The sequence below is a fragment of the Aedes aegypti genome, chromosome 2, assembly GCF_002204515.2.
Source record: "Aedes aegypti strain LVP_AGWG chromosome 2, AaegL5.0 Primary Assembly, whole genome shotgun sequence".
NCBI classification, from domain to species: domain Eukaryota; kingdom Metazoa; phylum Arthropoda; class Insecta; order Diptera; family Culicidae; genus Aedes; species Aedes aegypti.
In genome coordinates, this window is record NC_035108.1 from 122,042,364 (window position 1) to 122,114,452 (window position 72,089).

A 72,089-nucleotide genomic window follows, 5' to 3' on the forward strand; every position below is an offset into this window, starting at 1 on the left:
TCAAATACGAGCCTGGGGAAAGTAACCTTGCGGATTCTTTGTCGAGGCTTTCACAGATCAACAACAGTACAGAGGAAGGTGCTGATGTCCTATCTTGGTTATCCGAGGAAATCAAACCATCAGCGATGTCCATCGAGGAAATTGAAAGAGCGACCCTACAAGATGACGAGCTACAGAATGTTAAGGAAGCTCTAGGTACAGATGATTGGGATGGAGTACTAGCCGAGTTCAGAACTGCGACCGTTCGTGATGAGTTAAGTTTGTACGGTGACCTAGTACTTCGAGGTGATAGGATCGTTGTGCCTAAACCATTGAGAGCCAAAGTGATCGAAATTGCACACCTGGGACATCAAGGAGCCACGGCAATGAAAGCTCAGCTACGGGCCAAAGTTTGGTTTCCACAGATGGACAAAGCAGTAGAGTCAGCTGTTCGGAAGTGTAAGCCATGCTTAATGACGTCCATTCCTGATAAGCCAAATCCTTTGGCTCGTCGGATTCCAACAGAACCTTGGCAAGATCTCGCCATCGATTTCAAAGAAGGGCTGCCGGATGGTATATCGTTGTTAGTAGTGGTATGTTACACTTGTCGATTCGTCCAAGTAGAACCAATGAAGCCGGCGACAACACAACGAGTGATCGGAGCATTGTTAAGAATGATTAGTTGTTTTGGGATTCCGCGGTCGATCACAGCGGATAATGGACCGCAATTCAGGGCGACAGAGTTTTCGAAATTTTGCAACAGCTATGGGATTCATTTGAATCTTTCAACACCGTACTGGCCAGAGCAAAACGGCGCAGTGGAACGCCAGATGAGGAACATTGGCAAACGTTTGAAGATCAGTGCTATACAGGATACCGACTGGAAGACCGATTTATACGAATACATCACTCTGTACCATTCAACGCCACAGGAGACCACCGGTTTATCACCTGGACAGATGATGTTTGGTAGAGAAATTCGTAATCGCATTCCTTCAATTCACCAACCTCCAAAACTGAGATTAGAAGCCGCGAAAGACAAGGATATGATGATCAAAGAGTATCATCAAAGACACGCTAACCAAGATCGTCATGCGAAAGAGCATAAATTGAAGAGGGGAGACGTAGTATTGATGCGCGATCTAAATCCGGGAGCTATGCAGCCTAACTTTAGGCAAGACGAGTTTGAGGTAACACAGGTGGATAAAGGAGCAATCACAGTGAAATCAATGGATACTGGAAAAGTTTACCTACGGAACAGTTCACACCTTAAGAAGCTGAAAGACTCAGAAACGGTGTTGAATGATACGACAGAACAATATTGCTTTGAAGGACCAGTTGAGACTGAATCACGGGATGGAGACACATATGCAGGCGCCTCAGGTGAGTCTACTGAACAGGTAGATGCAGCCACAAATGTTGTGACTGACAAGAGAGAGCTACGAGCCAAACGCGCAAGCAAACTGCCGAATAAGTTTCAGGATTATGTAATGGTTGTTAACGAGTAGGTAATCTAAGGTTTGATGTGGATGATTGGAAGTCAGCAATAAAAGATAATTGATGGAATAAGAGAGGTACTATTGGGATTTGTTTTACTGTCTAAAAATAGGAGGGATGTAACGATATACAAGAGTTGAAATAATACTTTAGTTTCAGTGTAGGAAATGTTCTACAATTGGGAACACTGGATTGTGGTACGATGAAATGCACGAACGAAGGTTGAGGCAATTGAGTACGACAGCTAGAGGAGATCAGACGTAACGCGCGTAAGCTCCTGTGTGGTCGGAGTATCGAACAAATTACACATATCACTAATTTACCTTATTATCTTTTCAGCAATTTTCCTCTTCTAGCGCATCCAGGACTTCAAATAATACGATAAATTTCGCCAACTATAATTTAGCTTTCACATCCAACTATCTTCTTCACAATGAATCATCACATTTGAACATGACAACAAATCACCCAAACAATGCGATCTACCTTATCAAGATCAGGAGCCGTGTTGTAAAACTGATCGATCCGGCAACACACGGAACGAACATTCCCCGACCCGTAACGCTCCTTAAGCTTTACCCTTCGTTACCTCCAAAACCGCTATCTTTGCAACCGGCCGACGTAGTATTCCATTACTTGTTTGCACATCAGCTTGTCGGACTCTTCCGTCTTTGCCTGGTAGCGTTCGCACTATCCGACCTCGTATCCATCCATTCCTCGTACCTTCTTCAACCACTATCACCATATCACCATCTTTCACTGGCTTGACCTCGTTAAACCACTTTGGTTCTCCTCGTTATCGTCGGCAAGTACTCTTTTATCCAGCGTGTCCAAAACTGGCTTAGCAAATGCTGTATCCACCGCCAATTGCTCCTCATCTGCGTTCTGTCATCTACTAACTCCTTCGGCGGCTGACACACTCCACTTGAACTCAGCATCATGAAATGATTAGGCGTTAACGCCTCCTGATCCACAGTGTCTAAAGGAACATACGTTAAGGGCCGAGAGTTCACCATAGCTTCGGCTTCAACCATTAATGTCCATAGTGTCTCATCATCTGGGTTTCTCACCATCTCTAATCCCGCTAATGCCGTCTTGACGGAACGCACGAGTCGTTCCCAGCAGCCTCCCATGTGCGGAGCTAATGGCGGATTAAATCTCCACTTTGTGGTGGTGTTGGTGAAGGTGGCCGCCAAGTTCTGGTTGATCATCTTTATCTCCTCTTTCAGCTCGTTACTTGCACCACGAAAATTAGTGCCATTGTCGCTAAAGATTTCCAAAGGAGCACCTCGCCGAGCAATGAAACGCCTAATTACCATTTTAAACGAGTCAGCAGACAAGCTGTAAGCGATTTCTAGATGAATTGCTCTTACGGTCATGCAAGTAAAAAGGGCGATCCAACGTTTTACAAAACTTCGACCTACTTTCACAAGGAATGGACCGCAATAGTCCACGCCAGTGTACGTGAACGGACGCACGTATGGAGTCAATCTTACTTCTGGGAGTGGTCCCATTCTTGGTATTTGAGGTTTGGTTTTGCGAATAATACAGCGCTGACACCGTTCTGATACCTGCCTGACCAATGTACGCAGTCGCGACACGTGAAAAACCTGTCGCATCTCGTTCACCACAGTTTCCTTATAAGCATGTCCGTATTCTCTGTGGTACCAGTCCGCTATCAAGTAGGTTACACGATGATGACGTGGAAGAATAACCACACTACACGGTGCATATGCGGCGTTCAACGATCTTGTTTCCATCCGAATTACTCCATAATCATCTACGAATGGCGACAGTTTTGCTAATGGACTGCAACGATCGATGACCTTCTTACATCCTTTCTCCGAACGCTTATTCGATTGTAGAATACGCAACTCCTCAGAATACATTTCTGATTGCGCCAACCGCCACAATGATCTTTCGGCTTGTTGTAGTTCTTCCTTTGTCAGCATAACATCTTCTACATTGGATGATTTCCTGCGATTCATGAACCGGTAGACGTATGACGTGGAGCGATGAAGCCGTTCCCAACGCGAAAAACGATCGACTTGAATCCATGGAGAAGAAGCTTCAATGTGATGCAGTACAGGCTGCCTTAGTTCTTCATTTGTTGGAACTAGCGTTCGATCTTTTTTCGGCCAACAAATTTGTGCTTTGTGAAGAAATTCAGGACCAGCGTACCAACGATTGTTCGGGTTGAACGAGATCCCTATCTTCCATTTCGTGCCGTCATCTGCCACATTCAATCCTGACTGCACATAGTTCCATTCACTGACCTGGGATTTTGCCAGTATTTCTCCCACTCTGTACGCCACAAATTGTCGGTAACGACGAGAATCTGATCTAAGCCAAGCTAGTACTGTACACGAATCTGTCCAAAAATATCGACGTGTTACGCGCAGAGTATGATTTTCCTCAATTGACTTAGCCAGGCGAACTCCGATGAGGGCCGCCTGTAGTTCCATCCGTGGAATCGACAAGAACTTCAACGGCGCTACCTTGGTTTTTGAAGCAACCAGCGCACAGCGAGGTTGTCCACGATCGATGATACGGAAGTATGCTACACAGCAGTAGGCGTTCTCACTTCCGTCAACAAATACGTGTAGCTCCAAAGTATCTAAACTTTCCGGCGAATACCCAGTGAAATAGCAGTGTGGTATCATAATTTCTTGGAGCCCTGCAATCAGACCGATCCACTTGTTCCATTCTTCAAGAAGGGACTCAGGTATGCACTCATCCCAATCTATACCGGCTCTCCAAAGACTCTGAATGAAGATTTTACCATGAATCAGGAATGTAGATATCATCCCCAGCGGGTCGTATAGGCTCATCACCACTTGCAGTACCTGGCGTTTTGTAGGAATTACTCCATCAAAAATTAGCGGTTTTAAGTCGTCTCGAAATTCCATGTTAAACGTGAAAACATCCGTCCATGGTAACCATACCAATCCCAAAACACGTTCTGCTATACCAGATTTGTCCATCGCAAATGACTTTACGTCCTCTGAGCTCCGCTCCCCGACCCGTTCAAGAACAGTTTTAGAATTTGACATCCAATTTCGAATTTCAAAGCCGGCTTTGGCATGTATCTTCTTTACGTCCAATGCTATCTTAGCTGCCTCATCTTCAGTGTCCCTACTGTCCAGATAATCATCAACATAATGATTTTCGATTATGGCAGCTGCTGCTTCCGGAAACTCCTTCTCAAATTCCTTCGCATTTAAATTTTTCACGTACTGAGCAGCACACGGTGAGCACGTCGAACCAAAGGTAGCAACGTCCATCATGTACACACCTATGTGCTCTCCTGTTCCTCTGAAGAGAAACAGTTGTGCTGATCTATCTGCCCGTCGTATTTGAATTTGGTGGAACATTTCCTTTATATCTCCGGTTACTGCTATCTGCCGCTGCCGGAATCGACATAGAACCGCTGGTAGAGATGTTAACAAGTCGGGCCCTTTGAGCAGGACTGAGTTGAACGATACACCTTTCACTTCTGCAGCTGCATCCCAAATTAGTCTCACCTTGCCAGGTTTTTTCGGATTCAGCACAACTCCTAACGGTAAGAACCATGAACGTTTCGGATCCAATGCTCTCAACTCTTCTTCGGATACCTTATGTGCGTAACCTTGCTCCAAATAGTGCTGAATTTGATGTTCCACGTTTGAACGCAGCTCAGGTATAGTGCGTAGCCTCCTTTCCAAAGATTTCAATCGCCGCACTGCCATACCATAACTATCAGGAAACTCCACCACATCTGTCTTCCACAGTAGGCCCGTTTCATAATTCCCAGCCTGTGTTCGCACCGTGGTTTCTCGTAGAATCTGGACTGCTCGCTGATTGTCTTCAGATACTAGAGTGTTTTTGACGTCGACTCCTAATGACTCTACTTCGAAAAAGGCTTGGACGAAGTCGTGCAGGTCTTGTTTGCTTTTTTCCTCACGTATATGTAAGCAAGTTTGCACATCGATTCCACCCCCATATCGACCAAATACAGCCCAGCCCAAACGAGTTTTGGCCGCTACTGGTTCACCAACTCGTCCTTCTCGTTTCCGTAGTGTAACTTTCAAATGAGTATGTTCCAGTCCAATGAGGATTCTCGGGACAGCATTTACATAGCTTTGGACTGGCAAACCTTCAAGGTACGGGAATTTCGCAACCATTTGCGCATAATCTAATGTTTGTGCTGGAAGTTCCAACCTGGCAACTGTGCAAACATTGGAAATTTTATACCGATTCATTCCATCGATACCGGAAACCTCCATCGTAACTCGCTGCGATTTCGATTCTTCTCTGGATACATTTGACGTCCATTTCAAATACAAGCGTTTTGTCTCTCCACTCACTCCAATTTGTTCAGCTAATTCCTCATCAACCATCGTGAGCGAGGAGCCACTATCGAGGAACGCAAAGGTTTGAATGGATGTTCGTTCCCCATGTAATACGACAGGAACTATCTTGAACAATACTCCACCTTGTTCATGACCGTGTGTTCCTACCATTCCAGAAGGAATGAAAGACGACGGCCCTGGAGCATCAGGTTTCCCGGGATGTAGTAGACTATGGTGACGATCTCTACACTCACCAACCCCACAATCTTGTTTGACTTTACATGGCCATCTTCCATGGGGAATCAAACAGCGCTTGCACAGATTATGTCGTTCTGCGATGTCCCAACGTTCTGCCAACGATCTCCTTTTCCACTCTCCACAATCTTTGACCTTGTGTCCTGGTTTTTCACACATTAAACATCGCATTCCATCCATCTCAATCTTCGGATTCGTGCTACTGACATTTTGAGCATACTTGATGCTAGAGTTTTCAGGATGCTCATCCTCTACATGTGCATTGACAAAACTTTTATATTTTGGTCGATCTACCTTAGATGGTTCATGAGCCACAGGGACTATGACGTCACTTGCAGCTGCCACCATGGAAGCCATATAATCCCCAAAACGTCCTAAATCAACTTCAGGTAAATAGCGCTTATACAACGCCCAGTCGAGCTTGATTGAAGCAGGAAGCTTTTCTACTAGTTCCTGAAGAACACTTGGATTGTTCAGATGATGATCCAATCCTGAGGCTCGTAGATGTGCACATAAATTTTGGACTGATAAACCGTAGCTGACGAGTGTTTCCAACTTGTCGGCCTTCGGTGGTGGAAGTGCTCGCACTTTGGAAAGGAGATTATTCACTATTAACTCAGGCCGTCCATATAAGGTCGTCAAGGTTGATATTACAAATGGAACGGCTGCCGGCAGCAATAAATAACTCCTCACAGCATCCAACGCATCTCCTTTCAAGCAACGCTGTAGACGCATCAAGTTTTCACCATCGCTAAATCCACACAAATCCGTGGAATTATTGTATGCACTGATAAAGAGTGGCCAATCGGCAGGATCTCCCGAAAATATAGGTAAATCTTTCGGTACCACATGCCTAGCCGCTAGCTGTTGAGCTGATGGCCCCGTTGTCAACGTTCGGGATAATGGTGTGCTGTACAACGGATTATTTCCCAGTGGAGTAATTGCAGCTCTTGGATCCACGATGGGGCGATTCATGGAGTGACCTTCTCGACAATCAAATTGTCCCTCTACATTCGGTCGAGCTGTAGCATCGGCTTCCCCAACGTCAGAAGAGTTATCGTAGTAGTCTGTCAATCCCCTCGCGAAATCCAAATGCGATCTTATGGGATACGGAATCATCGCCAAGTTACCACTCATTTGCTGTTTCACACTTCTATTTCGCACTTCACCAGACGTTTCTTGACGCGAGACATTGACATTGAGTGATCGAGTATTCGGAAGCGTGTTCATACGTTCAATCTTAGCGGTTTGATTATTAGAATACGTCGCGTTACCCGGCGGAACCTCTGATTGGCCAACAGTTTTACCTAACCCAGAGCCTTTCCCCTGCATATGCCGATCCATCCAATTTTCAACTTTACTTTTACTTGAACGGACGCTACTCCGACTACCTTCACTTCTATCCTCACTCCTATCATCGTCAAGTGCTACCATGGTTTGCAGTAATGCGAATCGCTTCTGTAACAACTCTTCTTCCCTAGCTTTTTTCTCCGCAAAACGTTTCTCTCTACGGGCGGCTTCCTCGGCCCTAGCTTTTTCTTCTTCTTCTTCCCTTTCTTGGTGCAATCTGTCGACAAGCTGTTTTTCCTTCTCTATGCGCTCTAATTCTAGCTGCAGCTGCGCTCTCCGTACACTCGATGAGGAAGTCGCGGAAGCTCTCGACTTGGATGACTTACCAGATCGCAATACAGATCTCCTAGGAGGGCACTTTACACAACTCCAGCTTCTGTCTTTCACCGTTTCATCGACATTGGCACACGTATAGTGCCACCACGACTCGCAAGTGTCGCATTGCACCATATCTTCTACCGAATCCGACTGGTTGCACCCGGCCGCGCACCCTACACATACCGTGACGTTCGTTGCAGGTTTCGACGCTTCTTTGCTCATGTTGCTGGAACTTCCACAACAGATCCGCAAGAATTTTTTGAGTTTGTTCGGATTAGACGAAATCGGTTTTTGCAGCAATCTCGTTGCAGACAGCTCAAACCAAGGGGCAAGACAGTGTTCAAAGCAGAGTGAATCTGGAGCAGTTCAGAGTAACTCTGAGCAACTCTGAGGAATTTGCGATTCGAAATTCCCACCCTGGAATCATCTTGGTTTTGGCAAAGCGGTTAAAAAAAAAAGAATAACAAACCAAACTCAGTCTGATGAATCGAAACAGCAATAAATAATGAAGACGAAAAGTTTTGAAGTAATTACTGATTGTAAAGTAAGTAAATCCATATTTATATGATTTTAAATTTCAATAATTTATTTTGATTATTGTTTTTTCTTCCGCATATAGCAATGGATTTAGTGTGAAAAACATGCTTTTTGCAAATATCAAACGGTTATCCTGCCGCATCTACGCCTACGTGGTGACAAGCCTGAAGATTAAATCCAGCAAGGACAATATTCGCCCGAGAAAGACACAAGACCGATCGTCATGAAGGACAAAACTGCAAATGAGATGAATCTCCAGTGCCGGGAAGAAAACTGTCTGTTCGAAGACGAATGGGCCGTTCAAAATCCGGGCTAGAAGCAGGAATTACTTCCTATCGGAGACTTAATTCAGTTTCGATGACGAGTCTGTATTTGAATATTCCGTATTCATACCGAGAATAAAACGTAAATTGAAACAGTTTTCATGTACTTTTATTATCATTATGGAACTCATAACGGAGAAGACACGCGTTGAAAGATAGTTCATTATCACGTGATACCATAGGTTTTATTACAAAGTACTTCAGGCTACACTACAGACAAAACTCCATTCAGGATGGTTTATGATACTCTTCTCAGACTGTGATTTTCTTCGACGCAGCATACGCAAATGTCCTGCCGAAAAAATGTTGGCGGTTCGGCTACATCTACTGTTTGTGATTAATTCATATATAATTACAACGTAAACTTTTAGCACAGACAAACAGACGTCACACTCTCATCATTGTCCATCGACCACCTTTTTAACGGTCGATTCAAAAATATGGTAGGTGGCCAATCCACCACCCGCAGCGCTCGCATCGTTTTTGTTCGTGTTTGACGTTTACACACTACCGCCATCTGTTGGCCTGTCGGCCAAACGTACCGATTTTAGCATTGGGCGTACATGTCCTCGTGACTATGATTTTGATCGAGATTTGTTCTAAGTGTTACGTCTGCTTACACGTAATGGCCAATTGAATAGTACAAAATAGATCAACTTAACGTTGATCGAAATTAAACATAAACAACCATGGTCAAATTGAAGAGTGACAGAATTTGATTTGGTCTGATTACTGACAACTGAAGCATTCTGAGCAATCCTGAGTAACTCACGTGTCTTCTGAGGAATACCCGTTTAGAACTTCCCACCATCTTTTACCTTGGGATTACCTAGACAAATCTGTAACCTGAGCGAATTTGATGAATTCTGAGTAACTCTAGTGAAAAGATTCACTCATGTTGAATCTGTCTTGCCCCTTGGTCGTACCCCTAGCATTTCCGTCGTCGTTACGGCAACCCGTTTTTCAACGAGTTTTTATTTTAGTTTCAACTTACACTATTTTTGATTGTTTAATTTTGGCTGCTTCTTCCTGTTCTTCAACAGGTATGCTTGCAATCCAATTATTTCCATTTTTCAATTCTCTACTGCAACACGCAGGAACGCTCGTCGCAACAACATAATATTATTCCATTTCATTTGCCGTAGCAATTCAGATTTTTTACAGGTGAGTTGATTTCACCTGCTTATAAGAGAAAAAAACACGTTATCAATTTACTTACCCTAACTAAAACTAAACATATAACGCATTAATTATGGCAATAGAAGATTGGAACGATTTTTGCCTGAAATTGTTAATTATTTTATTTGACATTTGTTCCCATGTTTCAACATTGGATATTCTATGTAACTCATTGGTACTATTACCAGGGAGGAAGCCTTAAAATCATTTTCAAAATTTTATTTTGAATTCTCTACAGAGCTTTCTTCCTTCAACAGCTACCGGGTATCCCCGTTGGTTTGACCACATTTAATCTGAACACTTTTTAATTTGCACCCCGCTAATTTGCACATCGTTCAGATTAAAAATGGTTCAAACGTCATTTAGCTCCTGGAACGGAGTAAAGTGGAATTGAACGCTGTGGAACGGAACGCAGAATCAAAACAAAACAACAAAAGAGGTAACCAGATACACGTTTCCAGGGTGACTAGATGTTCAAATTAAAAATGAACCCCGATGGTTTGCATGGGGTACCGTTCAAATTAACGGGGGTGTACGGTAGTCCATATGGTACAGCATACAACATGCCTGGCCTGAAAATATGCTTGAATAAGGCTATAAGCCTATTCAAATGACGTCTCAAATCAGCTGATCGGGCAAGCACTTTGACATTTCTTCTATGAAAATGACAGGCCCGTGTTAGCACCGGTCCTCCACCGATGTAAACAAATGCATAGACGGATCTGTCACATGAAAAGGCCTATCCATGAGGACTTTTCGTGATAGGACTGACAACTAAAAGTGTGAATGTAACCGAAATGAAAGAGTAAACAAATCATGCGAGTGTTATCGGAGCTTTACATTTTCCTTTGTAATCGAAAGTCACTCCGATCGCGAAACGTCAAAAGCCCATGGTAAACAAAAAAAAACCAGCTGATCGCAGCTGTCTCATGGATTGCCTTATATCAAAAGCTTGTTCTTAAGACAAAGTTTTGATTTTCTATTAATAAGGGGATAGAGATATTTTACATATTTATTACATTTGGCTTGAATGCCCTAAATATGATTTTTGAAAGTTAAATTCTTATCTAGCATGAGCCCTAGATACTTAACTCCATCTTACCAATTTATTGGTGTTGGAAGGTGCAATGCGTACCTCTGCCATTCGAACCTTGCGCTGTTACATACGTAGATCTTCCTATGCGTATCTGCCGTACGCACACAAACACTTTTTATATTAACACTCACTGACAGTTCGCAACATATTTTATTCTATAAACGTACGCGTCCGAAGTACCACGTATATTTTTAACCACTTTTAATAAAGTTTCTGTTAATCGTATTCCGCGAGTTCAAACAATTTCCCCCGGGAATAGATCGCTTCCGAAATTCCGCACACGTTGTGTTTTTCCACTGGCCTCCGGACTCTGCCTACCGTCAGGTTATTGGCTCAGGTTGGAACGGATTCGATCTCGGGAAGATTCGATCGGGAAAAATCGAATGGCGTGTTTCGCTGACCCGTGGCGTCAGTGAGGTGAACTGCGAAGGACAATAGTGGACAATAGTGCCGGTCGTTGACCGATTGAAAAGAACAGTGATTTGTGAGTTCTGTGAATATGGGCGACGCTAAATTCGCCATTCCCAAGTTGAACGGTGCCAACTGGCACTCTTGGAAGGTGCGGGTTGAGATGCTGCTAGCCCGCGAAGATTTGTGGCATGTTGTCGAGGACGACATCCCTGCGGAAGAAGAAATGAGTGAGCAGTGGAAAAGTGAAGATCGCAAAGCAAGATCGACTATCATTCTCCTTCTGGAGGATGGGCAACTCTCGAAAGTGCGAAATTGTGTGCACGCGAAAGACGCATACAATGCGCTCAGAAACCACCATCAGAAGACGACCCGTTCGGTACGTGTATCGCTCCTCAAGAAGATATGTTCCACCAATTTGTCGGATAACGGTGATGTCGAAAAACATCTTCAAGAGTTTGACGGCATTTTCGAACGCCTCGACGGTGCCGGGATGAGACTGGATAAAGATACGAAGATCTGTATGCTTCTTCGTAGTCTTCCTGCATGCTTCGACGGTTTGATTACGGCGCTCGATAGCCGTACAGACGACGATATTTCGCTAGAGGTAGTGAAATCGAAGCTGGTGGACGAATATAATCGACAATTGGAACGGAAAGGTGGCTCTACCAGAGTAGAGCGAGCGATGCAGTCGGATGTGCGGTATAGTGATGGCAGACCTGAAAAGGATACCCGTACTTGCCATTACTGCAAGAAGACAGGACACATTAAACGAAACTGTCGGAAGTTTTTGTCGACGCAGAAAAAGGACGGGAATTCTTCCCGCCAAGATTCGGACAGTTATCCGAAGGCAAAGACAGCGCACGGTGACGTCAGAGGAGTGGCGTTTACGGTTGGTGGTGAAAAATCTTCGAATTGGGTGATTGACAGTGGCGCCAGCTCACACATGTCCAACGACAAGGCTTTCTTCGGGTCGTTGCGTGAATTTTCTGGAGGATCCATCACGCTGGCCGACGGCCAGAAGACCAAAATTGCGGGTGAAGGTTCTGGTGTGATCCACGGTGTCGACGGTTCCGGAAAAGTGGCAAGAATTGAAGTGAACAATGCGAAGTATGTGCCTGGACTATCCACGAACTTGATCAGTGTTACAAAATTGGCCGAGAAGAACTTCCGTGTGAACTTTGATGTGAATGGCTGTACTATTATCGATGCGGAAGACGTTGTGGTGGCCACCGGAAGTCGACACGGTGGATTATACTACCTGCGAATGGCGGAGGGCGCTATGGCTGCTTCGGAATCAGTGCACAAAGTGGATTGCCAACACCAGTGGCACCGGCGGCTCGGTCATCGAGATTGGGCGGCTGCTGAGCGAATTATAAAGGAAGAACTGGCTACTGGAATCAGAGTGAGTGATTGTGGACAGCGTGTGGTTTGCGAATGCTGCATGGAGGGCAAGTCAGCGAGGCTCCCATTTCCTCCGGTCGTAGATCGCAAATCGTCTCGTGTGTTGGACATTGTCCACACTGATTTATGTGGTCCGATGGACATCGTTACACCAAGCGAAAATCGGTATGTGATGACGATCACCGATGACTACGGGGGACCACATCCTCGGCCGTTCCGAAGGCCCAGCTCGGAAGGGGATTGTAGTCTTTCACGGGTCCGTAGAAATTTTGCGTTTGCTGCCAAGTAATGTCCGCATTTTGAGCATACGGTCCCACGATTCCCGATGTGGAATCAGTGCACAAAGTGGATTGCCAACACCAGTGGCACCGGCGGCTCGGTCATCGAGATTGGGCGGCTGCTGAGCGAATTATAAAGGAAGAACTGGCTACTGGAATCAGAGTGAGTGATTGTGGACAGCGTGTGGTTTGCGAATGCTGCATGGAGGGCAAGTCAGCGAGGCTCCCATTTCCTCCGGTCGTAGATCGCAAATCGTCTCGTGTGTTGGACATTGTCCACACTGATTTATGTGGTCCGATGGACATCGTTACACCAAGCGAAAATCGGTATGTGATGACGATCACCGATGACTACAGCCGGTTCGCGGTTACGTACCTGCTAAAGCAAAAGAACGAGGCAGCAGGCAACATCAAGGACTATGTGCGCTGGGTGAGCAATATTTTTGGGCGCAAACCCCGCGTTGTGCGCTCCGATGGAGGGGGAGAATTTGACAACCGTGAACTCCGAGCGTTCTACAAATCGGAGGGAATTCAACCCCAGTTTACGACCCCTTACTCCCCTCAACAAAACGGCGTCGCCGAACGTAAAAATCGTTCCCTGGTAGAAATGGCGACGTGCATGCTGATAGACGCGGGTTTGGAGAAGCGCTACTGGGGCGAAGCGATGCTCACCGCCACTTATCTCCAAAATAGGCTGCCTTCCAGATCGATCCAGACAACACCATACCAGATGTGGTGGAACCGGAAGCCGGACTTAAGTCATCTTCGGGTTTTCGGGAGCCAGGCGTACGTACACGTGCCGGACACGAGGCGTAAGAAGCTAGACAGTAAAGCGACCAAGTTAACGTTCGTCGGATACGCCATGGAGCAGAAAGGCTACCGATTCGTCGATCTCGAGACGGATCAGGTGACCATCAGCCGTGATGCCCGTTTCATCGAGCTGGAGAACGGAACGTCGTCCGTGGAAGTTACGATCCCAAGAAGCAAGAAGCCAGAAGAAGAAATTAAGTTGTTGCCGCTGAAGGAGAAGAAGGAAGAAAAGGACGATCCGTTTGAGGAGAGCATTTCCGCTCCGGAAGATTTGATCGAGACTGACGATGGTGATGAAGTTGGCGAGCCTGTTGCAAGTTCGACTGTTCGTAGATCGGAACGGTCAAATCGGGGTGCATTGCCGAAGCATTTCGACGTTTACGAACTGGACTACGTTGCAGACATTGCAGCGTGTGCAGTAGAAGAACCGGTTGGTGTGAAGGAAGCTCTAGCGGATCCGGTGTGGCGCAAAGCCATGGAAGAAGAATTGGAAGCTCATCGTATCAACGGAACATGGCAGTTGGTGAAGTTGCCCGAAGGAAGGAAGGTCATCGGATCGAGGTGGGTCTACAAAACGAAGAAAAACGAAGAAAACCGTGTAGTGAAATTCAAGGCCAGATTAGTAGCCCAAGGCTACGCGCAACGATACGGAGTCGATGTAGGTGAAGTGTTTGCCCCTGTTACTACTCAAGCAACATTCCGTACGTTCCTGACGGTGGCGGCCAAACACAGCATGATCGTTCAACATCTTGACATCAAGACGGCCTACCTGCATGGGACGCTCGAAGAGGAAGTCTACATGCGTCAACCCCCAGGATACGTGAAGGCCGGAAACGAGGAGTTGGTGTGCAGGCTCCAGCGCAGCATCTACGGCTTGCGTCAGTCCGCTCGCTGCTGGAACAAGCGCCTGCATGAAGTGCTCGTGAAAAACGGATTCAAGGCCGCAGTCGCAGATCCCTGCCTCTACATTCGCGGCGCCGGCAAGACAAAAGTCCTGTTGCTGGTATACGTAGACGATCTGCTCCTGGCTTCAACGAATGCGACCGAACTCAAGATAATCCAGGAGCAACTGAATGCGGAGTTCGAGCTAACCAACCTAGGGGAAGTGCGACATTTCCTTGGTGTTGAAGTACGACGTGAAGGCACAGTGTTCAAGATTGGTTTACGCAACTACATCGACGGATTGCTGCAGGCGCACGGAATGAACGAGGCGAAGCCCGCCAAATCACCAATGGATCCCGGGTATATGAAACTGACCGATTCTGGAAAATCATTCGACGATCCGACGAGCTACCGCAGTCTTGTGGGTGGCTTGCTCTACCTGGCCGTTGTTGCAAGACCGGATATCGCAGCGTCCGCTGCAATTTTGGGAAGAAGGTTCAGTGCACCGAGAGAAATCGATTGGACGGCAGCGAAGCGCGTACTGCGTTTCCTTAAGAAGACCCGAAGTTACCAGTTGCAGTTGGGAGGAGCTGTTGATCAACCGCTAGTCGGATTCTCCGACGCCGATTGGGCTGGTGATGCCGAAAGCCGCCGCTCTACTTCCGGAATGGTGTTCCAGTTTGGAGGCGGCACAATTTCGTGGGCAAGTCGTCGCCAGTCGTCCGTAACCCTTTCATCCATGGAGGCTGAATACGTCGCACTCAGCGCTTCGTGCCAAGAAGCGCTGTGGCTGCGACAGCTACTCCACGACTTCGGCGAAGATCAAGATGAACCAACAGTAATAATGGAGGACAACCAGGGGTGCTTGGCGTTTGTACGATCGGAACGGACCAGCCGTCGCTCCAAGCACATTGACACCCGGAAGCGATTCGTACAGGACTTGTGTGCGAAGAAGATGATCCAGCTCCAGTATTGCTCGACCGATCGTATGACCGCTGATATCATGACCAAGCCCCTTGGTCCGCTAAAGCATCAGGAGTTCTGCGAGCTTCTAGGACTGAAGTTTGCTGCAGAGATTCCGCATTGAGGGGGAGTGTTGGAAGGTGCAATGCGTACCTCTGCCATTCGAACCTTGCGCTGTTACATACGTAGATCTTCCTATGCGTATCTGCCGTACGCACACAAACACTTTTTATATTAACACTCACTGACAGTTCGCAACATATTTTATTCTATAAACGTACGCGTCCGAAGTACCACGTATATTTTTAACCACTTTTAATAAAGTTTCTGTTAATCGTATTCCGCGAGTTCAAACAATTTCCCCCGGGAATAGATCGCTTCCGAAATTCCGCACACGTTGTGTTTTTCCACTGGCCTCCGGACTCTGCCTACCGTCAATTGGGTCCTAAAATTTTAAATGAATTCTCGTTTTTATTCAATAATACGAAAGAACATGTTCTTTCAACCACTTTAGCAATTTTTCCAGCTCAAATAACGGCTATAACATATTTAAACCTTAATTTTAAAAATTATTCCAAATATGAACCTTGACACTTTTGACCATGTTTGACGTTCACTTTGTCGACAAAAATGCCACAGGGGTTTTAGTTTCACCACTGGGATTGTTCCTATCTGACATTTCGGAAGGGACACGGAAAACAAAATATACCCAATATTTGAGTTTAAACCAAGGGGTATGACAAAATCTCAAAAAATATTTTTTTGGGCTTAAACAAACAAAAATCATTTAAAAATTGTGTAAACATGTGTTTCCTGCCTAAACTTAACCGTTTGGTACTAAAATTGAGACAGGGCTTTAGGACCCTATTGGAACCCCTCTCATCGTGACAAGACGTCTACTTGAAGGTTTCAAATAAAGAGCTTTGGGTTTATGTGGGAATATTATTAGTTGAGTTTTGGAAGCATAAGGAGAAATCTTCCATTTTTGCAAGTATGAAGAAAAAAATATCCAAACTTTTTTGCAATCGACTACAGATAACACACAGACTTCTTCCATTGGCGGAGAGGCCTGTGTCATCCGCAAACAAGGATTTTTGACATCCCTGAGGTAACTCAGGTAAGTCAGATGTGAAAATATTGTATAATATTGGCCACAAAATGCTGTCTTGGGGAACACCAGCTCTTACAGGAAGTCTTTCAGATCTGGAGTTCTGATAATTAACCGGAAGTGTACGATTTGACAGATAACTTTGAATTATTCTAACAATGTATGTTGGAAAATTAAAGTTTTTTAATTTTACAATCAAACCTTCATGCCAAACACTGTCGAATGCTTTTTCTATGTCTAGAAGAGCAAGACCAGTAGAACAGCCTTCAGATTTGTTGGAACGGATAAAATTTGTTACACGTAAAAGTTGATGAGTGGTCGAATGTCCATGGCGAAATCCGAACTGTTCATTGGCAAAAATGAACCATTTCAAAAAGTTTACTGATGGAGGAAAGCAAACTGAACTGACGAGCGCTAGAAGCTTCTGCAGGTTTGGTTTTAAAATTGGAACAACCTGAGCATGTAGCATCCATTACAAGGCATAGTATACCAATCCGTGACCTAGGGGTACGACACTTGCGGGTTATCTTCATTTTATGCCAAAAGTGAGCCGAAATGCAAAAAATGTTCATATGAGCAAAATTTCCATCGAAATATTGTTCATTTTGTTGAGGAATAGATTCTCGTGCACATTTTGAACGTGGAAAAATAAATACTCACACGTCAGTTTCTATGGCACTTTAATAGAAGCACGCAACTTGCATTCAATGTACAATCCAACATGTTGCGTTACATGTGCGTTACTTGTTGGTTTTGTTAGCTACGACGCCATCCAATATATGGCAAACATAGTGGGAGAATATTTTGGTGGGACAATATTTTTTAGGTGTGAGTCTATTGGAGGGCAAAATCCTCAATAAATAAAATGGATAATAAATCACTAAAAATCGATGAAATCCGAAAAAATCCGATAAAATCTGTAATAATTCATCGAATCGACAAAAATCGATGGACATCCCTGAAACTCGAATGTCAAATTTTTCCATTTTGGCGTTTGTTTTGTTCCACATTTGTGATCGGCATTTCTGTTGGAGAAAATTCGATTGCCGGACTCCGCAAAGTGACTACAAATTGATAAGGTCAACTGATTGTGTGAAGTGAGTTTTTGTGAGAATCGAAATAGAACAATCATTAACAAGAACCATGTCTGCTAAATTACAGGAAAACGGAGAATCCTGCTCGACCGGCGACGATCATTCGGGCCTGTTGCCACATCGGGAATCGTGGGACCGTATGCTCAAAATGCGGACATTACTTGGCAGCAAACGCAAAATTTCTACGGACCCGTGAAAGACTACAATCCCCTTCCGAGCTGGGCCTTCGGAACGGCCGAGGATGTGGTCCCCCGTGCCAGCATCTCCGCCCCGCTGGTGCACTAGTTCGACCGCCTGCTCCAGCTGGTCGAACAAACCCTGGCCAAGGGCATCGACCACCTTGACGTGGGTACACCGATCATCAAGGAACAACCACAGGAGATCTACAACCATTCAAAGTCCAAGGTCCTCGGCACGATCGAAAGCTACACCGAGAAGGTATGCGAACTACAACAGGCCTCCCAGCTGAAGGCCACCTCCCTGAAAGAGCCCTCCTGGAAGAAAGCCAACGAAGTACGGGCCTCCCACCGCTCAGCTGGCCGAGCGTCTACTGGACTACTACTACGCAAAGTGCGAAGGCGACGATGAAGATGATAATTCACACCGTAGGACGCCTCTCCAACAAAGTTGCCCGCCGCGACTACCGCACCGTGTCCAAGCAGGTGAAATCCCTCCACAAGGAAGATGTCAAGGAGTACGTCGTTACGTTGATTGCCGTCCTCCGCCTGACCCAGTACCTCAGCTTCCTGAACGACAAACGCAACAGCAGGCCGTGGAAGATCAGTTCCCGCCCCCGCTTAGCTATAGTTATAACTGAATGGATGTGCCATCGAAAAAATATAGCTTTCAAACAAGAGTCTCAAGCATACTCCGAATGTGTTTCCTTATCAATGATGATTTTTTGAGAGTTGTTCTAGACGCTTGCCGCTGAGGCTAGCGGAACAAGTTGCTAGTAGAAAAAATCCTTGGTTCTGAATTCTCTTCCACATGATATAAATTCCTATAAGGGCCTGTTCACAAATTTCATAACACTGAAGGGGGTGGGGGAGAGTACTAGAAATGTTACAGGTCACACAAAATTCGTGGAATATTCATCGGAATATTCATACAAAATAACGTTACGAAGGGGTGGTTGGGTGTCTAAAATGGTATATTTTGGTGTTGTGAAATTTGTGTATGTACCCTAACCAAGGGGCAAGACAGATTCAACATGAGTGAATCTTTTCACTAGAGTTACTCAGAATTCATCAAATTCGCTCAGGTTACAGATTTGTCTAGGTAATCCCAAGGTAAAAGATGGTGGGAAGTTCTAAACGGGTATTCCTCAGAAGACACGTGAGTTACTCAGGATTGCTCAGAATGCTTCAGTTGTCAGTAATCAGACCAAATCAAATTCTGTCACTCTTCAATTTGACCATGGTTGTTTATGTTTAATTTCGATCAACGTTAAGTTGATCTATTTTGTACTATTCAATTGGCCATTACGTGTAAGCAGACGTAACACTTAGAACAAATCTCGATCAAAATCATAGTCACGAGGACATGTACGCCCAATGCTAAAATCGGTACGTTTGGCCGACAGGCCAACAGATGGCGGTAGTGTGTAAACGTCAAACACGAACAAAAACGATGCGAGCGCTGCGGGTGGTGGATTGGCCACCTACCATATTTTTGAATCGACCGTTAAAAAGGTGGTCGATGGACAATGATGAGAGTGTGACGTCTGTTTGTCTGTGCTAAAAGTTTACGTTGTAATTATATATGAATTAATCACAAACAGTAGATGTAGCCGAACCGCCAACATTTTTTCGGCAGGACATTTGCGTATGCTGCGTCGAAGAAAATCACAGTCTGAGAAGAGTATCATAAACCATCCTGAATGGAGTTTTGTCTGTAGTGTAGCCTGAAGTACTTTGTAATAAAACCTATGGTATCACGTGATAATGAACTATCTTTCAACGCGTGTCTTCTCCGTTATGAGTTCCATAATGATAATAAAAGTACATGAAAACTGTTTCAATTTACGTTTTATTCTCGGTATGAATACGGAATATTCAAATACAGACTCGTCATCGAAACTGAATTAAGTCTCCGATAGGAAGTAATTCCTGCTTCTAGCCCGGATTTTGAACGGCCCATTCGTCTTCGAACAGACAGTTTTCTTCCCGGCACTGGAGATTCATCTCATTTGCAGTTTTGTCCTTCATGACGATCGGTCTTGTGTCTTTCTCGGGCGAATATTGTCCTTGCTGGATTTAATCTTCAGGCTTGTCACCACGTAGGCGTAGATGCGGCAGGATAACCGTTTGATATTTGCAAAAAGCATGTTTTTCACACTAAATCCATTGCTATATGCGGAAGAAAAAACAATAATCAAAATAAATTATTGAAATTTAAAATCATATAAATATGGATTTACTTACTTTACAATCAGTAATTACTTCAAAACTTTTCGTCTTCATTATTTATTGCTGTTTCGATTCATCAGACTGAGTTTGGTTTGTTATTCTTTTTTTTTTAACCGCTTTGCCAAAACCAAGATGATTCCAGGGTGGGAATTTCGAATCGCAAATTCCTCAGAGTTGCTCAGAGTTACTCTGAACTGCTCCAGATTCACTCTGCTTTGAACACTGTCTTGCCCCTTGACCCTAACAATAACAGAAATGTGCTTTCAAATTTTGATTTGCTGTGAAACTTTTCTCTACGGGAGAAGCTTCTTAAAAGGGTCTTGTACCCTTTTCATACAACAACTTGAAGTCCGGATCTACCAGAAGGTTGTGGTCACCAGGACTAGGATAAAATTTTTGATCTAAATCGGCGAAGTTTTGCTTATTGCAAGGCTAGCATACCAACAATGGGTTTTCGTGCTAAGCAGTGACTGCAGCGGCCACTGGCACTTGTTTACCATCGTGGAGGAAGAAATGTCAATTTTCATGACTGATGCGAAGATACCAACACAGACAAAGCAAAGATTTCGATTTTCAATCGGATAAAGCTCATTAAATGAGATTTTTGGGATAATTTCGGATTTTGTCGATTATTATCAATTTACTGTGAAAATTACTCAGCAGAAAACTCAAAATTATTGGAAACCTTGAAAATCGATAAAATGTGCAAAATCTGATAAAATGGATTTAATCTGGGGATAACTCGGAAAATCAAATGAAATAGGGTCGTATTGCACGAAAATTAAAACGAAATTGATTAGTGTCGTTCCCCTAGTCCGTGACACGTATACGGTATACCGTACAACACAGTGTAGTCAAATGTATACCGGGTACCCCCGTTGGTTTGACCACATTTGATCTGAACCCTTTTTAATTTGTACCCCGCTAATTTGCATATCTTTCAGATTAAAAATGGTTCAAACGTCATTCAGCTCATGGAACGGAGTAAAGTGAGATGGAACGCTGTGGAATGGAACACAGAATCAAAACAAAACAGCCAAAGAGGTAACCAGAAGAACCCCGATGGTTTGCATGAGGTACCGTTCAAATTAGCGGGGGTGTACGGTACCTAACTTCGGAAGTGGTGCATTCGATTCGCATCTGGATGTAGGGTATCTTGCATGAATTCCGAGAAAAATCCAAGTTCGGCGAAATGCATTTTCTAACGATTGGCCGAACTTACAATATTGTCTATTGAATCCAGCGAAAAACAAAATGGTGTGTAGTGAACATATAATTTTATTTATTGCCTTGCTAAATTTCTGATTGCCCCTTTTCAAATGCAGCACGAGATTTGATCGATTGAAATTGAAAAAAGATGAACGGAGCATCCCTAAAATTGCCGTCGCGTCGTGTTGTTGACAAAGCAGCACGGTCGATCAAACAAAAGTTGATACTCGTTGTTCTGTTTACATTAGTCATTACTGTTCCCGGCGCTGGGCGTTATCCTTAATGCACATTTTTAGGTACATTCTTATCAGTGGTGTTTCCATTTGTCGCTAGGAGCCAGAATCCGACTGCAAATCAGAGGCCTGAAAAGCTAAAACTCATAGGAAAATAACTTCCCAACACCGATCTGAGAACGAACGGTGCAGGTAAACACAAGTAGATTCTATTTACTACGCGCATGCGCACGTCTCGATCCTTGCTCGCTTCAAACAATCAGCAGTTTCTTATCGCAGTTTCTAGTTCAACACTGAGCGATCGCTTTCTTCAGCAACAGTGAGGGTGATTCAATTCGGATTTCTTTGTTGATACCACTGGCCGAACCATGGCGATGTCGGAGGAACAACTCATCCGGATGCAGAGAAAACTCCCTAAGGTACGTCCAGTGCACAGTGTTTTATTTTGTCGATTTCGTGCGCTTTTTGGGGAGCGCCCAAACCGTTGATTTTAGCGATACATATACCAGCATATACCTAGGGAAAGTGTACCAGTTATGGCTATTGCTATATGTGCTATTTTGATAATTTTCACATTTTAAGTTCTTTTTTAATGCTTTAACATCAAGATATTTCTAAAGTATAACTACTAATAAAACAAAAACATTTTCCAAATTTGAAGACATTAAAGTAGGGTAAAGATCTAGTCTTCGCCACCCAAGAAATGTGCACTAATCTTCGTCCCTTCATACAAAAAAGTCTAAATTTGTATGAAGGGGGCGAAAACTAAAGCATGGCGAAGATTAATACATCTACCCTTATCACGTATGGCGAAATAGGGAATCACTATGTCCATAACTGGTACACTTACCCTAGTTTGATAGCCAAGTTAATCGAATGATAACGTTATTCAGAATCACGTTAATCTGATCTAATATCCTTTGATAATGGGGAATGAAAATCCCATCGAGATATGAAGAAGGAAATGGTATGCAGAATTAAGGGATTGAAGAAAAAAATAATCGGAATCATCGGCATAGGCAGAGATATCGAGATGTTGAACATCGAGATGTGGAGAGTCGACTGTAGTTTTATCATTCCTGTGAATATAAGCCGTTATATTCTAGTGAAACGATAACATAAATTGCTTTTTGTTTCCACTATTGTCATAATTGGTACTTCTACCCTATGCCAAGAAATTTCTCCGACCAAACCATATCGCCAAAATAAACGGGTTCGGCGCTACTCAAAAAACGCACGAAGTCGACAAAATAAAACACAGCAGCATATTCAGTGCTTAATTTTGGACTAATTTCCAGCACCGAAACCGCGTTGCGGCCTACCACTTCCAACTTCCGGCCTACATGCGAATGATCCATAGGTTCAATGCAGCGAAACCATCCCCGATCATGAATTCGTACATGGTAGTACACTTGGAAGCTCTGATGGACTTGCTGAGCAAGGTAGCCGATTTCGATGGCTACCAACCGCCGGCACACGACGAGTTCGATCTCCGCCAGTTGGACGTGGCTTTCTGTTTCGGCTGCAACCATTGCAACAAAACGGGCTTCAATGCCCGTCAAGTGCTTGAGCACGTTATGAACGATGACCACCCGGAATTGCCCGGGTATGCTAAAGGAAAGCTTAAACACTTCAGGCAAAAAACAATGGACCGCTACGATGCGTTCCTATTCCGGAAGAAAGAGATCATGGCCAGCAATGATGTGTCGCTGCATGTGTTAGATCGAATGATCGATTTCAGTCTGACTACTAAAAGTTTCCTCAAAATGACCAGTCGCTTCTTGTCGTCGTTGGATATCCTGGAACGGGCACCGTCAACGATTATCGCACGCGGAGTCCTGGACCTGTTGGATTCGATCGATGCATTGCTCACGACATCCAAATGTGTCCAGTCGATTCCGGAATTCCACTCGATAACGCATCAGATAGTGACGGGAGAGATGAAGTTTGTCAGCAAGGGAAAAGCGTTTGTAAGTTTGGTTTATGAACAATATTTTTTTTTGTGATTGAAGTATCTAAATCGTTTAATTTATTGCAGAGTGATGTACATGGTGCACTTGAACACGCAGTGTTCGAGGCAGGACTGCGGCAAGCACCAGGTAATTACAATTAAGCTATTGATTCCTCTGTTTTAGCTCTGTACTTTTATCTTTTTGGTTGATTTCTACTGCGGTTGGTTGTTTTCAATACCATTCATGTATTTAGTGAACGTTTAAACAGGATTCTGCAATATTCTCCAGAGTTCCACTCCCCAGAATGCATCATTTCCAATAAAACTTTTTTTTTTATTATTTTACAAGGGGGAAATCGGCAAACAGACAATCCGACAATGATACAGGGGACCAGCCTCGGCAGGGCTAATCCTCTGCAGACGACTCTTGGTCGGCGGTCGGCGCACCATATAAGCGCTTTGTTTTTGTTTTTTTACAAGGGGGAAATCTGCAAACAGTTTTTTCCATACGTTTTGACAGTCTCCGACTACCATTCTTCCATGCGCTTGTGTTGAAAGTTTGAGAAATTTGAGAATCCAGCGTAGCGCGATTCGTCATCAAACGTCAACATCCCACCGCAAAATCGCTAGTGTTTGGAGGGGATTTTAACCTCCAAATTTCCAAATAACCTCCAAATCATCACCTCCAAGTTAGTTCTAATACCCTCCGTTATATGAAATATGGTTGCGCGTCGATCGTCGCAAGTTTATCGTTAAACAGTCAATCAGTGGGAGGAGAGGGGACGGATCTGGGATCGAATCCCATCCCCGAGATAGTCACTAAACATTTCAGTGACGACTTCCTTCGGAAGGGAAGTAAAGTCGTTGGTCCCGAGATGAGCTAGCCCAGGGCTAAAAATCTCGTTAATAAAGATAGAAAAAAAATAAGTGGGAGGAATACAAACAACAGTGTCGTTCCTCGGCGGCCAGTGAAAGAAACTGAATGTTCGAAAGGTTGTTGCCTGTACTTTTTGCCGCTGGCGCTAACTGTTAGCGGTTATGAACGAAATAAACAGTCGTTACCCTATTAAAACGCCACGGATACATCCAAGCAAGTGAAAAGATTCATAAAACCCAGTCTAGCTAAAGCCCGGGCTATACTGAATCTTAATAAAGGAAATCTTAGGGTAATAACTGGCCTGATGACCGGTCACTGCCCAAGTAGGTATCATCTTAAAAAGATAGAAAAAATCCAATCCTCTGAATGTCGTTTTTGTCAAGCTGAAACGAAACTGCTGAGCATTTACTCTGCAACTGCGGAGCATTGCTTAATCAAAGAATGTTAACATTTAGAAAAGGGTTATTAGAGCCCTTGGAAATTTAGCCTTTATAATTTAGACTTGGAAATTTAGACTTTATAAAACGAGTTGTACCCAGTTGATATAGTGTGACACATCAACCAATGTCCACCACATCTCAATTGTAAAAGGATATTTGATGAGCACCATATAAAATATGGGTCATACCACAATATTCCTAAATAATGGAAGCAGTGGTTAAAAGGCTCTGCAGATGAGGAAAGAAGAAAAAAAAACGTAGCTACTACCCAAACTAGGCAAGATTAAGCTTTTTGCAATTTCAGCGCAAAACGACCAGCAGCGAAAAAATCAGATCTATTAAAAGTCGCCAAAAGCGAAAAGCACAGAATACTCTGTAAAACGCATACCATCTAGACCTGTGCGCCGAAATATGTTTAATCAGCGGCGGCGTGAGAGCATTTTTGTACCGGCGGCGGCAGCATGATCGGCGTCACGCCGTTGACAACTTTCGGCGGCGGCGACGGCGGCGTACATCGGCGTGAAGAAAATTGGACTTCAAAATGTTTGAAAATTATCTTTTTTCCGGCGTTAAGTTTAATTAAGAGCCTACTTCTTAACTTATTTCTCTACAAGCACTTCCACAGTTGTTAACTGAGAACTTTTTTTTGGCAAAATTGCCATTTTTGCATTCGTGTTTCGTAGGGATTGTACGATGATTCGTTATAACCAAGGAAGGCATAGGCAGTTTTTTTATTCGAAAATAATACACCTTCAAGATATTCTTTGTCCCATACACCTTCAAGATATTCTTTGTTCTTAAACGTCAAGAAAATTACGAAAAAATACCCTCAAGCGGTGGCATGGATCATGCTGAATATTTTCTCGTTTAGCGCTAGGGAAATTTAGGTGCATAAAGATAAACTACAGGGTGTCCGCAAATTATCCGAACAGCAAAATATTGGAAAGATGATTTCGCATTGAAAACAATGAAAAATCAATATCCATGTACCTTTTATAATATATCTAACGGTTAACACAAAATACAACTTTACAAAAAATCAAAATGATTACTTGTTACTGAGATAGGCAAATTTAATTTTTTCGGAGACGTTATTCCTGAGGGCCGCTAGTCATACTGGAGATGTGTTATCCCTGAAACCTAAAAGAGATGAATCCAAAATTATTATTTGAAGCAATCTACAGGTTAGTGGCTTCAAGATAGACTGGAAATAAAAAAATGTACGATTCAAGTCCAGTGAGTTCTATGGACATTTCTCTTCCGTCATAAAGCTCGGAAAACAGCTCCCTTTAAGGCCGCACGGGACGTCATCATAATCACCCTATCCATTTCAAAAAGCAAATCTCAAGAACCATTCCATATATCGATGCGAAAATGTATCACTATGATTATATATATGTAGTGCACAACCCGATAAATTTTCAGCTTCATCGGTTCACTAAAACTCGAGATTTGCTTCCACAAAGTTTTGATGATTATTGTTAGAGTGAGACGAAAGATAGGGAAAATAACACGGTCTCCCGTGTCCCCTTAAGACACCTCAATACATATGGGTTGGTTTTGCAATTATTTAAAATCGGAAATGTGTCAAACTTACTTCTTAAGAATATTATAAGTCAATGTTTAAAACCATGCAAGAATATTTAATTTTTTATGCTTGATTGCATAGAGCCATGTCTTCAAAATTTGTACGGATAATTTGCGGACACCCTGTACAATGAAAACGATGAAACAGTTAATGCACCATCACAATAATTGAAATAGTACAGCGATTGAAATCGTTGTCCCGTTTTCGCTTTTTTGGAATAATCTTTGAAGGGTTTTGAATACCTTGAAAAATCTCCTGAAATATATATGTAACGAACCCTGGATAAAAAAATGAAAAAAATGGAGGAATTCATGGTGAAATCCTTGCAAGAAAATTTATAGAAATACTCTTGGCAGCAAATATCTGAAGCATATTAACATTGGATAGTACCAGAATATATTTGAAAAAAATATTCTTTATTTTGATTCTCCGGACAAAATCTAAGAATAGTTTCTAGGCGAATCCTTGGGTAAAATAATGAAGAACCAGGAAGAATACTCAAAGAATAAAAAAAAAAAAAAAAAAGTTGCAGGAATACCACCCAAAAAAATGTGTGTGATTGATCGGAAAAAATTGTGTAAAACGAAAAATCTTTGGATTAATTTTTTGTTTGACTTCTGGAAGAACTCTACGGAAAATTCTTGCACGAACGATTGAAGAAATTCTCTAAGTAATCCTGAAAAAAAAAAAACAAAATTTAGGAAGCAATGTATGTGTTATAAAAAAGATTTATTGAAGGATGCTCTGTAGAAAACTTTGGAGGAATCACTTCAGAAATACAAGAAAAAAAAACTTGTGGGTTTCATTGTAAGTGTGGAGTTTCTTATTCATCTGACTTGACAACTTAAATGATAATGATCTTGGAGTAGTCATGGCATACTAAATCACCACATCTCTCTTTCTTCCAAGAGTTTTGTTGGCATCATTGTCATCATATGACAGTTCTAATTGGGTCTTATTTGAACTCTATTGTTTTAAGAACAGTAGCTCAAAAGATGATCATGAAATTTCAATAAAAGCTGTCGCTCAAAGCTGGTTATAACTTTTCAATAAAAGCTGCGGGTCACTCAATTCCATACTGTCCTGACTAATTTACATTCATATTGGTTTCCTATCTTCTCTTTTTCCTGGACGTTTCTCAGAAAAATATCTATGCAAATTTGTACACTCAGACGTCGTATTCGTCATCAAACGTCAACATCCCACCGCAAAATCGCTAGTGTTCGGAGGGGATTTTAACCTTCAAATTGCCAAATAACCTCCAAATCATCACCTCCAAGTTAGTTCTAATACACTCCGTTATATGGAATATGGTGGCGCGTCGATCGTCGCAAATTTCTCGTTAAACATCCAATAGAGATCTTTGAAATCTTCGTACCTCCTATGCCAGCAGACCATACATTTTCTTCTTTTGCGGCACTCGAAAATCTGTCACATTTCTTCTAAGGTGAGCATTCTCCACCAAACACAACATATCAAATCTGTCAATTTTTCTGGTCCCTTCTGAGGGGAACATTTTTATACATCCGCTGAACCCAACGGATCGAATCCGCATCTGCTCCCTTCTAAGGCGAGCAATTCCAAACTTCCACCGGACCCGATAGATCGAATCTATCGCTTCGGTACTCGTTTTGAAACGAGTTTTTGTACTTCCGCTTGACCCAACGGATCGTATCCGTTGATGCGGCAGCTACCTTCTAAGGCGAGCATTTACTTTTCGACCGGACCCGACAGTTCCCTTCTAAGGCGAGCATTTGTTATCCCTCTATAGGCGAACTTTTTTTATTATAACAGCCTGACCCGACAGATCGAATCCGCCGCTAAGGCAACTTCCCTTCTAAGGTGAAGTTTTTTTATACTTTACGTACTACTATTTTCGCAAAAACAGTGGCTTCAAAAATTTCGGTTACGGCTGCTTCTTGGGTTACAGTTTTCCGGAAAAACAAATCTTCAGACAGCTGTTAAACGCTTCACATATTTGATTTTTGATTGCCATCGTAGACGTACGTGGGTCCTTTCGTCGCCAATGTGGAGTTTCTTATTCACCTGACTTGACAACTTAAATGATAATGATCTTAGAGTAGTCATGGCATACTAAATCACCACAGTAAGTATTACTGAAGAAGTTCTGGAATGAATCCTACGAGCATATCTTGTAAGAAATCGTTGCAGAACCCCGTTGCATTGAGCATTTTCTGGGAAACTCCTGGAGAGGTTATACTAAGTATATTGAAGTATCCCTAACAAATTGTTTGAGGAGTTCTTAAATGGCTCTGGTTTAGTTCTGAAAAAAAAACAAGATTCGTAAGAATTTTCCTGTTGAAAAAAAAAAACAAAAATATAGAATATTTGGATAAACTTTTGAAGAAAGACATAGAAGAAGTTTTATTTTTTTTTATGTTATTAATGTTTAGTAATTTTTGAACTAGTGCACCATGATTATTTTTAAACAAATCTGCGGTATGATAAGCGATACTTTCTTATGCTTATGAAAGGAGAAGATATTTGTGAATTTGCTGAAGGAATGCTGGAATCAGTTCTGAAGGAGCTGTAAGAGGAATATCTACAGTGAGCGGAACTCCTATTGACGATTAAAAAAGATTTAAATGAATATTTACGGTTTCCTGTGCCTTAAATTGTAAAAATCTTGTCAGTGAATTGATTGTGGTGATTTTTCTTCCAAAGATATCACTAGAAATTTTGGTTTGGATGCACTAATCCCTATTCTGGAAGAGCGCCATCTACGCATTTTAGCTTTGCGTTAGATCACCAATTAGCTCACATTTTTTTTTCCAGCAAACTCAATACATTTTCGCCGATAAAAATTTAAGATAATAATACCACAGACAAACAGACGTAACACTTAGAAAAATTTCTTCAAAATCCATCGCCCAGTTTACACCATCATCATCTGGTGAGCATGTTGCACGAAATACTGTTTCATGCAACAGGTCCTGCAGATGGCGGTAGTGTGAAATGTCAAATGCGAAGAAACACGATACGCACGCCTCTGGTTGTGAGATTTGTAACACACACACTAAGCTCATTTTACCGGAAATCGGTGAATTTCACCGTAATCTCAACAGCTGAACAGTTCGGTGAAATGAAACACCGTAATTTCGTCGGAATATGACGGATTCCGGTGATTTTTCACCGAATACTGTAAAAATTTAACGTACACGTTAATTTATTTTACCGGACTGTTCAGTTGTTGAAATTTCACAGGAATCCGTAAAATAATTTAAGTGTGTAACTTATTTGAAATGATTGTCAAATGAGTGGTCGATGGAAAGTTCTACAGTGTTACGTCTGTTTGTCTGTGATAATAATGAAAGGAACTACAATATTAATACTATAATAATGCATATAAATATTAATTACAATATACTTGCTATGGAAAATAACCAGAAATCGAGCGGGAATGAATAGTTGAACCAGTTATTGACTAGGTTATCGTTATTTTATAAGAAAATTGTTGTTATTAATTTCTGTTAGTACAATTCCTAATTCAATAAAAATAGTCAAGTCAGTTTAGACATCTATCTTCCATCCGCTTGGAAAGAGCGATCAAAATGTGCATAGAGTAACTTTTGGGTATAAAATGTGATAAATTGTACTTTTAAACCACTAAAAATTGTTACATTTTTTTTATGAAAAAAACAAGCGGTGTGTTCAGTGAATGACTTTCTTTAGTAATGGTCACTTATTTAGTTTATCAATTCAGTTTAAATTAGCATTGGAAATACAGGTGTGCTGAGAAATTTCCATAGCCACCAGAAAATAATTAATAGTGTTTTTTCACAAATCTTTAAGAAATTTCTTTAAAGAATTCTTTTTGAAATCACCAAAGGAATATTGGAAGTACAGCATGGGAAATCGTGAAGAATTTATTAGAGAATCCTTAGCAAAGTTGAGTACAAACGACGGAAGTCGAAGAAGTATCTTTGGTGGTATTCTGAGAGAAGTCAATGTTGGAAATCCATGTGATAATTTCTGGAGAATCTCCAGGAGATTTGGTTGAAAATGCTCTGAATAAATTTCTTTTTTTTATATGTTGCTAGCCGTACAGTGAATACTGTCCAAAGCTCTAAAATAGACTTTAGATAGTAAAGAGGACGTAATCCTTCTGAAGCAGTTCACCAGACGTGCACGGAAAAGATGGCTTCCAAGAAGACACTGTTGCGATCTGTCTCAGAAGGTTACGGTAGAAGGTGGGAAACGTTCTTTTCACACTATCACTTCACTTGATAACTATTAGATTACTTCATAGCACTATTCACTGGTATTGATATCACCATCTTCATTATCAACAGAACTTCTACTAACAACGTCACCATTATCTATATCAATTTAGTTATTAACATCACATCTATAACCCAGCCACAACACAATACTGCTGTTTCATCAAGTTTAAAGTATAAAACTTCTTATTAAAATAATCGCTGTAATAAATAAATCACATCAACACTCAATACTAGACTGGCCCAGCTCAGTATGGGAGAAAAATAAAGTTGTATGATTCCACGGGGCACCCCCCAGGATTATTTCTTGGGGTTAGAGGAAGCCTTTCTGAAAAATTCAGCTCATTTGGCCGTTCCATGAGCTGGCGCATTTGAATTGAAGTTAAAATGGTATTTTCAGCTCAAACATATGAGGAACAGTACATAATCTACTGTTTGGTTCAGGAAAATTGATGATTGCGTTCAATTGGACCCAGAATGTCAAAAACACTATTTGATGTAATAGCGAAGAATATTGTAGAAGATTATACCATGATCAAAATTAATAAAGTTGGTGTTGGTAAAGTATATCATGCAATACTGCTTGTATTTCTTCAACATAGTTTGGAGGTTGCCACTAAGCGCATCATAGCCACCTATGACGCTGGGCGAGCTGAGGCACATGTCGCATGCATATAAGTGACTGTACGGGAGTGCTGATCTAAGCATAACTTTCAACAACTGAAAGAGTAATGAAAATGAGAATAAATCCATATCCAACCTTCTGCAATTATGTTCATTAGGGTATCAACTAGTGTATTTGTCATTGTGGGCTTATTTGAACGCGAACAATTAGTATACGGAACGAATCTGTGACATAGGATCAATTTTCATTATATTTGAGTCGAATATCCCATACAAACTTCAAATCGAATGCGCCATCTGGTGGATCAACCAATTGAAATGAAATTTTGAGAGAGCGTTTTTCTTACCCTAAGGCTCATATCTAGGGGGTGCCCCGTTGAGATTTACAACTTTTTTGTTTAAGGGCCAATCTACTCAATACCTATCATTATCTTCATTAAAAGAAAAGCAGGATTCTCGTTTCTTATATCACTAATATTCAAAATATCACAAACTATCATCACTCTAATAATTACAATCTTAGTAGCTTACTACCATTAACCACACAAAATTATTCGACACAATAACGTCATCTCACTATAATATCACCAGAGCCGTAGCGTGGCCTCACAGCGCCCTTGGCAAACCTCCCGTTGGGCGCCCCTACACACTTAAATTATTTCACCGACCTCAGCAAAATTTTTCGCCGAGAACCCAACAGCTGATAATTCGGTAATTTTCAATGCCGAATCTCGGTACTTATTTTACCGAGATTTCGGCAATCCAAATTTTTTGCCGAGATCTCGGCGAACGTTACCGAAAATCGTCAAATTATTACCGAGATATCAGCTGTTGGGTTCTCGGCAAAACCGTTTAAGTGTGTAAGTCAATTGTATTTAATGATATAATTTTGTATGTGATTAAAGTTTTCGTTGAACATCCCAAGTAACCATGCGGCTCAAGCTATTATTCATGCATATATGGTGTACATAAAGCTAGCATCTACTGTATAACTACTTCAAGGTGTCAAAAGGCTTCACAAAGGTCAAGTAAATCTTATAAAATATAACATAAAAATGCCTGTAGAGGGTCCCGTTTCCACTTTAAACAAACTTTTATTGTAGTTATGCAGTATTGCTAGCTTAACGTACACCGTTTATATGCATTGATTGCAGTTTCTGCTTGGGATACTAGACAATTTCCATAAAGATCCTTTTTAAAATACTAGGACAACTCTTAAATGAATGCATATATTAAATTGCGACTCAAGCATTCACTAATTTAGAGTACATTACTATAATTATCAAATATCAATGAAACGTGTACAATACAGTTCTTCTTGAAAACTGTGTAAGATTTTGTAAAATATGTTTTGAAGAAATTTGTAAGAAATCTATTGTTCATGAGACACTTCTGCGGAAACAATTGAGCATAGCATTGAAGTAACTCTTCTTAAAATCGATCGATTTTATTTTTTATTTCTTGAAAACAATTTTATTTCTTGAATACAATGTGCTAATTATATTTTCATTTGTTAAAAAATGCAAAGGCTTCTAGATACAGTACTGACCCGATTTTGTCAGCCCCCGATTTTGTCTGCCCCCGATTTTGTCTACCCCCGAATTTGTCAGCTTTTTGACCCGATTTTGTCAGCCTATTTTGAATTTGTCAAAAAATTGTACTCGTCATGTTTTACCATGTTTATATTAAAGTTTATGATGGTGTTTGATGTCATGCACGCATGGGCGCAGCCAGAGGAGGCAATGGCAATACCTTTTATTAAAAGTTAAAAAAATCGATATGACCAATATAAGGGAGGGAGGAGCCCCTGGCAAAAAAAACTAGCTACGCCCATGTCCATTGCCCTCTTAAAAGTCCATGTAACCATGTAACACGTCAAAATTTGAAAAACAGGAACAAAATAAAATGACCCGATTTTGTCAGGTTCCCCATTTTGTCAGCCTAAAATTCATCGAGAGGCTGACAAAATCGGGTCCTTACTGTATTTTGTAATGATTTTGCCTACCAACTCCTTCAGAAACATTGTTTTAGTTGTTTTCCCAAGAGTCTTCCAATAAGTGGAAGCAAATTCGTCAAATTCTTAGAATATAATGCAATAAATTTTTTTTTATCATTTTTTTAAGTGAAATCAGAGAAAATTTTAAGATAATATGTGTATCGTTATACCATTTAGAAGTTTAATTCCTAAATAGGAACTTGGAAAAATATGAATTTGTTTTATTAATTAATGAAAAGTGCATGGAATTTACAACGAATTTATAAGCAAACCTTACTCAATAGCCTTGTTTCTGTGATACTCGTGTTAGTAATTCACTTAAAGAAAATTACAACTGTTCTAGAACCTCCAACACTTCCCCTTCTTGGTTGAATTTCAGAAATGGTATTTAATGTGATCTAAAATTTATTAATGCTAAATCATCTCCAGCGAATAAAAAAATAAAAAAAAAGCAATAGTCAGTCAGCGTGGAATATGTTCATACTAGGGGAAAAAATAAATTCATTCTTTTTAACTCATGTTTGCTTATCACTGACACGAAATTCTCTGAAAATGTTGTTAAGAATTTCGTAAGAGTTCCTCCCATGTGTGGAAATTTTTGATTATTTTGTCCAGCTGCACAGTGATGCCAAGGCAGGGAAAAGTTAAAAATAACTTTCATTAACAATTCTGAAAGTGTTTTTGTATTTTTCTTCTAAATTCAAATCCAGAATTTTTTTGAAGTTTAAATAAAAACTGATTTTTTACAGTTCCTCAAAAGAACGTTATCAAAATTCTTGTGTTTGTGCTCCTCAGTAAAATGTATGGGGAATCATAATCAACTTCGACTAAATTTTCAAATGTGAGCACAAACTCGCACACATACTCCGATTAAACTATAGATTTTTATACCAACCTTCAGAAAATCAAAGGTTTATCTTGCGCAAACTTGTGCACCATAATTTTCGGTTGGTTGAAGAATTTAGGTGCTACAAATCTGAGTAGCCAAAATGTTCAAATGAATCCAATGAACATTCTTGTTTAAATTTTGAAACAAGGAATACCTATATATTTACAAATCATTTGAAAAATTCTAATGCAAATAAGTTGAAGGTCTTCATATCATGTTTTGTTGTTGCTTGGTTGATGCATCATATAACTTGACAGATATGATGATATTGGTTATCAAGATCAAAGAAGAGTCTATCATGCGATGAAGATAATTAGTTCCAGACGGCAACTATCTGGTCATTCATAGTAAGGGATCTTCATTTGGGCATGAAAAATCCATTTCAAGACTTTCTATAGCATTTGTATGGAGATAAAACACTGTGAGCTCTAATGAAATTTACAAAAGATATCCGTCCGCAACTCATCTTGCATCATGTGAAAGGCCTGTTCAAGATTATCTGTCATAATGATCTACCGTACACTGAGAACCATGTTCAAGATTCTGTTAGGCTTTCAAAAAGGCTAATTCTTATCAAGTTTATTTGAATATTTATTTTTTATTTTCAATAGAACCTCCAATTGAATACCACAAACTTGGTTTTTGCTCAAACCAGTTTTAATGGCTATTAAAAACACTTAGATATTAAGCAAGTAATCATAATGTTAAATTTTGAAATTTATGTATGGGAATCATCAGAGCCGTAGCGTGGCCTCACAGCGCCCTTGGCAAACCTCCCGTTGGGCGCCCCTACACACTTAAATTATTTCACCGACCTCAGCAAAATTTTTCGCCGAGAACCCAACAGCTGATAATTCGGTAATTTTCAATGCCGAATCTCGGTACTTATTTTACCGAGATTTCGGCAATCCAAATTTTTTGCCGAGATCTCGGCGAACGTTACCGAAAATCGTCAAATTATTACCGAGATATCAGCTGTTGGGTTCTCGGCAAAACCGTTTAAGTGTGTAAGTCAATTGTATTTAATGATATAATTTTGTATGTGATTAAAGTTTTCGTTGAACATCCCAAGTAACCATGCGGCTCAAGCTATTATTCATGCATATATGGTGTACATAAAGCTAGCATCTACTGTATAACTACTTCAAGGTGTCAAAAGGCTTCACAAAGGTCAAGTAAATCTTATAAAATATAACATAAAAATGCCTGTAGAGGGTCCCGTTTCCACTTTAAACAAACTTTTATTGTAGTTATGCAGTATTGCTAGCTTAACGTACACCGTTTATATGCATTGATTGCAGTTTCTGCTTGGGATACTAGACAATTTCCATAAAGATCCTTTTTAAAATACTAGGACAACTCTTAAATGAATGCATATATTAAATTGCGACTCAAGCATTCACTAATTTAGAGTACATTACTATAATTATCAAATATCAATGAAACGTGTACAATACAGTTCTTCTTGAAAACTGTGTAAGATTTTGTAAAATATGTTTTGAAGAAATTTGTAAGAAATCTATTGTTCATGAGACACTTCTGCGGAAACAATTGAGCATAGCATTGAAGTAACTCTTCTTAAAATCGATCGATTTTATTTTTTATTTCTTGAAAACAATTTTATTTCTTGAATACAATGTGCTAATTATATTTTCATTTGTTAAAAAATGCAAAGGCTTCTAGATACAGTACTGACCCGATTTTGTCAGCCCCCGATTTTGTCTGCCCCCGATTTTGTCTACCCCCGAATTTGTCAGCTTTTTGACCCGATTTTGTCAGCCTATTTTGAATTTGTCAAAAAATTGTACTCGTCATGTTTTACCATGTTTATATTAAAGTTTATGATGGTGTTTGATGTCATGCACGCATGGGCGCAGCCAGAGGAGGCAATGGCAATACCTTTTATTAAAAGTTAAAAAAATCGATATGACCAATATAAGGGAGGGAGGAGCCCCTGGCAAAAAAAACTAGCTACGCCCATGTCCATTGCCCTCTTAAAAGTCCATGTAACCATGTAACACGTCAAAATTTGAAAAACAGGAACAAAATAAAATGACCCGATTTTGTCAGGTTCCCCATTTTGTCAGCCTAAAATTCATCGAGAGGCTGACAAAATCGGGTCCTTACTGTATTTTGTAATGATTTTGCCTACCAACTCCTTCAGAAACATTGTTTTAGTTGTTTTCCCAAGAGTCTTCCAATAAGTGGAAGCAAATTCGTCAAATTCTTAGAATATAATGCAATAAATTTTTTTTTATCATTTTTTTAAGTGAAATCAGAGAAAATTTTAAGATAATATGTGTATCGTTATACCATTTAGAAGTTTAATTCCTAAATAGGAACTTGGAAAAATATGAATTTGTTTTATTAATTAATGAAAAGTGCATGGAATTTACAACGAATTTATAAGCAAACCTTACTCAATAGCCTTGTTTCTGTGATACTCGTGTTAGTAATTCACTTAAAGAAAATTACAACTGTTCTAGAACCTCCAACACTTCCCCTTCTTGGTTGAATTTCAGAAATGGTATTTAATGTGATCTAAAATTTATTAATGCTAAATCATCTCCAGCGAATAAAAAAATAAAAAAAAAGCAATAGTCAGTCAGCGTGGAATATGTTCATACTAGGGGAAAAAATAAATTCATTCTTTTTAACTCATGTTTGCTTATCACTGACACGAAATTCTCTGAAAATGTTGTTAAGAATTTCGTAAGAGTTCCTCCCATGTGTGGAAATTTTTGATTATTTTGTCCAGCTGCACAGTGATGCCAAGGCAGGGAAAAGTTAAAAATAACTTTCATTAACAATTCTGAAAGTGTTTTTGTATTTTTCTTCTAAATTCAAATCCAGAATTTTTTTGAAGTTTAAATAAAAACTGATTTTTTACAGTTCCTCAAAAGAACGTTATCAAAATTCTTGTGTTTGTGCTCCTCAGTAAAATGTATGGGGAATCATAATCAACTTCGACTAAATTTTCAAATGTGAGCACAAACTCGCACACATACTCCGATTAAACTATAGATTTTTATACCAACCTTCAGAAAATCAAAGGTTTATCTTGCGCAAACTTGTGCACCATAATTTTCGGTTGGTTGAAGAATTTAGGTGCTACAAATCTGAGTAGCCAAAATGTTCAAATGAATCCAATGAACATTCTTGTTTAAATTTTGAAACAAGGAATACCTATATATTTACAAATCATTTGAAAAATTCTAATGCAAATAAGTTGAAGGTCTTCATATCATGTTTTGTTGTTGCTTGGTTGATGCATCATATAACTTGACAGATATGATGATATTGGTTATCAAGATCAAAGAAGAGTCTATCATGCGATGAAGATAATTAGTTCCAGACGGCAACTATCTGGTCATTCATAGTAAGGGATCTTCATTTGGGCATGAAAAATCCATTTCAAGACTTTCTATAGCATTTGTATGGAGATAAAACACTGTGAGCTCTAATGAAATTTACAAAAGATATCCGTCCGCAACTCATCTTGCATCATGTGAAAGGCCTGTTCAAGATTATCTGTCATAATGATCTACCGTACACTGAGAACCATGTTCAAGATTCTGTTAGGCTTTCAAAAAGGCTAATTCTTATCAAGTTTATTTGAATATTTATTTTTTATTTTCAATAGAACCTCCAATTGAATACCACAAACTTGGTTTTTGCTCAAACCAGTTTTAATGGCTATTAAAAACACTTAGATATTAAGCAAGTAATCATAATGTTAAATTTTGAAATTTATGTATGGGAATCATCCAAAATACTAAAAAGTCTTTGAAAGCAATTCAGGAATTGTTCAAATTTTCCATTATTATGTTAAAAAAAATCTGTTGGAAATTTGTTTTGGGAGGCGCCCTTATTTGATAAATGCCTTTCAAAATTAACAAAATACTTGACGCATTTTGGCGCCCCCCAATGGCTGGCGCCCTTGGCGGGTGCCAACCTGGCCAACCGCACGCTACGGCACTGAATTATCACATTATCACTATTTTCTTAGTAACATGATCAAAACCAGCAACGGAATTATTCATATATCTTCTTAAGGTGATTCCGCCGAGGGCTGAAGGCCGTATAATAATGAGAACAATGTCCTGCAACAATGGAGCGCATCGCACAGCAATCACAAGTACAAATTATACTATAATCACTTACACTTACAAAAATTCAACCTCGGCGAACAAACTGTTTCTATTATTTTTTACCGCGCCGATAATATGTCATTACTGGGATCTGTTATAAGAAGAAATTTGTTCTTGACGTTGTTTGAAAACTCTAACCGACACTATCAGATTATTAAAATTGTAGTAATATCTGATAGTTTGGTGTTTTAGAGTAATGGAATATAATATGTGCTTACCTTTTCAGTGTTGGGGGTGTTAGTGATTAGTTCGTACTCACTTATATCCTAGTATTTTTCTCATGAGTTACTATTCCTATTCACGGTTACGGGTACCTATAAATAGAGATAGCGATTAGTCACACTTTTTTTTAGTCTAACGGCATTCTTAAAATATATTCAATGCTATAATGAAAAACCTAATCCTGAAATGACGCTTGTTGACGAGAAGAGAATGATATAATTAGTAAATTAGTAAATAGTGATATTATTAGTGTAAGAAACGGATTTAATAAGATTCTGTTGTATCGTTGTACGGCCATGCGTGTTCCTGTTCAGTATGATTTCTTCAATGTTAGGAGGTTTTGATGCACATTAAATCAGATAAAATAATGCTCCGGATGAGGGTCTGGAAGTATAAATAAAAAACGTATAGAAAAAACAAACAAGGACCACTTCATCATAGACCACGTAAAGTATCGGTTCGCGGTGATGCTAATCAATAGTGTTCATTAGAAAACACTTTTGATTATTATCACCATTGGCACCACTAGTGTGCATCTTTCTCTTCAGAGTAAAGATACATTTAAGCCCCGAGACCTGACAGCAGTCAAGCTGATCACAAGGTTGTGCCTTTGCCCAGGGTTTTTAAAAACTACCCCTGCCTCCTGTGAGAATGCTCTGAATAAATTTCAAGAATAATCCTTAGCGGATTACTTACTCATAAACTCGTTAAAGAAATGTAGATATCCTATACCACGTAATCCTTTGAGAAATTCCAGAATGAAACCGGTTTCAGAATTCTTCAAGGAATCCTTGCAAAAATTTGTCGATGAATCCCAATAACAACATTCGGAGTAATTGCTGAAGAATATTTTTAAGCGTTTCTTAGATGAATGATTGGAGGAATTAGTACTGCAAACCCGGAACGATTTAGGTTTATATAAGAATTCTTTAAGGATTATTTTGAAGAAATCCCTGGATTAATTTTTATAACACGATTGTTTTCAAAAGAGACTGCAGGGAATCTATTAAATAATTTATGAGAGAATATTTTGAATAAATCCTACAGATTCCCTAGAAAATACTACAAATATCCGAGAAGAAATGAAAAAAAAAAATGTTAAATGAGTTCCTTAAAAAACGCCAAAGGAAAAAAACTTTGAAAGGATTACCTAACAAGAAGAAATCACTGAAAGATTCCCTAATACAAACATTTCAAAAAAAAATTTTTTTTGGTAATAATTCCTGGGCATACACTTGCAACAATTCCTCGAGAAATATATGATGGAACTCCTATAAAGATTCCTTGGTAGTGTCTTGGAGGAATTCCTGGAGAAATTTCAATTGATTTTTATCGAGAAATATTTTGAGATCCGTAGAGTAGTTACTGAAGGAATCTCTTTAAGCCTTATTAGAGTAATTGCTGGTCTTATAATCACCCTGAAGTATTATCTAAATGAATTCCTACAGTAAACACTGAAAGAGTTCAAGGAGAAATCCGTGTAGGTATTCCAGGATAAGTCCCTGAAAAATCTCTGGAATGTATCAAGATGGAGTTGATAGAGATATTCTTGAAGTCCCTAGACTCTAGCGCCTCTAGGCTAAGAGAAATATATAGAGGAATTCTTTGATTGATTCCTTGATGACTTATTGTAAGAATCTCTATAGGAATTTCTTAAGCAATATTGAATTATTTTGTGAAGTATTCATTTTTTGTTATAAAAGTATCAAATTTTACGAGTCGAATTATCTATCGGCGTGGAAATATAAAATCGGCGGCGTTGTGCTGATCGGCGTATGGCGCGCCGCCGATAGCTCATTCGGCATCGGCGTGACGTAAAATGGTTCGGCGGCGGCTCAAATCGAAAAATGATAAGTTTAAACAAAGCAAATATGAAAAATATAGCCACTAGACGATTCAAATCGACAAATTGAATTATATTGTGGACAATCTTTTGCGTATTTACTCAAATTACCTTACTTTTCACACTCGTAAGCGGGCTACTGGAACATGAGCGGGTACTGGTACGTTGACGGTATTGCGAAACCATAACGGTGAAGACCTAGACCCCTCTAACCATTCATTCCTAGGCACGGTAAGCTTGAAGCTGTTATAACACCATGAATTAGGGGTCACCTGTCCAAACAAATTGGTTAAATCTGTTGAAACCCGTTCCAGGTTTCGTAGAACACATTCAAGCGCAATTTTGAACAAAAGGCACTTAAGTCCACTACCACTTTGTATTTAGTTTCTGGCAGGTTTCGAACTAATTGGAGTGTTCGCCTGATGGACGTATGATGATCAATAGGTGGAAATAGCACCACGATGAACACCTGTATTGTGCACAATACACAGTCAGTCACAGAACGTCAGAAGGTGTGAATCATGAACGCTTCCACAGTTATTAACTGAAAGCTATATGTGCTACTTTACCTATGCCACAAGAGAAGACTTTTATGATAATAATCGTTTATTATCATTTTTTTTTCCAGCGGAACGAAACATATTTTCACTGCCTCAGATGGTGAACAAGAATCCGCCGCAATGCTTGCCAAATTTTGCAGTTCCGCCTCCATTTCTTCCGGCGATTCAAATGATGCCACCTCCGCCGATGATGAGTGCTTCGATGGTACAGGTCGGTGTTAACATGCAAGTTCTCAATCTCGCCGCTCATCACCATCATCAGCAGCAACAACAACAGAACTTCCGGATGCAGCAAATTCACCAACAGCAGCAACACCTTCTGTTCAATCCGTCCTTGGTGAGAATGGGTCCGAATGTGCCTTCCCAGCCCCAAGTGGCCCAACAGCACATGGCCTATCAGCAGCGTACAGGCGCAGTTCAATTGCCACCGTTGAATCAAAGTGGCGCTGTGGGTTGCCCCGCGCTAAACCGTTGCTTGATCAACTTTCTAGAGCAACCACAATTGGACAGTCTGATCGAGAATGGTAATGTGTTGATCCATTTCGACAAATCCAGCGTTATTCCCAGCGAGATTATTAGTGCCTTGAAAGAGGTGGCGCCAGCTGCTAGGGTGGAATGTTTCGGCGCTAAAGTGTCTGGTATTGGATATGAAGATGAGAACGTCAATCTCTACGTCGACAATGGTGTGTATACCTAAGATGCCATTCGGAACTATGTAGCCCATCTCATTAACCACTCGATCTTTTCAGCAAAGCATCCGAAAACGTCGGACAACGTAAAAGAGATGTTCGAGACACTGCAACGTTTCTTCGTGGCCAACGGTGACGAATGGACGATTCAGAACATCCACGACGCAGACATCCGGACGCACCTCACCGTGAAGAATAACTGCGAAAACGTGTGCTGTCGAATAACGTTCGCCAGCGAAATCTACTGCTACAACACCAAACTGATCCGCTACTACGCAGAGACTTTCCCCATGTACCAGAAGCTATGCTACTTCGTCCAGGAGTTTGTCAAGCTGATCGACATTGATCTCCATTGCTACATCATCGTCGTCCTTGTCTTGTTCTACATGCAAAAGCGGGACTACCTACCGACGGTAGCTCAACTGCAATCCAGGATTACCGAAGAAATATATAATGGACGTAAGGGATCACAAATCACATCTTTCTTTTTTATATTCTCACTCCCGCATTACAGATTGGCTCATCAACTTCGAGTCCCGCAAGCCCGAGAAACTCAAGCTGAAACAGATGGAGATGAATCTTCGCAATATGGCTACCGACATCTTCCTATTCTACGGCAAGCAGTTCTCCTTCCAGGAATCGGTCGTTTGTCCGCAGATTGGCCTCGCCATCAACCGGTCGGACTTTCTCCCCGAGAACATGTGGCGAATGTCGCTGAAACGCTACAAGGCCTACGTCGAGGAATGTGTGGCCAGTGATTCCGCGGAGCGGCGCGACAATTTCCCACAGTTCGATCTGACACCCATGTGCGTACAGGATCCGCTAGAGCTCACGTCGAACATTGCCGCTTTGGTCAGCTCGACTGATACCGGCATATTCGTTAACATGTGCAAACTGGCGTACGAGTTTTACGTGAACAATCCGTAGAATTGTTCCTCTAAATGTTATTTTTCCGCTGTTTTCATTGTTACACTATACTGTTTTATACTATGATCTATATTTTAACCTCGGCGATCATTTGAATTGAATTCTGAATCGCGCATGACTGAGTAATGTACGTGTAAGGTACATTTCCGTGATAGATACCGACAAACATAAAGAAATTTAAACATAATGATAAACTTTTAAAATCGCCGAAAAGCCATAAACATCTAAGAAGTCGCTTGCCGAAGGCTTCGTGCAGCGAGCCGAAATGTGCAGAGAAAAAGAAGGAAGAATTTTGTCGGACAACTGTGGCATTACGGCAAACAAGGCAGCTGGAAAGGCTGAGTGTTTTGAAAATAGGAACTTTAAAGACCACTTGTCTGAAAAGAGAAACCAACGCAACAGAAACCAAAAAAGTCTCTATTTCTACCTTTCTGGTTTCTGTTACGTAGGTCTCTTTTTTTCAGGCAAATAAAGCAATTGAAAAGATTGGTCGCTTGTTTGCATCGACTGGGGTTGATGGCGACCGTGTGTTTCGAAACTAACTTTGACGACCTAAGTTATTTTCGAAACACACGGTCGCTATCAACCCCAGTCGATGCAAACAAGCGACCAACCTTTTCAGTTGCTTTATTTGTCGTGATGCCGCTTCCACCTTCCAATTACGTCACGTCCGTTCGACAAAATACTCTTGAGCTTGATTGGCCGCCCGTGGTCGCTACTCCAGTATCACCAGATCAGCTGCATTTACACAAGGAACCAATCAGATGACTGCTTGGGATTAACAGGGTATAAGTGCAGGTGATCTTCTATTTTTAGGCAACATTGGCGCCTGCCACGTCAGAATGCAGACCAATGAGGGGAAGGGGAGGATAATTGATGATGTATTGAACTGGCTCCCACAGTAGACCATATATATATATATAGCACTGCGTCTACGCCAGTTTATGCGGGAAGGGTGTAGGGGTGGTAGTTTTTATGGCAGAGAGGCTTGCTGTTTGGTTAGAAGACTGCCTATGCATCAGGGGCAAGGAAAGGCGTGCTATAATGACGGAAGAATGGAGACGTAAGGGAACGGTTTTTTTGTCCGTCTCGGGTTCTAGCAAATGCTATGAACTGTGATAGGGTCACATGTTCATGAATCATGAAAAGCTATGTTTTGCTGACCGTTCAAAAAATCATGGTTCTAAGAGCTTCAGTTTTCAAACATTATCATTCAAATAAGTTGAACTAGCTAAAAATTCTAGTTTTAATTGAAATCACGTGCAACGACAATATTGCAATGAAACTGCAAAAATGACATGCCGTTTTTGATTATCTATTTTTGTGATAAGATAGCTTTGACCGGCTATGACCATATTGCCCCGTTCCTAGATGTTTCATATAAATTATGTTTTTATTGAAAATTTATTTTAGAATCTATATACATTTCGATGCACATAATGCCATTAAATAATGGGAAGAACGAAAAAAAAAATGAAAAAAAATAAAACAAAATCTTTTGCACAGCTTATTTTTTACCATCCAAATACTTATAAGATTTTCGTAGTACCATCAACGTTTCAAATTTTTATCGATCTATGAAGTACAAAATCATATATTCGCGTGGTTTTCACGGTGGTGGCTAATTGAAGCATACTTTATAAGGTCTTAAGGTTATCGAGGTCAAAAACTGTTTTTTGCAATTCCGTTGCAAATCAATCAACTTTTAATTGAGAAGTTGGTCAACATAACGGCCAACTTTTCCTACCAATAGGAACACTGGGTTATTTGGTTGACGCCTACCAAAACAGTATAGAAAAGTGCTACTTTTCAGAACCGAAAACAGTGCTGAAAAGTAGCACTTTTCAGCACTGTTTTCGGTTCTGAAAAGTAGCACTTTTCGATACTGTTTTGGTAGGCGCCAACCAAATAACCCAGTGTCCCAGTCTCTTCATATCATGCTTTTTCTGCGCGGCGTGTGAATCGAGACGAGTCGTTCTCACCTCAGGTGACGTGAGGCGAATAATCTTAATCAAATGGTAGCGAGTCGACATGTTACCGACTCGTCTTTCCTTACATGCCGCACAGAATAAGCACAATTGCATCTGATTCTTGAGTTTATTCTACGTCTGGCGTGAGGTGAGAATTATCGGTGTCCTATAGCGAGGTGACAATTCTCGACTCGAGCGAAGTGACTTTCCATTTGGTTTTCACGGCGAGTCACTTCACTAGAGTCTACTTCCGTTGTGCCATCAGACTCCGACACAGGTTGGCGATTATAATGTGGGATCGGATCGTCAGGCATTTTTTTTTATTAGTATCATTCCAAACATAACATTCATTTCTTATATCTAGGTGTTCTGTGTTATTAGACAACACTATCATATTTGGTAAAACAAATTTAAGATTTTATTAACATTTTGTTAACAACATATAACATTTCATGTGCCGCAGCAGTTCAGTTTTTTTTACAGGTGAGTTGATTTCACCTGCTTATAAGAGAAAAAAAAAAGTTTTTAATATACTTAACCTAACTTAACCTAAACATATAACGCATTAATCGTGGCAATAGAAGATTGTAACGATTTTTGCCTGAAATTATTTATTATTTTATTGGACATTTGTTCCAATGTTTCAACATTGGATATTCTATGTAACTCATTGGTACTATACCAGGGAGGAAGCCTCAGAATCATTTTCAAAATTTTATTTTGAATTCTCTGCAGAGCTTTCTTCCTGGTATTACAACAGCTAGTCCATATTGGTACAGCATACAACATGGCTGGCCTGAAAATTTGTTTGAATATCAAAAGCTTGTTCTTAAGACAAAGTTTTGATTTTCTATTAATAAGGGGATAAAGACATTTTACATATTTATTACATTTGGCTTGAATGCCCTCAATGTGATTTTTGAAAGTTAAATTCTTATCAAGCATGAGCCCTAAATACTTAACTTCATCTGACCAATTTATTGGAACCCCTCTCATCGTGACAACATGTCTACTTGAAGGTTTTAAATAAAGAGCTTTTGGTTTATGTGGGAATATTATTAGTTGAGTTTTGGAAGCATAAGGAGAAATCTTCAATTTTTGCAAGTATGAAGAAAAAATATCCAAACTTTTTTGCAATCGACTACAGATGACAAGCAGGCTTCGTCCTTTGGCGGAGAGGCCTGTGTCATCCGCAAACAAAGATTTTTGACATCCCTGAGGTAACTCAGGTAAGTCAGATGTGAAAATATTGTATAATATTGGTCCCAAAATGCTGCCTTGAGGAACACCAGCTCTTACAGGAAGTCTTTCAGATCTGGAGTTCTGATAATTAACCTGAAGTGTACGATTCGAAAGATAACTTTGAATTATTCTTACAATGTATGTTGAAAAATTAAAGTTTTTTAATTTTACAATCAAACCTTCATGCCAAACACTGTCGAATGCTTTTTCTATGTCTAGAAGAGCAAGACCAGTAGAATAGCCTTCAGATTTGTTGGAACGGGTCAAATTTGTTACACGTAAAAGTTGATGAGTGGTCGAATGTCCATGGCGGAATCCGAACTGTTCATTGGCAAAAATTAAATTTTCGTTGATGTGGGCCATCATTCTGTTTAAAATAACCTTTTCAAAAAGTTTACTGATGGAGGAAAGCAAACTGATTGGACGATAGCTAGAAGCTTCTGCAGGATTTTTGTCTGGTTTTAAAATTGGAACAACCTTAGCATTTTTCCATTTGTTAGGAAAATATGCTAATTGAAAACATTTGTTAAATATATCAACTAGAAATGATAAGCTACTTTCTGGAACTTTCTTGATGAGGATGTAGAAAATTCCATCATCGCCAGGAGCTTTCATATTTTTTATTTTTTTAATAATAGTTCTCACTTCTTCCAAATCAGTCTCCCAGGCATTTTCGAAAACGTTCTCTTGATTGAGAATATTTTCGAACTCCTGAGTAACTTGATTTTCAATTGGACTAGTAAGTCCTAAATTAAAATTGTGCGCACTTTCAAACTGCATAGCAAGTTTTTGAGCTTTTTCGCAATTAGTTAGTAATAATTTGTTTTCCTCTTTCAATGCCGGTATTGGCTTCTGAGGTTTTTTCAAGATTTTAGATAATTTCCAAAAGGGCTTAGAGCCAGGGTCCAATTGAGAAATTTTATTTTCAAAATTTTTGTTTCTTAAATCTGCAAAACGTTTTTTGATGTCTTTCTGCAAATCCTGCCATATAATTTTCATAGCCGGATCACGAGTGCGTTGAAATTGCCTTCTCCTCACGTTTTTAAGACGGATCAAGAGTTTAAGATCATCGTCTATAATCACGGATTCGAATTTTACTTCACATTTTGGAATTGCAATGCTTCTGGCTTCAACAATGGAATTTGTTAAAGTTTCAAGAGCATTGTCAATATCAAGTTTAGTTTCTAAAGAAATGTTAACATCAAGATTAGAGTCAACATACGTTTTATATATATTCCAGTCGGCTCGTAAATAATTGAAAGTGGAGCTGATAGGATTTAGAATCGCTTCTTGGGATATTTGAAATGTAACAGGGGCATGATCAGAATCAAAATCAGCATGAGTAACTAATTGGCTACAAAGATGACTAGAGTCGGTTAAGACCAAGTCAATCGTAGATGGATTTCTAGAAGAGGAAAAACATGTAGGGCTATCAGGGTATTGAATTGAGAAATATCCTGAAGAGCACTCATCAAATAAAATTCTGCCATTGGAATTACTTTGAGAATTATTCCATGACCGATGTTTGGCATTAAAGTCACCAATGACAAAAAATTTTGACTTATTGCGAGTCAATTTTCACAAGTCAGTTTGGAGCAAATTAACTTGCTGTCCAGAGCATTGAAAAGGCAAATAGGCAGCTATGAAAGTATATTTACCAAACTGTGTTTCAACAGAAACACCTAAAGTTTCAAAAACTTTAGTTTCAAATGATGAAAACAGTTGATGTTTTATACGCCTATGAATGATGATTGCAACTCCCCCACATGCCCCATCAAGTCGATCATTACGATAAACAAAAAAGTTAGGATCTCTTTTGAGTTTAGATCCAGGTTTTAAATACGTTTCGGTAATAACTGCTATATGCACGTTATTAACCGTAAGAAAATTAAACAGCTCGTCCTTTTTACCATTCAGAGAACGAGCATTCCAATTTAAAATATTTAAATTATTATTTGGATCCATTAGAAAAACGTAATCCAATAACAATTTGATTTGTAAATTTTACACCTACTTGGACTGCTTCAGTCATAGTGGTGGCTTTGAACATTGCATCAATCATTAGATTCAATTGTTCAGTTAGAAAATTAAAATCAGAGGCAGACATGTCATGTGATTTCCCATTAGAATTTTCGGTAGACGAAGAAGTGGAATTACCTGTGGCGGTAGGGTTTTTTCCATTTGATTTGAAACAAGTAGAATGGGTACCCATAGATCGAACAGGGGAGGAGTTCAAATTTCCTGCTACGATATCGGCAAAGGATTTACCGTGGGTAGATACATTCGAAATTGAAAGATTCGAACGGCTATCCGACGGATTAAAATTAGTTTGTGAATGAGCATGATTATGACCTTTCTGATGGGTATGATTCATGATCAAGCGATTGTTAACTGAAAAATGAGCATTGTTCGATACTCTACCAGGCAAATTGCGGAAACGACCGTTATCGTAACGGATATTATCTTTCATATGCCTGGCACGAGCCTCAATGACCCTTTTGCGTGAAGGGCATTCCCAAAAGTTAGCTTTATGAGGGCCCTTGCAATTGGCGCATTCAAACTTTCTGATTTCTTCTTTCACAAGACAGACGTCCTTAGCGTGAGAAGAACCTCCGCAAATCATGCATTTAGCATCCATGCGACAATTTTTTGTACCATGACCCCACTTTTGGCACCGACGGCACTGAGTGGGGTTCTGGTAATTTCCTTCAGGTTTCTGGAAATGTTCCCATGTCACACGGACATCGAACATAAGTTTTGCTTTTTCTAAAGCTTTAATATTATTTAGTTCTTTTTTTGTTAAAGTGAACTGAATAATATTCTTGAGAAAGCCCTTTCCGAACAATGCCAGATTGGGTTCTCTTTTTCATAATGATTACTTGGACTGGGGAAAATCCAAGTAAATCATTTATTCCATTTTTGATCTCTTCAGGTGACTTATAGTCACTTGAGAGACCTTTCAAGACAACTTTGAACAAACGTTCAGTTTTGTCGTCATAAGTAAACAATTTGTGCTTCTTCTCTTCAAGATGTCTGAGAAGAAGTTCACGATCTTTGAGAGTTTCCGGCAAAACGCGACAGTCTCCTTCCTTTGCGATTTGGAAGGAAACCTTGATTCCCCTAATGGAGTTCAAGATCTCCTGCCTAAATCCCCCAAATTCGGAACAACTGACCACGATAGGCGGCACTCTTTGCTTCCTCACTTGAATCAAAGAGCCTGGGCTAGAGGCTGCTTCGATTTGGTGTTCGGAAAATTTGTCTAGAGCATCGAACTGATTGCTCATTTCGATACAATTATTCATTTCACCCTTGGAAGAAAGTTCGCATTCCGGGGAAGCGTCCTTTCTTCCATTCTTGCCACGTGTAGTGACAGTTTTAAAACCCACTTTTTTGGAAGGAAGTAGTGAACTCAGAGATTCACCCTTCCTTTTGTTAGTTGTTGATACCATGTTTAGTTAATAAACGAAAGAAGACGTGACCTTCGAGAGTTTTTTTCCCAAGACGGTGTCCAAGAAGGATTACCACCGCTAGCTTTCGCCAACGGGTCCAACGAAAAATCGAAGTCACGGGTCCAAACAAGGATCGTAAAGGGATCAATAGTAGAAAAAATAGTACTGAAAAGTACTGTTTTAGTAGCACTGAAAAGTACCGTTTTTAATTTTAGCACTGAAAAGTACTGTTTGAGTAGCATTGAAAAGTACTGTTTTATTGCTTTAGGTAGTTTTTAAGAAAACTTCCAGAGAGAATTCGTGTACGCACAGCACAAAGGTACGATGCGCGGATCGTCAGGCATTTGTAGTCAGCTTATGTCTGTGCTTTCTTACCTGTTCATTCCTCTAAAAGGGAACATAGATCTGCATGATACCGATGGGAGCGATAAAATTTGTGACATTCATGGGTACTACTGTGTCACAGCCTACGTGATTGAAAAATACTGAATTGAAACTACGCATGGCTGTACGCCCATGTGGGTTCTCTTGAAATGTTGGTTTGTGCTTTTAATGTACATCCAGTTGAAAAGGCATTTTTCGAAATAGCAAAAAATGTTGTATGCAACTCGTTGCAAAACTCGATTTTTTCAGCACTCTTTGTATTTATCCAACTCGGCGAGCCTCGTTGGATAAATGTACAACTCGTGCTGAAAAAATCATCATTTTGCAACTTGTTGCATAAATAACTATTTTAAGCTTAAATGGAAGGTGGCCAATTTCACCCCGTATGACCATACTGCCCCCCCCCCCCTTCCCCTATATTAAGAGTGGAAGATAGAAGCAAGTGAAACAACAACTATTGTGCATCCCGATAAAATTCAGAAAAAGAGCTTCGCTCAATTTCCTCTTCTTTATCAACGAACTTAAGGTAACACACGATAGACTTATCGTTGCATCCATGAACAATCTATGTTCAAACTATCGTTGAAAAGAAAATATTTCTGTTTTATATCATATCGATCATTCTGTGATCTATCCGGATCATATGCTTGCTAACAACAGTCATATTGATACCCTTTACGTCATCTATGTCCGGTAGAACCGATATCACATCCCCAAAACTACAAAATTGAGCATCATTTATAGATAGCAAACGGTTGCACCTTAAGCGCCGCCAACACATTTTTAATCGGAAGGATTTTGGCGCGCTCGAACTGACAAATCCTAAATGACTAAACGGGAATTCTCTTAAGAGCACAAGTATTAAACTGTTTCAGGTTTGGAAGCATGTTTTATTAGAGATTTGGTCACGATTTTAATTGAAAGTCTCCAAAACCTGTATTTCAATCAAAATGTCACTTTTTCCTTATTTTGCTTGCGGTGAATTCTGTCACCAAACTCTAGTCCAAACAATACAGTTATCATTCTCAACCTGTTTGCGGAGAATCTCTTTATATGTTTATACCCTTTGAAGAAAATAGTTTTCAGGTTCGGCCATTGTACTGGTTGAATGATACCGATTTTGACCATGCATCGGTACTCTAGCGTATCAAGTTATTGCTTCTACTTATAAGGTCCGAAGTCGTTTTTGCTTCAACTGTGAACAGGTTTCATCGCATCATATTGGATCTTATTCCAGAAACAAGAAGCTTCTATTATAAGTTAGAAGGTCTGCTACTCCACTGATTTAGAATAACTCACCTCCTAGATATCGAAATATAAGCACTTAAATTCAGAAAGATCTTGTCCAATGAATTGCAACCAGCATCAGAGTCATTTTTCCACTTCGACCTCCTCATCATATAGAACAAATAGGTGGGTCGTAGTGGCTTGTTACTCTCTCATACTCTTCCGACCGTAACTTAAAAGCATACCCCGTAAGATCTACCATATTGGTACACAAATTTCTTCAGGAATTTAGTACGTTTGCTAATATTTCGCTAAGGATATTCTGTATAGTATTATCCAGAGATTTGATTGATTTTTCAATTATCTTAGAAATTTATTTAGGAAATCCTCTAGAACACTCAAGGGTCTACTAGTGCTTTAAGAAATCTTTATAGGAGTTCATTATTGGTCTCTAACAGTTATCTGTCTGTGATGTGATAGCCATTCATTTCATTTATTTAGAGAACATCTACACAGATAACACTGAATCAACAATTTCACGCCACAATACTCGGTTCGTGGCCGCATCTCTCCATCCTCGGTTCTGCCCCACGCTCGCCAAATCGATACGCACTTGATCCGCCCAACTAGCTCGCTGCGCTCCACGCCTTCTTGTACCAACCGGATCCGAAGCGAATACCATCTTTGCAGGGTTGCTGTCCGGCATTCTTGCAACATGCCCTGCCCATCGTATCCTTCCAGCTTTGGCCACCTTTTGGATACTGGGTTCGCGTTGGGACCTGGTATTCACGACATTTTTGGAGGATTTGTCGTACAGTAAAGATCTGGTTCGTTGTCGATCGGCCGTCAACGAAGCCGGCTTGATAACATCCCACGAACTCGTTTACTACAGATGACAGACGACGGAAGATGATCTGGGATAATACTTTGTAGGCCGCATTTAGAATGGTGATCGCTCGAAAGTTCTCACAATCTAACTTGTCGCCTTTCTTGTAGATGGAGCAGATTACCCCTTCCTTCCACTCCTCCGGTAGTTGTTCTGTTTCCCAGATTGTGCCTATCAGCCGGTGCAGACAAATGGCCAGCCTTTCCGGACCCATCTTTATGAGTTCAGCTCCGATACCATCCTTACCAGCAGCTTTATTGTTCTTGAGCTGGTGAATGGCATTCTTAACCTCCCTCAAAGTGGGGGCTGGTTGGTTTCCATCTTCCGCAGTACTGACGAAGGCATTTCCTCCGTTGTCCCGCCCTTCATTGCCTGTGCTATCAGAGCCATTCAGGTGTTCGTCGAAGTGCTGCTTCCACCTTTCGATCACCTCATGCTCGTCCGTCAAAATGCACCCATCCTTATCCCTGCACATCTCGGCTCGCGGCACGATGCCGTTGCGGGATGCGTTGAGCTTCTGATAGAACCTACGCGTTTCCTGAGACCGGCACAGCTGTTCCATCTCCTCGCACTCCGTCTCCTCCAGGCGGCATTTTTTCTCCCGAAAGAGGCGGGTCTGCTGTTGCCGTTTCCGTTTATAGCCTCCTGGCACTTCTCGTCGAACCAATCGTTCCGTCGACTCCGTCCTACGTACCCGACGTTGCTCTCAGCTGCATCGTTGATGGCTGCTTTTACTGTTCTCCAGCAGTCCTCAAGAGGGGCTTCGTCCAGCTCACCCTCTTCCGGTAATGCAGCCTCGAGTTGCTGCGCGTATTCCGCTGCGACATCCGGTTGCTTGAGTCGCTCTAGGTCATACCGGGGCGGCCGTCGGCACCGTACGTTGTTAACGACGGAGAGTTTTGGGCGCAGTTTGACCATCACCAGATAGTGGTCAGAGTCGATGTTAGCGCCACGATAGATTCTGACGTCGATAATGTCGGAGAAGTGCCGACCATCAATCAGAACGTGGTCGATTTGCGATTCTGTCTGCTGTGGTGATCTCCAGGTGTATCGGTATGGAAGGCTGTGCTGGAAGTAGGTGCTACGAATGGCCATATTCTTGGAGGCGGCAAAATCAATTAGTCGTAGGCCGTTTTCGTTCGTCAGCCGGTGGGCGCTGAACTTTCCAATCGTCGGTCTGAATTCCTCCTCCTGGTCAACCTGAGCGTTTAGATCTCCTATGATGATTTTGACGTCGTGGCTTGGGCAGCTGTCGTACTCGCGTTCGAGCTGCGCGTAAAAAGCGTCTTTATCATCATCAGTGCTTCCGGAGTGAGGGCTGTGCACGTTTATTATGCTGAAATTGAAGAACCGGCCTTTGATCCTCAACTTGCACATTCGTTCATTGATCGGCCACCACCCGATCACGTGCCTCTGCATATCACCCATCACTATAAAATCTGTTCCCAGCTCATGTGTATTGCCGCAGCTCTGGTAGATGGTATGGTTACCTCTAACCGTTCGCACCATTGATCCCTTCCAACACACTTCCTGCAACGCTACGATGCCGAATCCACGGTCCTTCAGCACGTCGGCGAGTATGCGTGTGCTCCCGATGAAGTTGAGAGATTTACAGTTCCACGTACCGAGCTTCCAATCGCTAGTCCCTTTACGTCGCTGTGGTCTTCGCCGATTGTCCCGGTTCGTATTCTCTCGTTGATTATTCGTTGCTTGATTTTTTTACGGCTGGCTTGCAGGGCCTGACACCAACCCCCTAGATTTCCGGAGGACCATTTCCCCTAAATGTTCGGAGGACCATAGTGCGCAGTTTAACTTAGAGTCCTTCTCCGGCACTCGGATGATGATCAGCCGCCCCTGACATGGGGAACAGACGCTGTTGTGAGCCGCTACTAACATGGAGTACAGACGCTCAAGGTTTTCTGAAGCAAAAGCAAAAGCAAACCCCCCCTTCCCTGTCAGCATACGACCAAAGTTCCCACCGGGGGTTGGTTACCCGATCTTCCCTAAGGTTACTCGTACCCCGGCCAGTACCGCGAGGAGGTAGGGATAGGAGTTGCTGGGCAAGAGGCTAAGGACCGCACAAAGGGGTCTATTTTATTCCTTCAGGTACGCAAGGTACCAATGGTACGCCATGCCCAGCCATTTACCAACCATGTGATAGCCATAAATGGTAAATTAGGTGGGGCATTCTAGATTTCATTCCTCAATTTTTACGAGGCTATTATTCTATATCTCTGATTTCAGTCGGTAGAGAACTCTTAGTATATCTGATTGCATGAACTTTGCAAAACAAACTTAGGATAAAATCTTTTGCGTTCATAAGAACTGACCGGTCAAAATTTTTACTGAAGACTTTTCGAATGAGGAGAAGAACGAATCACTTGGAAAAACTTGTGGGGAAAAATTGGAGGGAAAAATTTCGGTGGCAGGCAAAACTTTGGTGGATAACTTTAGCGTACATTCTGGACGAGTTTCTGGCAAACTCTTGTTGGAGAGCAGGTGCATCACACACCCTGCAGCGGAGGTTTCTGGAGGTAAACATATTGTAAGATAACGGTAAAAGAAGAATTGTAATATATAATTGTAATATACCCAGACAGTGAATAAAAGAGAGGTGCTGACGTGGTAGCACTATCAGTCAGTAGCATACCGCAGGAACGGAAGAGCCTTGTTGTTTTGTAGTTCGTTTATTTCAACAGTTGTTGAATGTTTTTGGTTGATATGCCTATCAGTCTCTGTCTTAAGGTGACTGTCACAATGGCCACAATGGTCAACGTTTGTATTGGTGATCACATGAAAGGTTATGTTGTAAAAGTTTTGCAAATTTAAATGAATATTTACGGTTCCCTGTGCTATGAAAAGCTAAAATCTCATTAGCTTAAATTATTGTGGTGGGAATTTTTCTTCTAAAGTTGTCACTAGTAAATTCGGCTATGATACACTAATCACCATTCTATGTAGAACAGCGCCTCCTTTGCATTTTAGCTTTGCATTAGACAGAGGACTGGCATGGCTGTCATCCTGCATACATTTCGGCTCTTTCTCACATCGTTTTTGGTACCCACTTTCTGGTCGGTTTGCCCTAACTTGCTCCTGATTTTCGAGTATACGGCTCGTGTGCTGCTAGTGCTAGTTTCTGCCAATTGAATATTTTGCGTTGAAACGTCGTATTCGATGACACTTTCCCTCTTTTCAACATTTTGTTGAATGTTTTACGCGTCAGTGAGGCATCATTGATGTCTCCTATCCAAACAATCACATGTTTTGTCAGTCCCAAAAGAATCAAAACAAAGACACTGGACGCCATGTTGAATCAATGTTGGGTAGCTAATTATTGGCTCATTTCACCCCCCTAGCATTAGATAAGGGATAGAAAGATACGGAATTATCTGTAGTAAGTTCACTTGCGATTCATTCAGCAGGATAGGGTAAATTATGTATTTTGGACAGGCTAAGGATATGTCTGGAAACGGCGATCGATTAACTGCATTAGATACAAATATTTTATTACGTAATGTTACTTATCTGCTTAATGTCCCATTGTACCTTGAGTTTCTGGGGATAAAAAGCTTGCAAACTGTAGTATTAGCTTCCATAATAGCGTTTTTTGGCGGCTTGTCTGTCATACATTTCGGACACCTACTATACATTTTGGACACCCTCATGTGAATATAATTTGGACAGAGGCGTTTTCTCAATATCCATACAATGGTTTCTTACAAAGACGATTATATCATAAAACTTTAAGAGTTTACATGTGACTCATGCATTTTTTCGCTTATTGGATGTGTATACCGTGCACCCCCGCTAATTTGAACGGTACCTCATGCAAACCATCGGGGTTCATTTTTAATTTGAACATCTAGTCACCCTAGAAACGTGTTTCTGGTTACCTCTTTCACTGTTTTGTTTTGATTCTGCGTTCCGTTCAACGGCGTTCCATTTCACTTTACTCCGCTCCATGAGCCAAATGACGTTTGAACCATTTTTAATCTGAACGGTGTGCAAATTAGCGGGGTACAGATTAAAAAGTGTTCAGATTAAACGTGGTCAAACCAACGGGGGTACCCGGTATTAGTAAAAATTAATAATTTAATTTAATGCAAGCAAATATCATCAGATCCACGAAAAACGCCTGTAAGTATGCAAGCATGCGACATTCCAGTGTGTATCATCAGATGGCCAAATTATATCAACTGAACAAAAACCATAATGTATTTTGGACAACACTTGATTTATGCCTTATATCGTCCCCTTGATGCTACAACTAGATAACTCGAAATTTGAAATTTTTGACTTCAATATGCCAAAACATTTTTATTAATTAGACCTGTAAAATACCTACAGCTCATAAGCGTGTGATTCAAAATACACAAGTTAAAGTTTATTTTTCAACCATATCCTCTGCGATTAACCGTCACCTTGTTAAACGGTCATATTTTCAAAGTGGCACATCCCAAAATTTTGATTTTCGAGTTATCTAGTTGTAGCATTAAGGGGACGATATACTCATGTTAAGATTTTAAATGACCTTAGCTTAAATTTTAGACATATTTAATCATGTTTCAACTTTCAAACTTTTTATAAATGCCAATTCTGAGCGCTATTATTGCATTTCATGTATGTTCTTGAAATGCACATCCTCTTGCATTCGTAGGTTTCACGGATGTTCTGTAGATACAATTTATAATTTTTATATTTTTGAAGCCAATTTGTAATTGTTATGAAAATGGACATCATTAATAAGTAGCATAGTGTATTAATGAATACATGATTTCCCGTACATGTTTTCCTCACCATTTCATTGGAAATAAGCATAGAACGACTAGCCTGTCCAAATTATATGCATGTCCAAATTATATACGTTACCCTATTGGTTATGGTTTTCGCTAAAGTTTGGGCTTCAAATACCTCTTCTAGTCGTTTAAGTTTAGTCAGAATCTATTCTCGAATACTTTTTTTTCAAATGGACGTAACTTCCATGCGGTTTTGCAAAAATCAATTAAGAAGAATCACAACTCTTCTTCTAAGACTGTTTTAAAATAAATTCAACTTTTCAACGATTTTTTCTCTTAAATTTGCGTTCAAAAACTAGGTATTCTATACTTGTTTAATTATGATTCGTGGTTTACGGCTAACCAGCCGAGTGGAAGTTTAACAACTACCGAAAAAAGACATTGCATATACTTAGCAATTGGATTAAATGGAAAAAATGATATGAAATTTGCGAAAAAATTACACGTCTTCTCGGTGAGAATCGAACTCATGACCCCATGTTCACTAGATAGAGCGCGATACCCCTATACCATGAGAGGACTCATGGACGCAGAAGTTAACCTGAATTCCATTTCAGCTCAATAATCACGTGGTCCTCTTTCGCAAAGCGCACCTCTTTCGGAAGAAATATGCAATGATGGGCATCTAATTCTTCCGAAAGAGTTGCGCTTTGCGAAAATCTGGATCCAAACTTAAAAAAGGTCCAATCTTTGTTGTGTATCGTAATTATCGACTTCATGGGGCATGTGAGGGAGTTGCAATCATCATTTATAGGCGTATAAAACAAATAGAAATATTAGTAGTAGAACGCTAATGGCGCTGTTCTCACAAAACTGAATTAGTTTATTATCACCTTTAACTGTATCTTTTCATTGTTTGTTCGATGCCATGTTGTAGTGGATGATATTAAAATTCATTTGACACTTTGAGGACCGGTACTCAAGCTGTCAGCGCGTGGCAAACTAGATGTTGGTAACACGAACAGTAGCGACATTAGCATTCTAAGGTTAATGCTTCTACTATAAAACATCAACTTTTTTCGTCAAATTTTGAAATCAAAGTTTTTGAAACTTTGGGTGTTTCTGTTGAAACACAGCTTGGTGAATATACTGTCATAGCTGTCTATTTGCCTTTTCAATGCTCTTGGCAGTTAATTTGCTCCAAACTGATTTGCGGCAATTGACTCGCAAAAAGTCAACATTTTTTGTCATTGGTGACTTTAATGCCAAACATCGCTCATGGAATAATTCTCAAAGTAATTCCAACGGCAAAATTTAATTTGATGAGTGCTCTTCAGGGTAGGGGAAGGGGTGGTAAAATGAACACCTTAAGGATATCATCTTGTTTCTAATAGAAAACCGAAGAATTTGTATAGTGCTATCGCGCAACACCAAAATTAGGGATGTCATCTATAGCAGTGACACGAATTCAAACTGAAATAGCTAAATTTTCATATATTTTTATCGCTAGCAAAAAATGATGCAAATGTTCATTTTACCTGCACTATGTGGGTAAAATGAACAGCTGTTGGTGGTAAAATAACCATGATGCAAAAACATGAGCGAAACAAATATTTTTGAAAATATTCATTGTATTCTTGAAAATATATCCATTAATGATTGTAACCCATTCAAAAAGAAATCTAAATCATATCATAACGATATTCAACTCACTGAAAAGCCTCATGACTCCCGTGCTAAAAGTTACGTGAGTTCGAATTTTCAAACGTGGTCTTCTAAAATTTTTGTTGTCGTAAATATTTTCACTTCAATTGACCTCCGTATCAACCCGAACACTCCTATTTATGCTTTAAATCGTTCGTGCGTGATAAAAATTCAATCAAATTTGTTTTTTTTTCGGTAATAGGCACGGTGTTCATTTTACCACCACTTCCCCTATTTCTCAATTCAATACCCTGATAGCCCTACATGTTTTTCCTCTTCTAGAAATCATGCTGATTTTGATTCTGATCATGTCCCTGTTACATTTCAAATATCCCATGATTCTCAAACCTATCAGCTCGACTTGCAATTATTTTCGAGGAATATAGGGAAAGTGTACCAGTTATGGCCATAGTGATTCCCTATTTGGCCATATGTGACATTTTGATACCTTTTTCATTTTTAATCTTTTTGAATGCTTTAGCATCAAGATATATCTTAAATCTAACTGCTACAACACACAAAAATTTTAAAATTTGACGACATTAAAGTAACCACGTATGACGAAATAGGGAACCACTATGTCCATAACTGGTACACTTACCCTATATGAAACATATATTGACTCTAATCGTGATGTTAACATTTCTTTACAAACAAAACTTGTATTGTCAATGCTTTTGAAACTTTATCAAATTCCATTGTTGAAGCCAGGAGCATTGCAATTCCAAAATGTGAAGTAAAATTCGAATCCGTGATAATAGACGATGATCTTAAACTCTTGATCCGTCTTAAAAACGTGAGGAGAAGGCAATTTCAACACACTCGCGATCCTGCTATGAAAATTATATAGATAGCAGGATTTGCAGAAAGAAATCAAGAAACGTTTTGCACAATTAAGAAACCAAAATTTTGAAAATAAAATTTCTTAATTGGACCCTGGCTCTAAGCCCTTTTGGAAATTATCTAAAGCTTGAAAACAAACTTAGAAGCCAATACCGGCATTGAAAGAGGAAAACAAATTATTACTAACTACACCCGATTCTGTTTTTGCACGGATTTTTTTTACACGGCCGTGCAAAAAAAGTTTCCATACATTTTTTTTCGTCAAAACCTTATTTTTGCATGAAACGTCGAGAAATGGTATTACTTTTTTTGCACGGTTTTTGAAATTTTGAACTGAAAACTTTTTTTGCACGGTACGCATCCCCCGTGCAAAAACAGAATCGGGTGTAATTGCGAAAACGCTCAAAAACTTGCTATGCAGTTTGGAAGTGCGCATAATTTTAATTTAGGACTTACTAGTCCAATTGAAAATCAAGTTACTCAGGACTTCCCAAGTAACATTTTTTTAAAACCGTTTTTAAACTTTTTAGTTTTGTATAGTATGAATACATCTACACTTATAGTGTACGTTAAAACATACATAAGTGCTATTGTATAGCCTTGTTGAGCTCAACTAGCGGTATTAAATCTTTTGCGATATCCTAAAACATGGAATAAAACCGATGTTAAGAGCTGACGATCGAAGAAACATCGGCCAACAAGTTGTTTATTAATCAAAACTTTTTTTTATATAATATTGAAACCATCATGATGTCTGCCGACTCATAATAATAAATTGAAATAATTATTTTTGAGTGGCAGTAAATTTTCTTGCAATCGCGTGAAATTCATGCCAAAGAAAATTTACCGGTGGAATGACAAAAAAAAAACGATTTACAACAACGCGCCACAATTACAACATCATAATTGCCTATCTAATATTTTATTCCATTACTTTTTTAGAATAATTTCATGCTCTTTTCAATCTTTAATTGAGATTTCCCACACATATTGTAATTACGAACCCGAAACGGCGTTAATAAAAATGGATTCCATCCATTTAAATCTTGCTGGCCTTGTCTGGGATGGATTAAGAGCAATTGGTGATTATTCCGTACAATATAATCATTCATGAGACGGTTTGATCTTAAGAATCCTTGCACAAAATCTTCCTCTGGCTATTACATTCTTAAATCGGATTATTTTTTCTACAGTAAGACAGATAGGTTTTCTGAGAGCCTTGGCTTAAACTTATTGCGCTCAAGAAAGCTGTCAAAATGGTAAACAAATCGGATGATTTACAAATCGGAAGATTTGGTTTTGTGGTATAATTTAATGAACTAATTTGTGTTGTTACGTATCTAATTATACTGTTACTTGAATGAATTATTGTGATAAAGCCCGTGGTTGATCGATTGTGCTGATGCAGAAAACGGTAAGTTATAAGTGGCTGAAAATGGAAGCTTTTTTCGAGAAGCTCAGCTGTTGTGTGCAGCATAGTTGTCCCACGAGAAAGGGAAGTTCAGGCAAGCATGGGAAAAATATGCTACACACGGTAGTCAGATAATTCTGCGAGCGGAATGTTTGCCAGTTTATTGTGTTTTATGATTCGTGTTTCAAAACACGATGATTACATGATTTACATGATTATCATTATCCACATAATGATTTTGGACCACACGCAGACCATAACTTGCATCAGACATTTGAGTTTTGAGAAGACTTTAACATGACTTAGTGCAGTCTAAGGAGTTTTATCGATGTCTCTGTAAGACAAACAAGTTGAGGTTTTAAATATAGGTTTTAATAAACACTTTACAGCTCCTTCAACATACAATTTATTATTAACAAATTTAGCTAGCATACAAGTTTTAACTGAAGCTTTTAAAGGTGTCTACAAAGCAATTTAAAGTGGTTTTTACTGGAAAGATCGTTTAACACTTTTAAATCCATTATTAAATCTGTTGGGATTTAATGCATCTCTAATAAAACCTCAATAAATAACATCTAAGATCAAAGAGCATTGAAATTGGGTCCTAAAATGTTTAATTAATTCTCGTTTTTATTCAATAATACGAAAGAGCATGTTCTTGCAACTACTTTTGCAAGTTTTCCCGCTCAAATAACGGCTATATCATTTTTTAACTTCAATTTTAAAAATGGTTCCAAATATCAACCTTGACACTTGTGATCTTGTTTGACATTCACTTTTTCGACAAAAATGCCACAGGGCATATAGTTTTAACACTGGGGTTGTTCCTATCTGACATTTCGGAAGGGACACGGAAAACAAAATATACCCAAAATTCGAGTTTAAACCAAGGGGTGTGACAAAATCTCAAAAATCATAAAAAAAATGTTTTTTGTACTTAAACCAATGAAAATCATTTAAAAATTGAGTAAACATGTGTTTCTGCCCTAAACTTAAGCGTTTGGTAATAAAATTGAGACAGGGCTTTAGGACCCTATTGTTACTTGGGTTCGAAAATATTCTCAATCAAGAGAACGTTTTCGAAAATTCCTGGGAGACTGATTTGGAAGAAGTGAGAAATATTATTAAAAAATTCAAAAATATGGAAGCTCCTGGCGATGATGGAATTTTTTACATCCTCATCAAGAAACTTCCAGAAAGTAGCTTATCATACTTAGTTGATGTATTTAACAAATGTATTCAATTAGCATGTTTTCCTGGCAAATGGAAAAATGCTGAGGTTGTACCAATTTTAAGACCAGAGAAAAATCCTGCAGAAGCTTCTAGCTATCGTCCAAACAGTTTGCTTTCCTCCATTGAAAAGGTGATTTTGAACAGAATGATGGCCCACATCATCGAAAATTCAATTTTTGCCAATGAACAGTTTCGATTCCGCCATGGGCATTCGACCACTCATCAACTTTTACGTGTAACAAATTTGATTCGTTCCAACAAATCTGAAGGCTATTCTACTGGTCTTGCTCTTCTAGACATAGAAAAAGCATTCGACAGTGTTTGGCATGAAGGTTTGATTGTAAAATTAAAAAACTTTAATTTTCCAACATACATTGCTAGAATAATTCAAAGTTATCTGTCAAATCGTACACTTCAGGTTAATTATCAGAACTCCAGATCTGAAAGACTTCCTGTAAGAGCTGGTGTTCCCCATGGCAGCATTTTGGGACCAATATTATACAATATTTTCACATCTGACTTACCTGAGTTACCTCAGGGATGTCAAAAATCTTTGTTTGCGGATGACACAGGCCTCCAAAGGACGAAGCCTACGTGTCATCTGTAGACGATTGCAAAAAAGTTTGGATATTTTTTCTTCATACTTGCAAAAATGGAAGATATCTCCTAATGCTTCCAAAACTCAACTAATAATATTCCCACATAAACCAAAAGCTCTTCATTTGAAACCTTCAAGTAGACATATTGTCACGATGAGAGGGGTTCCAATAAATTGGTCAGATGAAGTTAAGTATCTAGGGCTCATGCTAGAATTTAACTTTCAAAAATCACATTGAGGGCATTCAAGCCAAATGTAACAAATATGTAAAATGTCTCTATCCCCTTATTAATAGAAGATCAAAACTTTGTCTTAAGAATAAGCTTTTGATATTCAAACAAATTTTCAGGCCAGCCATGTTGTATGCTGTACCAATATGGACTAGCTGTTGTAATACCAGAAAGAAAGCTCTGCAGAGAATTCAAAATAAAATTTTGAAAATGATGCTGAAGCTTCCTCCCTGGTATAGCACCAATGAGTTAGGTACATAGAATATCCAATGTTGGAACAAATGTCAAATAAAATAATCAATAATTTCAGGCAAAGAACGTTACAATCTTTTATTGCCACGATTAATGCGTTATATGTTTAGGTTAAGTTAGGTTAAGTATATTCAAAGCTTTTTTTCTCTTATAAGCAGGTGAAATCAACTCACCTGTAAAAAAAATCTGAACTGCTACGGTAAATGAAATGTAATAGGGTCGATGTACCAATAGCCGCATAGCTAAGAACAAATATTCGTATAAAATCGAAAAATAACGCAAGCGTCATTATTTTTACATCATCTGAAAGCTTTTTATCTTGGTTTTGTGGGAAAAATATGAATACTACGAAAACTCATATGTTTGTATTTATTATCGCTTGTGCCACTATAGGAATACATGTGCCTATAGTAGCACTATTTCTAATTTCTGTTCCTATAGTAGCACTAGCATCACGGCGTTGGCAAAATACAAATCAAAACCGTATTTTTACAAAACTTTTATAGTTTTCCTGCTAAATGTGGATCAAAAGCTTTCGTTTGATGTAAAAAAAGTTCTTGATTCATTAATTATTTCGTATAATAAAAAATAGTTTCTCTCAGTAGTGCTACTATAGGAACAATAGGTTTACTATAGGCGCAAGGGTGCTCAAATTTTAGGCAAAACTAATTATTTCGATCATTTTTTGAACAAAATCAAGCTGTGTATCAATGGTACTTAGATAAATAGCTCCTGAACTTCATGTCAAAAAATATATTGAAAATGTTTATAGCAAACCGGCCGTAAAAAACCACTAGTGCGACAATAGGGGACTGTCCACTAAGGGAACACTGACCCTACAGTTGTGTTCAGAATAATAGTAGTGAAAGCCGATTTTCATACAAAATGCTCAACTTTGGCATGCTCTAACTTTGTTTCCATATCAGCGATCGGCATAAAATTTTGGCAGTGAACTACAAATATACTCAATTTCATTAGCACAAGGTTTGAAAATTTTCACACTACCGGCTAAAAAGTTAAGCACCAGGTGAAATCGCTCAAAATAATAGTAGTTTTAATAATTTAAATATCTGCTGTATTTTGAGTTTTTGAATTTTTCTTTATTCATCATTTCAAACATTTCCACCCAAGCTATGAATGTATAAACAAGCCAAATTTTTACAAACTTGTTGCTGAACAAAAATTTACAAAAGAAAAACTACTATTATTTTGAGCGATTTCACCTGGTGCTTAAATTTTCAGCCGGTAGTGTGAAAATTTTCAAATGTCGTGATAATAAAATTGAGTATATTTGTAGTTTACTGTAAAAATTTCATGCCGATTGCTCATATAAAAACAAAGTTACAGCATGCCAAAGTTGAGCATTTTGTATGAAAATCGGCTTTCACTACTATTATTCTGAACACAACTGTATGTTGTTAACAAAATGTTAATAAAATCTTAAATTTGTTTTACCAAATTAGGATGATAGTGTTGACTAATAACACAGAACACCTAGATGTAAGAAATGAATGTAATGTTTGGAATGATACTAATAAAGAAATTGAAAAAAAAATGAGAAAGATAGGCTACAAAAACCAGGTGAGCAATGGTATTTATCCTATGAAATGAACGATTTTCTAAATCACGTTCTACGATTTTGACGTATATGGCGAGTGTAATCAATGAAAACATCATTTTTTTGTATTACAAAGAAACAATTTTTCAATTGTTGGTGCTTTCTTCGAGTCGAGTGAAGAATAAGAGCATTAATTTAAGTTAAAAAACCTGACGGCTTTCTTGGATTTTGACACCATCTTGATTTTAAGTTTGCCGATGGCGGCCTGGTTTCAACAAGAATTGCTCAATAAGGTATACTTATTATTGTAGCACAAAAGTCAAACAATTTTCACTGGACTGTATGTATATTTTTCGTGATTTTCTCTAGAAACTTCATCAGAAATTAATTCAGGTATTTGTCCAAAGATTCAGAAATTACTCTGAAGATTTCTCCAAGATTTTTTCTAAGGTATTTTGCTAAGAATTTTGTTTTGGATGCCTCAAAAATTTAATCTCTTTCCTAAGGATAATCACAGAAATCATCCTTCACGATTCCCTTTAAGAACATATTTAAAAATTCTACTAATAACTTCTACAAGGATGCCTCCAGGCATTTCACAGGATTTTTTTTAATGAAAATTGTCTTTTAGGATTTTGTTAAGATTTCAACTGGGAATTTCTCCAAGCAAACGTCCAGAAACGAGATTTATCCCTAGATTTCTTTAATAATCCCTTCAGTTATTTTTTGAGATATTTCTCAAGAAAGTTTTCCAAGAATTTATCCAGGCATTCTTCCAAGAATGTCCTTAGGGAAATGACAATTTTTATTCAAGAAATAGTAAGAGAAAATTTTGAATCCGTGAGGTGTTTCTAAAGATAATTCTTAACTAACCTCTAATGAATGATGTGTTTGAGAACGATCCTTGACGAACAAGGATAGCTCAAAGAACTGGACTCTTTAGGATGTTTTAGAAGTTTTCCTAGACAAATTGCTAAGATAATTGAACACAGAAAAACACAATCGAATCTCTGAATAATATCCTGCAGGATTGTCCGAAAAAATGCCTCCTTGAAAAACATCTGACGGATTCTCTAATGAAATGTGTGTGTGTGAATTACTGGAAAAACAGCAGCAGTGTTAATTGCTGTGGAACCTTAAATTAATTTTGAAGTTTCCATTGGGATTTTTTTAGAAATGTTTGGAAGAGTAAGCAGGAGAAATCCTTGAAATGCCGCAAAAAAAATCTAGAGGAGCTTTATCCTGAATCCCATGTTGAATAATTTGAGGAATTCCTGTAAGAGTTCGTAATAGATATCCTCGAATAACCCCTGAATAAATTTTTAGAGCAATTTCTGGGAATAACCAATGATGCATTTTTGAAAAAATCCACATGAACAGACGGAGGAAATCTTGCAGCGTCTCCTGGGAAAATCCCTAATCGAATTTCTTCAAAAACCTTTGTGATTTTCCTAGAAAGTAATTCTGTAGGAATCTTTGGATGTTCTCGTGGAGTAACAACTGGAGAATACGGTTGAAGAATCAGTGGAGAAATATTCGAAGGAAATCCTAGGATAGTCTTTGGAAGAAAAAAACAATGTTATGGAAACATTTCCGAGATAATTGGTAGTGAAATCTTTTGGAGATATTCCTGTTCATTATAATATTCCCGATGAAATTCCTAGAGAAATTACCAGAATAATTACTGAAGCTTTTCCTTGACGAATCTGAAACGAAATTCTTGAAGAACCTGTTGAATATACGCGTTATAGTCTCTCAAATTGTCACTGAAGTCAGAATTAGGAACATAAAATTTTAGACCTTCCATTGAAAACAGAGACTTGCATTAGAATGGAGACCAAGTCTCCTAAAAGAGACCTGCTCCCAGCGCCATGCGTTGATCTTGGAGGATTTAAGGATTAGTTCTTTCTGAATAACTGCTTCGAACCGTGTCAATTGAATGATACAGCTTCTTGTATTATAATTTCTCACATTCGTTTAGATTTCCCCTTGAATGGTATCACTTCCCCAATGTTAACACTTGCCTCACGCATTTTTTCTTACATCTGTGACGGAGCGCTGTGTTCTGTCGAGTTAAGTCCTCTATATCGGATCAATTCAAGTACTATGGCTTTTATTTGTTTTCTATTGTTTAGATAAAATGTTCACTACTTTTCTTTTTCTTTTACTGTGCCAAGATCGTTTGCTACCCATAAAACAATGGTCAATTTAATAGTTTGTTAACGGGTATTTGTGTGAAATGGTGGTTGGCAGTTGCTCCGCCGAAAATCGAGACACACGTCACACGTGGGCTAGAATAAGAATATCACGATCGTTCACCATTGTCCTTTCTGTTGCCTTCACATAGGTACTTCCTGTACTGTATGTTGTCGCTCTGTTCTCCTTTTTCTTCAACGAATGTTCATTCCCTTCAAATGTTCTCAATTATAATCATCTCTAAACTAACAATAAATATACAGTATCAGTTTTTTGAATCTTGTTCTTTTGTTCTCATGTCTAACTAGATTATACATCTGTTTCATAATGTTATGGTTTATTCCTCATTTTGTTCTCTTCACAGCTAAATAAATATCTTTGTTTAATTCCTTCGCTTTCTAAGTGTTTGTGGTTGCGCTTCTTAACGTTCGTTCTCCTAGTTGAACTAGGCATTTTCAGTTGTGGTAATGTTTGAAGATTTTGATTGTGATTCTCTATGAACTACTACGGATTTACTTCGGTTCTACTAATATCTGAGATTTGGGAGCATGTGACTGAGTTTGTTTCTGGTATGAGTGTTGAAATGGATTTTTCTTTTCTATTTTATACGTATGCTAGAGAAGGACTAATCATGATAATCAAACAGGGGGCAAACGGTGTTCTTCTTGCTTAGATTTAAATATCGAATCTTGTTATCATCTCTGTAAATTTTAACTATTCTGCTACTAACGATGAAAAGGTACCGATTTTTGTTCTCGTTTTTGTATCGTTTTATTTTTTTTTTTTCTGTGGGTACATTAGGTTCACGGTTGGAAAGGTCTGGTGCCGACGATTATCAAACATGGAACATGCAGGTTGGTTGCTATACCTTTTCTTGGTGTAATCACAGATGAACAGACCTGATACTTGCAAGTCGAACGTACACTACATGGACTTCACTGATTTCAAACAGGCACACCCAGAACAAGAGCTTAATTTATGTATACTTTCATTCTTGTTTACAGCGAATCCCACTTTCGATCGAATCCTATTCGTTCGAAAAAGCATTCAAACGCGAACAAGAATAGGGGTGATAAACTGTATCGTGTACATAAGATGTTACCGCATAAAGAAAATACAGGGTTTCAAACAATATTGTTTTATAATTTCACAATTTCTGTCCTGAAATCTAACAATCACCATATATACATTTGTAAAGTTTTCGTTCAAAATTGTATTTAAATCACAATACGATTACGGATTGTTGAACATGCAGTTTGGATTCCGTGAAGGCGTATCGACGATGGACGCAATTCGTACAGTAGGGGAAGTGGTGGTAAAATGAACAGGGGTGGTAAAATGAACACCGTGCCTTTTACCGAGAAAAAACAAATTTCGATAAATTTTGATCACGCACGGACAATTTAGAGCATAAATCTACGTGTTCGAGTTGATATGTAGGTCAATTGAAGTGAAAATATCAACGAAAACTAAGATTTTACAAAACCACGTTTGAAAATTAGAACTGACGTAACTTTTAGCTCGTAAGACTTGAGAATTTTCTGTAAGGTGAATATCGTTATGATATGATGTCAAATCTGATACCTTTACAATTCTTTTAAATGGGTTACAATCATTAATGGATGTATTTTCAGTGGCGCAATGAAAGTTTTCAGAAATATTTGTTTTGCTCACGTTTTTTGCGTGGTGTTCATTTTACCACCAACCGCTGTTCATTTTACCCACATAGTGCAGGTAAAATGAACATTTGCATCGCTTTTTGATAGCCTTGAAAAAATGTAAAAATTTAGCTAAGGTACCGCGGGGCAAGTGGGTGAATGGGGTAAGTGAAAATAATTGGTATATTTCACTGAATATGTGAATCAACGTTTAAAACTCATGCGTAACCCTTTGAGGCCATTAAGAACATTACGTTAGGCAAGAGATTTGTGAGATTTTTCAGCCATTATTGCATAATAGAGCGAAATATTGTTAACCTGTCAACTATCACTCCGTAACAAGTTGGCGGCGTGCAATCTTATTTTAATATTTTCAGTAGAAAAAAGTTGCGGAAAATAATTTTATGTACCACTTCTAAGTTGTCCCCTCTGACGGTTTTAAACCGCAAGAAAAAAAAGTTTTAGAATTAATTTGACATAGACCTAAAACTAACTAAATTGAAACACAGTCAATTTTCTAATCACGTGGAGCAAGTGAAAAGTTTCTCATTAGAGATTGAATTTGTGTTTTCTCTTTAGGTAGCTATAAGTATATAAGGTTCCTAATTATCATAGAACAACAGAGAGTGCTGATAATTCAAGAAACAGTATACTCAAAACGTTAAAAGCTATTATCATGGCCAAATCATGGAACTTCTCTAAAAAAAGGTTGCCAAATATTACGATATTAATACGTTTACTTCGGACAGCCGATTAAAAGGAAGACGTTGATTGTAAAGTTCCAATATAAGAGAACGTACGGAAATCTCGTGGAATGTCTATGTAAAGCTAGTTCAAAACATAAAACATGAGATATGTATCCACATAAAAAAGTTTCTAAATACTTTATTGAAGGTTTCCTTTTGATTACTCCCGAAGAGTTATCCGACGTCATACCCGATTTTCTTAACAAATAACGAGCGGTGTAAACTCTACAGAGCAGAAATGCAATTGCTGTCCCATGATGTAAAAACTAACATTGGAAATGTTGCAGTTATAATATTGGCGAATCATTTCAACAAACATAACTGAACAGAAGGAAATTCAAATTAACAAGAATACAATTGTCTTTGTTTACATGTTACTTATGTTATTGTTCATTGGAACACCATAACAAATGTTAAAGGTAATAGAAATCGTGAATATAACTGTTAGTTTTTGTATTTATTGTTCAAAACGATAAACTTTTCACTTACCCCACTTGTGGGGCAAGTGAAAAGTAAGGAGACGTTTTTCAAAAACTTTTTCTGTACTTTTTGCTTTAATTTTACATAAAAATAAATTTCAGCATACTGCTTATATTTGGTGGGAGTCAAGCTAAAAAATATACACAACCTCATTTGTTTTAATTTAAAGTCTCTAGGATTTGAAGAATCCCAACTATGCGAAATCCATTACCCATTTGCCCCACGGTACCTTATTTAAGTCTGAATCCATGTCGCTACTATAGATTACATCCCTATTTTTGATTTTGTGCGATAGAACTATACAAATTCCTCGTTTTTCTATCAGAAACAAGATGATTTCCTTAAGGTGTTCATTTTACCACCCCTTCCCCTATCATTGCACAGAACGCAGGCCTTAGTAGCATCATTGCACAGAACGCAGATCGACGACCGGATTCTGAACAGCTATTTCAGCAGCAGAGTCTTGGTGTATGAGACGAAGTATGGACGGAGGTTAATACTAGAGTCTTGATACTGCGGTTACCCAAGAAGGTAGATATTTCGAACAACCTGTTTTTAATTGTGATGAACGAATCAAACTGTAGAGATGCTATTAGTCAGCAATCGCAAGGTGGGTCCAGCTGATGGAGATCAACGTCGAAGCGCATGCAATTGCATCGAAGCGTGTACCGAAGCACCTGGGAATGATCAGACTTCATCAACCACGAATCATCGAAGGCAATGATCGCAATAGCGAGCGTCATACCACAGTTAGGCGGTCCAAGAAGTAGTCATTGATACAACAGTATGGAGTTTTTGCTTAGAGCACGGCGTTGGAAACCAAGCGTATTCGAAATAAGTCGAACAGAGCGTTGCGACTGTGCAAGTCGCGATCACGCGATCCGTGACGTAATCTCAATTCTTTCGACGTTGAAGAACAGGAAGCATGGAGAGGTGAACTTCTACCTGACTCAGTTCCCGTCAGATCATAGATGCTACGGGATTAGGAAACGCAGGAGACTCTTCTTTGGAGTAGGATAGTTTTACTGTCCGGAACGATGCCGAGTATTATCGATCGTGACAAACTGCAGGCCTTGGGTTTTTGACGAACTTGCAATCCAGAAGGCATCCTTCACTTCGGAAAGCAAGATGTGTAACCTAGGTATTTGAGCCAGTGAATCAATTGTCACCTTACACGCAGCAACAAAGACATTGTCATCTCCTAGTCATGTTGCAACAATTTCGTTCCGCAACATCAGTTTATCATCACTTGATCAGAATATGACAATGATCGATCACCACGTGCGCAGCGATTTTCTGGGCTTCGCATTGCATTTTTCGAGAAATATTGACACATTATCGAACAGCATCCATAAAACAAATTTGGTTTTGTGTTTAAAATAACTGATTAATCGCGAGTTGAAAAGGTTGCAATAATGTTGCGCTCTGTGATTGTCATGACAATTTTACTTTTGATTGTATCCTTATCCGCAACAGTACGGACAAACGGTTGTGAGCGAGCTTACTTTGTTGTTTGTTTTTCGTCTGTTTTGATGACAATTTGATTCACTGATTTGAGCCAAAAGAATGGTAGATTGCATGAATGAGCGCTGCCGTATTGCAGAACGTATATCCATTACCATGAGAAGATGCTTACAGAATCCTTATGACAAAGATCAAGGGTTAAAGTTCTTATGGCAAAATCAGTCCTACAATACCGCAAAACGAATCACCGATACCGTACTCGCTAAAGATGTCGACACGGAAGAATACCATGCATGTTACTAACGAGGCGTTTATCTCGGTAGCGACAGTCTTGGTGGATGGGCATCCAGATAGATAGAGGCTCCATCTTCGGTCCAAATCTTTGGGAAGGGATATATGATAGTCTTGACACTGCGGGTATCCAAGAAGGTGAAGATCGTTGTTTTTTTTGGGCGACGTGTCGCTAACGGCGATGTACAAGATGCTAAAAGAAGTGTAATGTCGGTGCCGGAAACAATCGACGTATTCGAGAGCTGGACGAGCAGAGTCAACCGTAGATAGTCTGCCACTAAACAGAAGTACTGTTAGTCAGCATCTGTAAGGCGGTCCAGCTGATAGAGTTCTACTTTGACTACACATGTGAACACTCATCGAAGGCAATGAACGCGATAACAAGCATCATACGAAAATTAGAAGGTCCGAGAAGCAATACAGGACATTTGCTTGATAGTGTCTAGTCATTGATATTACAGTATAATGTTTTTGCTAAGGGCACGGCGCTGGAAACCAAGCGCAATCGGGAAAAGCCAAACAGAGCGTTACGAGTGATGACAGTGCAAATCGCGACCGCGTATAGAACAATAATGTCGGAATCAGCTTGCGTTACGCGAAGAATAACTAGTGATAACAGTGAATAGACACCAGAAACGAAAGAAAGATAGTGAGGCCGAGAAAGATGGACTCATCGTTCGTAATCGTAATCCTTGGCACAATCCCAAAGCTGTTGACGTTGAAATAGCGGACAAAAATGCCTTGTCTTCCAGTGCTCGTGTAGTGCTCGGTTCACCACATACGTTGTGGTCGAAATAGCCTCTGGCCAAACTTCCTTACCTACTTCCGCATCGTTGAGCATGCACCGCGCTTTTTCAACCAGAACCGATTC

General features: G+C 39.5%; 1 protein-coding gene and 1 long non-coding RNA gene across 3 annotated transcripts; both read left to right on the forward strand.

Annotated features, from left to right (window-relative positions):
• Positions 1-17,624: 17,624 nt before the first annotated feature.
• On the forward strand, positions 17,625-18,680 carry LOC110675307. The gene is made up of 2 exons (XR_002499354.1): positions 17,625-17,815; positions 17,880-18,680. It is a non-coding gene; the product is annotated as an uncharacterized LOC110675307 (long non-coding RNA).
• Positions 18,681-21,599: 2,919 nt separating this feature from the next.
• On the forward strand, positions 21,600-42,847 carry LOC5576551. 2 transcript variants are annotated; one of them, XM_021842162.1, is made up of 7 exons: positions 21,600-21,854; positions 21,929-22,081; positions 22,961-23,632; positions 23,701-23,761; positions 41,113-41,727; positions 41,794-42,192; positions 42,248-42,847. In XM_021842162.1, the coding sequence occupies exons 2-7, from the start codon at positions 22,031-22,033 to the stop codon at positions 42,658-42,660; spliced, it is 2,211 nt and encodes a 736-aa protein (XP_021697854.1). In that variant the 5' UTR covers positions 21,600-21,854; positions 21,929-22,030; the 3' UTR covers positions 42,661-42,847. The 2 variants fall into 2 exon arrangements, with proteins under 2 accessions (XP_021697854.1, XP_021697853.1); XM_021842161.1 differs by having other exon boundaries at positions 21,942-22,081.
• The last annotated feature ends 29,242 nt before the right edge of the window (positions 42,848-72,089 follow it).

Coding starts and splice junctions, on each gene's coding strand:
- LOC5576551 (XM_021842162.1), top strand. CDS start 22,031: ATGGCGATGTCGGAGGAACAACTCATCCGGATGCAGAGAAAACTCCCT. Junction 23,762..41,112: donor AGGACTGCGGCAAGCACCAG/GTAATTACAATT, acceptor TTTTTTTTCCAG/CGGAACGAAACATATTTTCA. Junction 41,728..41,793: donor CAATCTCTACGTCGACAATG/GTGTGTATACCT, acceptor CGATCTTTTCAG/CAAAGCATCCGAAAACGTCG.